The sequence below is a fragment of the Phascolarctos cinereus genome, unplaced genomic scaffold (genome assembly GCF_003287225.1).
Source record: "Phascolarctos cinereus isolate Bilbo 61053 unplaced genomic scaffold, phaCin_HiC Scaffold_4;HRSCAF=312, whole genome shotgun sequence".
NCBI lineage: Eukaryota > Metazoa > Chordata > Mammalia > Diprotodontia > Phascolarctidae > Phascolarctos > Phascolarctos cinereus.
Window position 1 is genome coordinate 133,528,420 of NW_027555847.1, and position 71,822 is coordinate 133,600,241.

Sequence of the window (71,822 nt, forward strand, 5' to 3'; positions counted from 1 at the left end):
ATATGTTTCCAAGACTCAAGCTGGTGCCAATTTCTCCTCCCTGTTCCTCCCTTCCAGGCTGCTGTGTCCTGGCACCACTCCACCTCTTCAGTGCTCTTGGCCTCCCGATAGGCCCTATCTTACTCATGAAGCATCTTTGATACTCCTGGACAAGAATTATCTTCTTTTACCAACCCCACCCTGGACTCCACCATCTTCTTTGAATCAAAAGTTTCCCTTCCCCAAAACATGGAATTCGATCTACAACTAGGACACGTATACTTCTCTGCTCAACTCAGAATAGACAAGGGTGCCAACCAGACTTGAGGCTGACTTTGGCTCTGACCTGATGATGGGCCTTGGCCTTTGGAGGTCTTGCTATTCTCAGAACCCTGGGAGTCCCCATTGGAGGAATGATGGCTGGACTGCTCAGAGACCTTTGTCCTTCCCTTGCCCCAGGAGTCGTCTTTACAAATGCTCTTACCACCCCTGGACTCCAGCCAGGCAGAATTTGGACTGAAGGCTGTTTCTGCGCCAGTTCCTTGGGGAAAGCTAGGCTCTTCACCTGAGCTGGCTAGGCTACCCTCAGCAAGGCAGCTCTCCACTGTCCAGAAGCTGGAGACAGAGGGCAAACCACCTGGGGCAGTCTGTCTTTCTCAAGTCTTCTAGGGTCCAAGAGGGCATAAATCCAGGCTGAGCATGCTTGGAAACAGCTTGAAGGCCATAGAAGATCAGGCCTGCCCTAGCAGAAGCCTCACTGCACCTCTGCCAAGAACTGTGTTTCTCTGAGTGGGGGAAGCTCAAGTTTTGCTATCTTTATGGTCTGATTTTAATAAATGTGAGGTTCTCCTCAAGCTTGTCAATCACTCCTTCTTTGTCCTGTGCCTAGTCCCTTAGGGCCAGATAGAGTCCTTCTAGGATCCCAGTAGAGGTCCTGCCCTGGTGGTCATCAGGCACTTCCCATAAAACTTTGCTTGGTGAATCAGCCAATCCTCCCCTCCTCTCCCTCTTCCTCCCCCTACACCCTGCAAGTCAGTGAGTCCAACAGCACTGGGGGTAGGAGTAGGGAGCTAAAGCCTCAGGCCCCCAGTGGTATATCAGTATGGGTTACTGACCTAGGTGAACAATGAGTTGGGTCCCCAGCATAGGAGTCTGATACCCTATCCATACATGCCTCACAGGAGTCTGATACCTTATCCACGCACGCCTCACAGGAGTCTGATACCCCAACCATGCACACCTCACAGGAGTCTGATAGCTTATGCATGCATGCCTCACAGGAGTCTGATACCCCATCCATGCACGCCTCACAGGAGTCTGATACCTTATCCACGCACGCCTCACAGGAGTCTGATACCCCAACCATGCACACCTCACAGGAGTCTGATAGCTTATGCATGCACGCCTCACAGGAGTCTGATAGCTTATGCATGCACACCTCACAGGAGTCTGATACCCCATCCATGCATGCCTCACAGGAGTCTGATACCTTATCCATGCACACCTCACAGGCTCTCAAGCCGGGAAGCAAAGTATCAGGAAAGTGCGGGCTTAGAGAAGAGGATAGAGAAGAAGGACCCGGCTGTTGCTTGGGTCTGTCCAAGTTCCTCCTCTTCCTCACCTAGGGTCCACCACACAGATACTGAAGCAGCACCACCTGCCCCTTCTGCTCCTCCCTGTGTGAGGGGTAGGCATGTCAAAAGGACACCCCAGCCTCCTTCTGAATCAGCACCAGCTATCCATGAGCCATCATACCAGCAATCCACCAAAGGGGTCAAAGGATCTTCAGAGACAGAGCCCAAAAAGTCAATCTGGGGGTGGGAACAGGACCTCCCAGCTTCTGTTCCTAAGGGTTTTTACAGACCCCGGGCTCCTTTTAGCCCCTACTTTTCATTACAACAGTACTTTGAACCAGCAGGGCCCACCTATAGATTAGTGTACAGGACTCCTGCTCTCTCAGGGCTTAGGGTTTGCAAAGGGAAGGGGCTGAAGGCAATGGAGAGTACGTGAGCGTCAGAGTGAGGGGCACTCACCTGTCACTCCCTGGCAGATTCTTACCGTTCCCTCCCACTTCTGCTCAAGTCAGGTTCAAGTCCCAGCTCTCTTAGTAACTCGTCCAGTGAGTTTGCTCAGATCACTTCCTACTTCCCTCTCTGCATAATGAGGTGTAAACAATGACTTTAAAGATCCCTTCCTGCTCCATTCTATTAATACCATCTGTCCTGCTTAAAAGCTCACATTTGTCTAGTTCTTGGTTGGGGCCAAGCTTCAGGGAGATGACAAGGTTCAGAGTGTAAAATTATTTCTTTTATTTTTACAACTTTCTGAAATGAGAGAGGGCCAAAGCCCTATGCAGTTCCCCACTCCCCCCCCCACCCCCCAAGCAGGAAGACTGTTATCTAATTTTTATTCCTGAGGCTGAGGATGATGTAACCATTGGGGATCCCCCCGGTGAGCCCAATGCCCAAGTCGTACAGGCTCTCCTGAGGCTGCTTGAGGATCCATGCCCGGACTGGAGAGTTTTTCTCCTCGGCCTTCAGCCCCATTAGGTTTTGTCCCAGGAGTCCACGTACCTCCTCTGGGGTCAGTGGCTGAAGGACAAAGCCAATATCTTGTTGAGCATCCCAGAGCCCAGCCTTGGGATTTCTAAGGAGACCCCCTGGCCCTTCCCTAGGATAGTTTAGATCTAGTTGGGGTGGAAAGAGGTCCACATGCGCATATATCCTTCCCCTACTCCCATCCACAATTAATTAGGTCTGGAGGGCCTGGGATTTAAACCAAGATCAAAACTGAGTGAGAATTTAAGCTGCCTCCAACCAAGCAACTGGAGCCTCTGGGCCATTGCCATACCATCCTCAACCTCAAAGGGACCCCATGTGCTGGTGCTTCCCTCTGACCTCATGTGTTAGGGTTCCTCAGTAGACCCTCAGTAGACCCTCCCTCCCCCTTTGGCCATCCCCGATAGGCTGAAGGTTCTAACTGTATACCAAGATGGCTTCTTCTTGTAGTTTCTTAAATGTTTCTATGTCCATGTTAACATTCTTTTGGCTGAGGTCTTTAAGATCCTGTGTTGGGGCTCCACCTAAGAGGAGGGGGGGGGAGGAGAGGAGAGGAAAATTTGAGTCCAAGGCAAGACTCGGGTCCCTGGCCCCTCCTACCAGCAGCAAGCAGGATGATGCCAGCCTTACTGAGAATATCAGATCAAATGCAAAATGTCAGGACTGGAAGGGACCTTAAAAAATAGTCCAGAGGAGGAAACCAAAGTGATTTGCTCAAGATCACACAGCAAATTAGCAGTGGAGCTGAGATTAGAACCCAGGGCAGTCCGGTGTGGTAGAAAAAACATTAGACGGTGATACAGGAGAAGTGATGTCTAGTCCCCGCTCTTGTCATTCACTCACTGTGTGATTAATGATGAATTGCTTTCTTTTTCTGAACCTCAGTTTCTTCTTTTGTAAAATACAGGGGTTGGACTAGATTTCCAAGGTCCCTTCCAGATTTGATGTTCCATGACTTTTTTTTGGCCTCTCCCTCTACCCTGTCTGTAGTGGGTCAAGGGGGAGAAGGTGGTAGAGATTTAAGGGTAACTCTGAGAGGTTATGGGGCTCTGAAATGCTGAGTTTCACTCCTGGCTCACCTAGGACCTGCCTAGACTTGAAAGAAGAATCAAGTGGAGGCAGTAGTCCATGGGAAAACCAGAGCCAAGCCCAGTCCACTTCTCCCCTTCTTTTTATTCCTTTCCCCTAGTTCCTCTGAAATAGAATCTCAGAGTTGCGAATGACTTCAGAGATCACCAGCTACCACCTTACAACAGTTCTGACAAGGTATCAACCAGTCTTTGTTTGAAGTCCTGTAACGATAGGGAACTCACTACCTCTTGTGGCAACCCATTTTGCATCTCATGGGATAAAAGGTTCATATATATAGACCTGAAAGGGGCCATATAGGTTAGCTAATTCAACCTTTAAAGAAGTTACCCAAGATTACACAGGTATTACATATCAGAGGTAGGAGAGGTTACCAAGATTACATAGGTAACAATTGTCAGAGCTGGGATTCAAACCCAGACCTTTGATTCCATATCTGGTGTTCTTTCCATTCTACCACATTGCCTCTCAAATTAATTGTTGGGAAGTTCTTCATATCAAACCAATATTCCTCCATTGGCCTTTGTTCCATCATCTGACACCAAGCAGAATAAATTAAATTCCTATCGCCCTACAATATTGAAGGAAATGATTATAGGATCATAGGACCATGGATTTAGAGCTGGAGGGGTCATTTTGTCCAACTCCTTCATTTTATAGATGAAAAAACTCCGAGGAGCTCAGAGAGTTCTGTGACCTGCCCAAAGTCACAGAGGTAGAATGTGACAAAGCTGGGAAGGCCTACTGTCCTTTTTGATCAAGCATATGTTTCCTTTCCATCTATCCCTCACCCCCAACAAATTCTTCCCCTCTCCCCCTGTTCTCTTGCTCCTATTTCCCCATACCACCCCTACCACCCATCTCATCCCTGCCTTACCTAGATAAGGTTGGATTAGCATGTAGTATTCTGGGAATGCTATCCCTTGGAAGGCAGTCTTGGCCTTTGGATAGAGGATATTCTTCTGTGACTGAGAGCAGGCAGATGGGTTCAAGGGCTCGGCCATTCTGGGAGCAGCAGAGAGAAGAGGAAGAGCTAAAACATCAGCAGTTACTGATGCCTCCCACCTCAACCCAGCACCAAGGACAGGGCTGCCACACAGTCAGGCAGAAAGGTACTGTCCTAAGATACAGATAGATAGAAAGATATAGACATATACAAACATACATATACAGATATACACACACATACATACACATACATAAATATATGTATATATATATATATATATATATATATATATATTTTTTTTTTTCCCTTTCTTCCTAGAATCTTCCCCTTCCACACTCTTTCTATTAGATATCTATTTGGTCATCCCCTCTCTACCCAGAGCTTACATAAATTAAGAGAAAGAGTCTAAATGCCTAAAGCAAGTTGCAGAGGGATATAGAATGATAGGCCATAGTGTGCTGTAGCAGAGGACCCTGGGGTAGGAGTCAAAAGCCCTGGGATCTAGACCTAGCTCTGATATTAACTCACAGCATTACCTTGGAGAAGTCTTTTCCCCTCTCTGACCCTCAGTTTCCCCACTGTGAAATGAGATGGGGATAGACAAAATGACTTCTAAGGTCCACTTCAGCTATGATGTTTCAGGTTTCTTTGATTTTCCAGAGCCTGAAAATCTCATCCAAATGGCATGCAGCACCAGGCATCTTAAATAAAAATGGCCTGGTCTTGTTTGCCGGCATCTAACCTTGGCTTTCCTTGAGTCTAGCATTGCCTTAGGAGCCATCTTGGTATTCATCCACCTCTTAGCTTATTCCTCACTTTGATTCTCTCCTTTTTATCATGAAACCATATGTTACATGATCTCAGCTGGGGCAAGGTTATCCTTTGACACCTACCTAATTGATTCACTGTCCCACTTGCAGCGGTCTTTCCAAATCATTTCATCTCTCCTTAAACTTCCCATGGCTCCCCCCTCCCCAACTATGTCAGCTGAGTGCCTTCCCTCACTTTTCACTGAAAAAACTGAGGCCATCTGAAGAGAATGCCCTCTTCTCCTGGCTTCCTCATCTCCTATCACTCAGATACCTGCTGCTGCTCTCTCCTCTGCCCAGCTCACATGATGAGGTGACCCTTCTCCTTGAAAAAGGTACTCCTTTTTATGTGTATAAATGACCCCATTCCATCGGTCTTCATCAGCAGATTACTGCCTCTATCAATTTCACCCTTACTAATCTTCAATGTTCCCTGTCTACTGGCTGCTTCTCTGCTACCTGCAAATAGTCATGGAGATCCATGTCTGTGCATCCTCAAAAAAAAACCTCACTTGACTTGTGTATTCCCAATAGCTATCATCCTATATCTCTCCTCCATTTTGGGGCTAAACCAACTTAAGAAGACCATCTACAATGATGTTTCTTCTCCCTCTCCTCTTAATTCTCTGCATTCTGACTTCTGAACTCATCATTCAACTTAAATTGCTCTCTCCAAAGTTAACAATGATCTCATATAGCCTTTTTCAATCCTCCTTCTTCTTAGTACCTCTGCAGCCTTTGACTCTGTTGATCACAACCTCTTCTTCTCCATACTCTCTTCTCTCCAGGTTCTTCTGATATTCTCTTAGTTCTCCTTCTCCCTGTATGTCTCCTCTCAATGTCCTTTGCTGGATTTTCCTTCAGGTCACGCCCACTAACCGTGGATGGCCCCCAAAGTCTATCCTGTTCCTTCTTCTCTTCTCCCACTACCCTATCCTTCTTGGTGATCTTAGCCGCTTCCATAAAACAATGATTACCTCTGCACAAATGATTCTCAGGTCTATTTATCCAGCCCTAACCTAACCTCTCTTCTGACCTTGTCTCACATCTCCAGCTGCTTATTGGACATCTCAAACTAGGTGTCTTATAGACATCTTAAACTCAATATGTCCAAAACTAATCTCATTATCTTTTTTTTTTCACAAAACCAACCCTTCTTCCTAATTTCCCTATAACTGTCAAGGGTAGAACCAACAGTAACAGGCTATTGCAATAGTGTAGATGTTGGGTGATGACAGCCTGCACCAGGGGGGTGGCAGTGTCAGAGGAGAGAAAGGGCCATAGAGGAGAGATGTTGCAAAGGTAGATTAGAAAGACCTTGACAAGAGATTGGCTATAGGAGGAGTGAAGAGTCGAGGATGATAACTGGGTTCTAAGCCTGGGTGACTGGGAAGATGATGGTGCCCTTATTGTTTGGTGTTTGTTTTTTCCCCTTTCTTTTTATCTCCAGTGCATAGCACAGTGCCTGGCACAGAGTAGCTACTTAACAAATGTCTGTTGATGAGTTCATCAGACCTCCGACTCCTGCTCCTTCCAAATTCTAGGATCATAACTTTGAGTGACCATGAAAATACCTCATTAGTAATTGGCAGGATACTTCTTACTCCTCAGTGTGAGCACTGGGGCCCAGCCTCTATACCAGGAAAATAAGCACAGTTTACCTCCAATCCTACCCCCCTCAAGAAAAAGTAAGCTTTTTTGATGGTAGGAAGTATTTCGCTTGTATCCTTAGATTCCTCAGTCGTTAGCACAGTGCCTCCCACGTAGTAGACACTCAATAAATGCTAATTGAATTAAATTGAATTCCCTGTCCACTAGTACCAAAGGAAGGACCATTTCTTTATAGCCTTTCAATTATCTGAATTAATGCATCAACCCACAAGGACAGTAGTTATCTGATCTACAGACTGGTTGATTACCCCAAAGTCACTGTGGTCAGGCTTTGGGATATGTTGTTGTTCAGTTGTTTCAGTCGTGTCTGAGTCTTTGTGACCCCACTTGTGGTTTTCTTGGCAAAGATACTGGAGTGGATTGCCATTTCCTTTTCCAGCTCATTTTGGAGATGAGGAAACTGAGGCAAACAGGATTAGGTGACTTGCCCAGGGTCACACAGCTAGTAAAAGTCTTAGACCATATTTGAACTCAGGAAGATGAGTCTTCTTGACTCCAGGCCTGGCGCTCTATCTAATGTGCCACCTGGCTGCCCTACAACTAGGTCTGGCTAAGATGGTTTTGCTTTCCCCTAGTGGAAGTTCAAATTTGGCCTTAGACGCTTACTGGCTGTGTGACCCTGGGTAAGTCACTTAACCCTCTTTGCCTCAGCTTCCTCATCTGTGAAATGAACTGAAGAAGGAAATGACAAACCAGTCCAGTATCTCTGCCAAGAAAACCTCAAGTGAAGAGTTGGACACAACTGAAATGACTGAACAACAACAATGTGCCAGGCACTGTGCTGAGTTTGAGGGATACAAAAAGAAGCAAAGAATCTGTGTTCTTTACAGCATCCTCAGAGCTCCCTAGAAACCCACCCAGAGGGCCTGAGGAGAAGTACAGGCTCCTCGTCTTGTGCTCACCTGAGGGCAGATGGCTCTATGGAACTGAGCTGCTCATCAGTCAGACGGCAGAGGTATTTGGAACCGACGGTGTTCAGGAAGGTGACATTGAGAGGGCTCCCCCCCTCGATATAGTTATTAATCACTGCCATAACCTACAACAACAGACGTTCAGATTCACAGAATCTATGAAATGAAGAGCCTAGGATTCTAGGAGATGCAAGGGAACTCTGAGCCCATCTAGTCTAGCCTCTGATCTACCCTTCAGGAGGCTGTTTGCTGTCGACTAGGGACTCCAGGTCTGGGAGCTGGGAAGAGCGCAGCTTAGAGAACACCTATATAGAAAGCACCTTATAGGGGTGTCTGATCTAAAGAGGGGAGGCCTCAGGACCATCCTCAACAATCAGTTCATTAGGGTATCTTGCAAATCTCTTCCCCACTAATGTTCTTACTTAATAACCTTGGAACCTCCCTCCTTCTCTGGGCTTTCATGAAGATCACAGATCATGGATACAAAAGCCTTCCATACACTAATCTACAGCCCCAGCCATATGCATATAAGACCTTTTTTTTTTTTCATTTCTTTTTTTTTCTTTTGGGGAGAAGGAACAGTGTATTGAATGGGGCCTTAATTACCTCATTCTGCTGGCTCATAATTAAAGGGAAATACCTCTCCACCCTGGGGCAACTAGCCTGTAGAAAGACCTATCCTCGCTAACCTCTCTATGGGGCCCCAGAACTCCCACCCAAGTCTTGAAATATATTAAAGATTAGATAGTCAAGAGATCACCCAATCATCATTTTCAAAGTTGGCTTTGAGCACTGCTTTCAGAGTCTCCACAGAGGTCACCTTCCACTTCCTTACTTCCTTAAGGGTAACCAGATTAAAGAGATTGCCCAGGTTACTGATCACAAACTCAGGGTACCCATCTGGGTAGAGCTGGAAAAGGAAGAAGAGTGTGAGAAAGCTCTGAGTATTTCTTTTGTTGAAATGAATTCCAATCAACTCTCAGTTTATTGTGCCAGCAGAGAAGAGTGTGGATAATCCCCCTCGACTTTAAGATGGATAATGTTCCCCAAGATAATACTCAAACAGAAGATAATGAAAATATGAAGTGAGTTGTATACCCTGGACACAGCAGGGTGGCTGGTGAGGGATAGCTGGGGGAAGCAAGCACGGGCAATAAATGATTCACTAAGTATGCCACTCTCAGGCAAGAACACTGGCATCACAATTTCCAGGGTTCTCCCTGAGAAGTACTGCCCCTTTGATAACCCAATCAAAAGGGAGTGGCAAGATGCCAGAGCTAGAAGAGACTTTAGAAAGCCTCAAATCTAGTCCAACTTCCACTTTTATAAAAGAAGAAACTGAGGCCCAGAGATGTGAAGGGACTTATCCAGGGTCACACAGACAATAGGAAGCAGAGGCAGGACTAATGACCAGAACCACTGTACCACAGTGTCTTGGGCAGGTTTTCTCCAACTAGGGGGTAAGATGGATAGCTCTTCAGTGCTAGCAGTTAGAGACTCTACCAGGAGGCAACTGGCAAAGAAAAGGGGACCCTTGCCTGTGGGACCTTTCCAGAAGAGAGATCAAAGAGGTTCCAGGCACTCTGGCCTGTAGCCTGGCCTCCTAAATAGAGGCTTATAAAAACAAGCAAGAGGAGTAGTATAATGACAATGAGGAAGTAGTGTAGTTCAGTGAACAGAACAGGGAGACTTGGGTTCCCATCCCAGCACCCCCATTAACTTGCTATATGACTTTGGGATAGGCCACTTCTTTCTGGCCCTCAGTTTCACCATCTGTAAAATGGGAACAACAGTACCTTCCCAGGACCATTAGGAGGATGACAATAGTTGACATTGATAGCATGTTAGAGGTTGCTTAACACCCATCATTTCATTCAGTCCTTACCAAGGCCCTGTGAGGTAAACAGGGCAGTTGTTATTATTCCCATTTTGCAGATGAGAAAGCTAAGGCACAGAGAAATTAAGCAGTGGTCACAGGCAGAATTCAAACCCCTGTGTGAACACCGAGCCTGGTGCTCTTTCCACAACAGGTCTGATGAGAATACAGAGAAGGAGGGATGATGATTATGCCCATTTGAGGGTGGGGCAGCCTAAGGCCCAAGTTACCTTATCCAGTTTGGCCTTGAAGATCCTTTCCTGCTCATAGGTGAAAGGGAGATCCTTGAGTTTGTCCAGATTAGCTGCCAGCACAGATGCGTTCAGACAGTCCTGCAGCTCCTTCTCCGAGTATATTACCAGGTCTTCATTTATCTCTGTGATCTCCGTTTCCCGGCACTGAGCTGTGGGCACCACATTAGCGGGCATTAATCTGAACCCGCAGGCACAGTGCTCATCCTCTTCCTCTCCTCCCACACAAATGAGACCCTGAAAGCTCCTCCTGCTACATCCTTGCCCTTCTGTTACCTTCTCTTTCCCCAGCATTCTCTTTTCCCTCATCTGCCTAGTTCTCTCCCCCTCCTTTTCTTTCGGCTCTCACTCTCTCCTGTTCCCTGCGTGTAGCAAAAGTCAAGTGTGCTGGCTAGTGGCAGAGACTTGGGAAGGGGTTAGGGTTTCCCATTCCTTCTTCCTCTATTTTCTTTCCCTTCCTTTCCTCCCTTATTCTCTCCTTCCCTTTCCCCCCTTATCTCTTATCCACTTCTATTCCCTTCTTCCTCCTTCTTTCTCCCATTCCCCTTTTCCTCTCCTCTCCCTCCATATCTCTCTTATTTTGTCCCTCCCCCAATTCTCTCTCCTGCTCCTCCTCCCTCCAATTTTCTCTCCTCCTTAACTCACATGAGAGTCAGAAGTTCCCAGCTAAGAAAATTTCCTCCCTTTCACCTGATTGGCCCTTCTCCTCTCTGCCCCCTGCTCACCTTCTTACTGGCCTTGACCACTTCTAGAAATGTTCCCCCTTCCTGTCTCTGACAGTAACTTCCAAGCTTGGCCTTTGCTCCACGCCAAGGTTGGCAGGCTAGGATCCCATGTTGGGAAGTTAGGTGGGCCCATTGTACCAAGATATGGTCATTGAGGGCTGACCCCCCCAGGAGTCCAGGTACTTACTAGCAGCCCGCCTATGTCGGGAAGACCGGCGGTTTTGGATGAAGTCTCTCAGATTCTGCCCAGCCCAGGAAGGGTATGGGAGGGCACGCTTCAGCTCAATGGTCACAACATTCTGAGAGGAAAGGGCCATTTCTGAGTGGTAGCGAAGACTGGTACACAGCTTGGCATGGTGTAATTCTGTCCTTACTTACTGTGGAATTCTGGGTAAGTCACCAAGCCTAAGGCATGCCCTACCCATTTATTTATCAGGTGTGATGTGAGGGATTCCTAGATCTCCCATCCCCCAACACCCCCCCCCATCATCTGAAATTCCTCTATTAGAGCTCTGTCCCACTGGAGTAAGCATTGCCCTGCCCCTGGGGTCCTAATAAAATACAAAAGCCTTTGGTTAGGGGGAAACAGTCCCATTCAGGCCCTCCATTTAGAGGTCAGGTTTTTTGGGGGGGTTTTTTGAGGGTGGGGGTAGAGGGAAGGGAGGGTTGGAAGGGCAACAGCAGTGTAAAGGGGAAAAAAGAGGGTGGGGAACTCAACCAAGTTTATTCTTTGTCCCCATAAAGAGGCTTCTTCTGGACCATTTCCCTCCATGTTCATTAGGAACTGCTCTTAGATTTTATTTGACACTGAGAAGTCAAAGACTGAAAGGCCTATTCTCACAGGCCTCAGGACCTTGAACCAAAGGGACAAAACTCTAATGGTGGAATTTCAAGCATTGCTTTCAGAGACCGACATTGCCTTCTTATATGTCTGGATCTGCGTTCCCCCATCCACCCATTCTCCCTCCATCACCCCCATACTCTGTGATCAAGGTTATCCCTCTCTTTTCTCCTCTTGGTAAGGGGCTTACCTGGGGGATTTTCTGAATGATGTGTCCATCAAAAACCGGAAACAGCCCCCGAAGAACATTCAGGGTGGAGATCGACCATTTAAAGGGGGGCCTGCACAGATGGACAGGCAGAAGTCAAAAGATGGTCAGATGGAAAAGACTGACCCAATTGAGGCTGAGGTGGGGCCTGACCTAGCCTTGTCCAGGCCCAGCTACCTCCCCGTCACGCTGGAAACAGACAAAAACACCCTCAAGAAGACCAAAGCAAGGTCATGTGTATGCGCACACATACATGCTCACTTATACCTGTTCTCACATACATCTTCTTGTGTGTGTACCATACGTACACATAGATATATATACAGACCCTCTCATTCACTCTTCCATGGGCTCTGAGGGAGGTGTCTTACCCATAGGGAGAATTACTGGAGCGTAGGGCCAGGTTGGCAGCCTCCTTCTGGTCAGGGCTAAAGGGGCCACTGCACTTCTCCAACCGAGGCAGCAGCACCTCTGCAGAGCTGTTTATATAGCGGCCGGCCAGGTCACAGGCCAACCAGCCCAGGATGCGAATGTCCTCCTCACTGACTCGTGTGCCCGAGATGCCCTGTGACAGCAACCCAGCCCTCTCAGCCTGACCTGATACCTGCAGTGTGGGACCCCTGCCAAAGCACATCCACCCACGGCCCCTTCAACCTTATGTCAGTGTTCTCCCACCCAAGTTCTTGACAGCGGTGGCAGTTTCCTGACCATTCCTTCCCCTGTCTCTGAGCAAGCAGCCATCCTTCTGGAACAGGGCCCAGAAAAGGCCCCAAGGGTCTTGAAAATTAACCCATTTATTAATATCCATCTTATGCTTTGGGCCTTTTCTATACCACATTCAACTTGGCTCATCACCAAGTAATCACTTGTAAGCCATTTAGAAAAGAATTTTCTCTCATTAAAAATAGAAGTGTCTCTTGCCATACTCCTCTGTGGGCATCCTAGGGGGCTGCCCACCTTATCTACCACTAGATGCAGTTCTGCTCTAAGAAGGGCAGGCCCAGGTTAACATTTCTGAGTCTTTGTGGATGCACCACCAACTGCTGGAGAGGTAATGTGATGCAGGGGAGAGAAGACGGGACTCAGAAAACTTAAGTTTAGCTCTGTCTCTCATTGCCTGTGATCCACGGCCCACCACCGAACCTCAATGCCCTCCTCAGTAAAATGGGCCTAATAAAATCTTTCCCAGAGTTGTTTTGAGGACACTGGTTTATAAACAGTGAAATGAAACAGAAATGGACAGTGTGTTTATTTGCAATGGGGTCTGGCAGTTTCTGACTGTAGGGAGCAGACCTGTGTTGAGTGGATAATGGAGGGGAGGAGGCTGAGGTGCTAGTAGAATTACACACAGGTGAAGTTACAGAGCTATGCCTTAAAGTTTTCACAGGTGTGGCTTTGGAGCACCATCCAATATCTCTCAATCCCTTGTGACTATTCCATTGACACCTTTTTGTTATAGTTAGTGGGGAGATGCAGTGGGTAGAGTACCAGACTGGGAGGCAGGAAGGCCCAAATCCAGCCTGAGATACTTCCTAGCCATATGACCTTGGGCAAATAAATCATTTAACCTCTCTGAGCCTCCGTTTCCTCATCTGTAAGATGAGGATAACAATAGCATCTACCTCTCTGGGCTGTTGTGAAGAATAATTGAGATAATATATATGTCACTTTGCAAACCTTGTATGATTTATCATTATCATAGCTATCAGTGATCTTAGGAACCATCTAATCCAGGGGTGGGGAACCTATGGCCTCGAGGCCACATGTGGTCCTCTAGGTCCTCAAGTGCAGCCTTCAATGGAATCCAAATTTCCAAAGTTTGGAAAAATCCAATCCAAAGTTTGGATTTGGTTAAAGGGCCTCACTTAAGGACCCAGAGAGCCACATGTGACCTCAAGGCCACAGGTCCCCTGATCTAGTCCAACATCTTCATTTGGCCGATCGGGAGACTAAGGCTCAAGAATGTTTAGTCACTTGCCTGAGGTTACATGGATGGGAAATAGTAGAATTGCTATGCAGGACACATTACTGAAAGTCAGTACTTTCAATTCCTAGGGTTTCTCCCTCAGCCCCCTTTTAAAAAATTCCTCTTGAGTCTGAATCTTCCCTTCCCCCATCTCTGAAGAACAGAAGAGAGAAGCATAGCTCACACTTCTATAGTGCTCTTCTCATAAAAATTCTTAGAAATAGGTAAAACGAGTGTTATTATATTGTCCTTACAGAAGAGGAAACTAAGGCACAGAAAGCCAAGGTAACTTTCCTAGGGTGATACAGTAAGCAATTAGTAGAACGGGAATTCCAAGTCCAGTGTTCTCTCCCCACCACAACAGGGGCTGGTAGGGGCTTTAGATTAGACATTCCTTTCCATTCCTAGCCCATCTTCAAGGCCAGCACCCTGTGGAACCCAAAGCCTAGAGCAGCTTCAGGGACATAATTTACCAGATGGCAATAAGGTGGAGAGCTGGCTCCAGCCAGTAAGTAGCCCAAGTCTCAGCCCAACCTTCCCCGGCCTTCCTTACAACCCTGCCAAATTGTCCCAACTTTCCCCACCCCAAGCTCTAAGCTCCCTACCAGACAAGTCAGGGCCTCCGACAGCAGTCTGGATCTCAGGGGCGAGTCCTTCTGGAGGACATCCTGGTTGGACTCTCCCACCCGAATGAAGAAATTTTTGCAGTCTCCAGTCCTTGTATAGGCAGAAGGGCTGGAAAGAACCAATAGCATATTCTCACATCAGCTCCCCAAGAACATGTCACAGAATCATAGATGCTCAAAGCTGGAAGGAACCTCCCAGGATATCTAAGTTAATTCCCTTAAGGTTCATGATAGGTTGGTCCTCCAATTTCTTCTCAAACACTTCCATAGATGGGAATATTTCATAATATTTCAAAAACAGCCCATTTCATTGTTCAGCAGCTCTGTCATCCATCAATCAACAAACAATTTATTAAGAGCACTGTGCTAAGTGTCGGGGATACAAAAAGAAGCAAAAGACAGCCCTTGCCCTCAAGTAGCTTACAATCTAATGTTAGAAAGTTTTTCTTTATATTAAGCCCAAATCTGCTTCTTCAAAATTCCATTGGACTTAGTGCCCCTCAGTCCCCCATCTCAGCTTCAAATCCCATAAAACAAGCCTGTTTCCACAGCTCGTACTATGGTAGAAGACAGAACTACTGTGTTTCCCCCTAAGTCTTCTCTTCTCTCAGTTAAAACATCCCCATTTCTTTCGACCAATACTTAGATATCATGTTCCCTGGTCTTCTCAATATCCTGGCTGCCTTCTTCTAATCACGCTCTATCTTGTCCTTGTCACTCTTATAGTGTGGCCAGGTCACAAACGGTCTATACGGCCCTAAGCTGGGAGTGCTAACCACCAGAGATAACATGAGCTTCCAAGTCACAGAGAATATGCCACTTTCCTCTGTGTTGGTAGGAATTATCTACGGCCGTGACTGTACATTACTATTGGGTGGATAGATACATTCCTATGGGGAATGAGGGGTGAGAAGGCAAGGTAGGACCTATTCATTATGAGGGGAACCACACCAATGTGGCAGATTCATAAAATCTTAGAGCTGGAAAGGGTCTTAGAAATTACATAATCCAACCATCTAAGGGAAGGAACTGAATCTGGCCTATGAGAGCTAACACCCATTTCTAATGTTGTGTCCTCACTATCTCAGGGTGTATGTTATAGCAGAAACAGCCCTGGAATTTAAGTTCCTTGAGGACAGTGCCCATTTTTAAATTTTTTGGTCTTTATTCTTAGTACCTAGCACCATATCTTGCATACTGTAAGCGCTTAATAAATGCTTGCTGAATTTACTTGATTGGGAAGCCAGAAAGTCTGGAGTTCAAATGTTGGCTCTATCACTAAATTGCAGTGTGATATGGCACAAGTGATTTCCTTTCTTTGAGCCTTAGTTTCTCCATACATAAAATGGGCCACATAGATTTCAAGGCCATTCTCAGCTTTGACATTCTATGAGTCTATCATAGGATTCATGGCACCCACCGTGGTGGCAGGAGGCACAGTAGGACCCACTCAAGAGTTGATGGTGAAATTCTCTCACCCTTGGGTAGATGAGATCATAGGATCATACTCTAGACACCTAGGTAGCCTAATGATTAGAGCACTGGGCTCAGAATTAAGAAGTTTTGTTGTTGTTCAGTTGTATCTAACTCTCTGTGACCCCATCTGGGGTTTTCTTGGCAAAGAGGAAACTGAGGCAAACAGGGTTAAGTGACTCGCCCAAGGTCACACAGCTAATAAGTGCCTGAGGCCAGATTTGAAGTCAGGTCTTCCTGACTCCAGGCCCAATACTCTATCCACTCAGCCATTCAGCTACAAACACAGCATCAGCATGGTGCTAGGGCTATGAAATAGACAAAGATGACACAGGGTTAAGTGACTAACCCAAAGTCACACAACTAGAGAGTCAAGAAGACTTAGGCTCAAATCCTCTCTTAGACACTTACTATCTGTGTGACCTTGCGATAGCTGTGGCAACATGGGTCCTGGGATCTTGAAGTCCAAGTCCTGGTTACCACCATGGCAAATGAAGTAATATACAGGGTGTCCCTACAACTTTGGGGTCATCCTATACGTAAAAAGTTTTTCAAACCTTAAAGTGTTACATAAATGTTAGCAGTTATTATCATTATCATTATTATTATCCTGATCCCATAGATTCCTGGGTTAGGGTAGTAGAGATAAAGGCTGGGGAGGAATCACCTTGCCGAGAACCCACCTTAGAAACAGCAGCATGTCCCTGGGGTAGCTGTCCAGGTCCTCAGGAATGCCATCTTCAGTGACTCTCTTGGCCAGACAGCTCAACTGCAGAGAGAGCTAAGTTTCTACCTGAGGCTCTGAAGTTGTCTCTCCCTGTGAGCCATCTGAGGGGGACCACATATTTCCTTTGCTGGCCTGAAATCCTCCCAATAGAGCTTCACCCTCCAGGGCTAAGGCATTGCAGGCTCAGTTCACATGTCGTCAGTTCATATATTATTTTTATTAATAATAATGACAATCATAATAGCAACTTAGACTCTTAGAGAGTAACCTTGGGCAGTGGTGTCAAATTCAGATAGAAAGGGGAGCCACTAAATGATATATAAAGGTCCTTGAAGCCGCATATTGACTTAGAAAACTACATGTTAACATTATCTGTGTTCTATTGTATTTTGACTCATTTTGTTAAATATTTCCCAATTACAATTTATTCTGGTTCAGGCAGCACTGAAGAACATTGCTTCGGCATGCAGCCTGGCTGATATTTGACACCTCTGGCCTAGGGCACCAACAGGCTAAGTGACTTCCTGGAGGCAGGAAGACTCATCTTCCTGAGTTCAAATCTGGCCTCAGACACTTACTAGCTATGTGACCTTGGGCAAGTCACTTAACCCTGTTTGCCTCAGTTCTTCAACTATAAAAATGAGCTAGAGAAGGAAATGGCAAAATCACTCCAGTATCTTTGCCAAGAAAACTCCAAATAGGGAGAATCAGATACAACTGAGAATGACTCAATAACAAAAAATATAACACTTAAAGGACTGCAAAGTACTTTACAAATATCTCATTTTATCCTCTCTATAGCCTGGGATTTAGGGGCTTTTATTATGACCCATTTTACAGATGAGGAAACTGAGGCAAAGAGAAGCTAAATGACTTGTCCAAGGTCACACATCTAATAAGTATCTGAGGTCACATTTGAACTCAGGACTTCTTAACTCCAGGTGCAATGTGCTATCCACTGGGTATGAATCATTTAAGCCAGCACTGTGGCTTGAATTTATTTCTCTGATCAGAGAATCAAAGACAACTAGGTGACACAAGTGGACAGAGTGTTGGCCTTGGAGTCAGGAAGTCTTGAGTTCAAATCCTCCCTCAGAAGCTTACTATGTGACCTTGGACAAATTACTTAAGTTCTCCGTGCCTCAGTTTCCTCTACAGTAAAATGGGGGTATTAATTACACCAATTTCACAGGGCGGTGAGGAAGATAAAATGAGATAATATTTGTAAATCACTTTGAAAACCTTAAAGTTCTATATGAATAACAGCTAGTATTATTATTACTAGGCCTGGCAGAGATTGAGGCCTTGTGGAAAGGCCAGGAATGGCACTGCCCAGGCCTGCCTCACAGATACGCCAGAGAGAGGCCAAGGCCAACTTTATCCACTTCCCGGTTCTGCCTGGTTTGAGGTCTCCTGAGGATGTCTGGGGAAAGGCGGTCCCTTTGGTCAGCAGGCTTTTCCCACTTGTCCACCATCCCCACCCCTACGTCCAGACAGACAGACAGAGAGATGGATGAGACCCACTGACCTGCTCTGCCCCCAATGTGACATTCTTCCTTTCCATGACCGTGGCCAGCTGTCGGACTTGCTCCATGTGCAGGCTAGAGGCTGATGCACACGTGAAGCCATGTAAAATGTAAGGGGAGAGGCTGGGAAGGGAGAAGAGGCTGGGTGAGTGTGAGCTGGGCCTGATCCTGGACAGCAACAGCTGCATCACAAGGAGCAGACACTTCTACTGGGCTTCTTTTATAATGTCTCAATAGTTGCTAATTACCAATTAGTGATATGACTCTTTTTTATTAAAGTTTTATTTTTTTAATTAATAAATCTATTTTCTCCCTCCTAGCCCCTAACCCTTAAAATAAAAAACACATAAAAATCAATTCCGGGGCAGCTAGGTGGACAGTGGATAGAGCTCCAGCCTTAGAATCAGGAGGACTTCAGTTCAAATCTGGCCTCAAACACTTGACCCTTACTAGCTGTGTGACCCTGGTTAAGTCACTTAACCCCGACTGCCTCGCCAAAAAAAAAAAAAGAAAGAAAAAAAATCAATTCCTTGTAACATATATGCAATCCATCAGAAAAAAAAATTCCTCATTGGTCATATTTTTTAAAATTCCCAAGTAGTAGAGGGAGATGTCATAGTGCAATGTAAAGTGCATTTTGGCCTTGGGAGTCAGAGGACCTGGGTTCAAATCTTGCCTCTGCCACTATTGCATGACCTTGACCAAGTTATTTAACTTTCCTGAGCCTCACTTTCTTCATCTGTAAAATGAACAGGTCGGATTAGATGCCTGCTGAAGTCACTTCCAGCTCTACATCTGGGACTACAATCGGGAGAAACCATAATAAAGAGGCCAGGCTCTGTACACAATGACTCCTGCAACAGTGGCCTCCCTTATGTGCCTGAGGGTCCTGGGGAACAAGTCCCTGTCTGGGGTGTGGGGTTTCACCTCAACCTGACTCTGTTGCATGTTCATCCTGGGCAGATGGAGCAGGGGGAGAGACGAGGGACAGGGGATTCCAGGAGGCTTGGAGCCCTGACAGAGGAGAGCTCAAAGTCTGGGAGGTGGGAGGGGAAAAAGAGACAGAAAGGGATCAGGGGATTGGGAGCTGGAAAGGACTTTAGAGATTATCTAATCCAAGCCCTCTCATCTTATAGCTAACATTTATAGAGAGCTTTAAGGCTTATAAAGGCCTATATATGCATATGCATGGATATGCACGTGTGTACATATGCACGTGTATGTATGCATGCTGTGAATACATACACACATGAAATCTCATTTGATTCTCACAACAGCCCTCTGACATAGGTGCTATGACTCAATGAGGAAACTGAGGCCAAGAAGGACTTGGCCAAACTCTCATAGGTAGCATAGTAAGGATTCAAACTGATATCGTCTGACTGCAGATTCAGGGTTTCTACTTCACTCTGTTGTCTTCTTCGTTTTCTGTGACCCTGCCTTTGAGGAGCTGATGGGCTGAGGAGAGATGGAGGAGGAAGAGACCTAAGGCTGGGTCATCTGCCTGAGAGGAGCCCTCATGCGGGCTGGGATGATGGAACACATACATGGAAAAGTCAGAGGATGCCACGGAGGAAGATGCAGTAAAGGGTTATACAGAGGAGTGTGTGCTTGCATGCATGTGTGCATGGGTGTTATCCATCTTTGTTTGCCCAATGCAGAACTTTGAATCTTTTTTGTGGCCTAAACTTTTAATTTCATTGACATAGCAAACTCCAGTGAGTAAACGTCATTTCTCAACTTAATTTCCTCTGCAACATCTAATCTTAGAGAATTGCTTAGAGTCCTACAGAGTTAAGGGACACGTAGCTAACATGCATCAGAGATGGGATTTGAACCCAGGGTCTTCTGGACTCCAAGGCTGGCTCTCTATCCACTACACCATGGTACTTCTCTTACACATGGTAGGCAATAGATAAATGTTTGTTGACTTGATCTGAGATCCAAATGAGTTGGGATGACGAAGGAAGGATTTCCAGAGGAGGTGAAACATAAGTTGGGTTAAAAGGATGGATAAAGAAAGGGGAAAGGGGAATTCCAGGGGTTGGATTAAAGAAAGAGTTGGCAGGAGCCAAGGTGGGAATGAGTTTGTAGGAGACAGCAAGCAAGATAGCCATATCCACCAGGATAGTAAGACCTGACGATAGCGTTCCCCTCATCCACTTGACACCAATGACCTCCATTTTTGAGCAGAACAAATAATTCATAAGCACCTACCAGGCCCTCCATGGCCGTGGCCAGGACCTAGGGAGACTGGGGAACCCACCTATTAAAGTCAGACACGTTCTTTACCACTTTATCGAAAAACATGGCTGCCTGGGGGAAATAGGAAAAGTTTCTTGCAGCAAAACACCAAATGCTCTACCCTATCCTCCCCCTCCCTCCAGGTGGAACTCTATCTTCTTGACAAATGTCTCCCCTTCTCCAAAGGTGGGATTTAATTCACAGTGCTGGGCAGCCGAATTCTTAGGATGTCACGGTTCTGGGGATAGGATAGAGTTTCTGGGATTTGGGAGGTGTCTCATTGGGACGTAGGGGACAGGGAGTAAGGGGATGCTGGAAAGTGCTTCCTAAATAGCTGCTTCCCTTGGAAGAAAGTGAGATAACCCCACTAGTGTCCTCAGGAGATATCTCGTACCCCCCTCCTGAGAGGAACCCAGATCACCATAGGGGGAATGTAGCAGGGTGGGCTTCTGGACCTCAGGTCATTTCCCATGAGCCAATTTTAAAGAGCCAGCAGGGGGGTCAAGGTACATGAGGGCCGGATGGATCACCTGTACTCCAGTCCATCTTTGGCTATTGAGGTCATCGAATTTGGGGAGGTCATCAGGGCTGAAGGCCAGCATCTCATTGGGGATGGCATCGGTGAGCGTGTCTGGCACGGCCTGAACCAGGGCAACGGGGCTCGGAACAGCCAAGGCCAACTGATGGGAGAGCACAGGGAGGAAGGCGGCCAGGCCAAGATTAGGATGCTGAAGCTGGGGCATTATGGTGAGAGATCCCCACACCTGGACACCTGAGTTCTATTTCTGGCTCTGCCACTGTAGCTTGGGCAAAGTCCCAATGCCTTCTGGGCCTCATTTTCCTTTTCTGCCAAATGAGAGAGATGACCTAGGCCCTCTCTATATTTCCTCCTAGCTCCAGTAGTCTATATTCTGTAGTCCGTGTTCCTTATGATGGGCATTCTATGTTTCAAGTAGAAGTAATGACCCATATACTAACCAGGGCCTGGGCCTCACCTGTTCCACAAATGCAGTTTTCAGTATGAGAGGGATGTGAGTAAAATGCTGAGCAAATTCTGGATCCTTCAGAGCTTCCAAGACTACATCTGGGTCCAGGCTCTGGAGCCAAGCGCTATTGAGGCCACCCACCAGGCTTCCCAGGGCTGCTAGACTCTGGCCATCCAAGACCTGCATGTGGGGAGCCAGACACAAGCATCATCACAGCAGGCCCCCATGCTACCTGTCTTGATTTTCCCTTCCCCTTGTACCTTAGCCCCAGTTACCTTATAGCCAGAGTCCAAGAGTTTGTGGACGAGGGCACGAGATTGTGCAGGGCTCCAAGCTCTCACCTGGGCCAGGGTGGGCAGAGCAGTCACCAGGTCCTGGCCACTGATCTGCCTCTCAATCTGTGGCACTGACAGCCCCAGGGCTGTTTGACCCAATCTACGCAGGACGGCCCCTGAAAAGTTCCTAAAGCTACTCAGCAGCCCCGATGCCACCTATAGGAGAGTCAAGTCTTGACCAAGGCCCTGAACCTTGGCGTACCCAACACAGACACGCCTGGGACAGGCGAAAGCCACCAGACAACAAGATGAAAGGCAGAGCTGTCTTGTATGTTAATTAAGAAGATAACGGAATAATCCAAAACCGCTGGGCTGCTCTCTAAATAATGATAATATCATTATCACCATCATGGTTAACAATAATCGACATGTATGTAGAGCTTTGAAGTTTGCCAAGCCTTTTACCAACACTATCTCATTTGGCAGTGGCCTAGTCCAGGGACAGAGGGGGAGTTCACCCTCCCCAGCTGGTCACCCAAGGAAAACCCAATCCACAGGGCACTCACTACCTGTATGGCTTCCCAAGATGGCAGTTCAGGAACTGACTTGTTTCCATCAGGCTGTGGAGGTGGAGCAAAGCAAACCTTGTTGAGTCTCTGGGCCAGGGCCAAGGCATCTTTGACCTCTGTGTTTCGCAAGGCCTCTGGACTGAGGTGACAGATGAGGGTGTCTGGGATGCTAGTAAGAGAATCCATCAATCAGGTGAACATGTATTTTTAAGGGCCTGCTTATGGCACCCTGCCAGGTGTTGGGGACACAAGTACCAAGAAAGAAACAATCCCTATTCTCAACGAGTTTCATGCTAATGGAAGGAACAACAAGTACATGTAAAAATATATTCAACATAAATAAAAAGTAAATAGACACAAATATATACAAAGTAGTTAAATATAAGATAATTTGGGAAGGACATTACTGGAGGGAGGGGGTCAGAAAAAGGCTTCGTGCAAAAGATGGTCCTTTTGAGGTGAATTTGAAAGGAAGAGAGAGGACATGCCAACATTCCTTGACCCAGAAAGGATATGTACCCTTAGTGACCCAGGGGGTGGGGAGAAGTCTGGCTATTCCTTTAATTCTCTGAGATATCTTGGGGGAAGTTCTGCCCTAAGACCAGAGATGGGGTAGGCATTTTTCTAAAGCTGCACAGGATTCTACAATAGGCCTTCTCCTTGTGAGTTCAGCATCAAGAACAGAAACTCAAGGCCCATCAGAGCTCCTCCATATCACATATTGTGATATATCACACTCTAGAGTGCCCAGGGATGAAGGCACTAGTAGAGAAACAACTGAGAGCCATCTCACCTGGAGAGGTCAAGGCGAGGTGGGGAGGTGAGTAGGGCTGTGTAAAAGTTGGCTAGGTCTGGCATCAGGTGGAGCTGGCTGACCAGGTGAAGGGCGGCAGGATCTCTCGCTAGCATCTGGAGCTGAGAGAGAAAGAACTGTGATAAGAGTAATGGATGGATAAAGAAACACAGATGAAGGAGAAGATATGGACCAGTCTCTTGGAGAGCCCCTAGTCATCAGGAGATGGTGCTCACCGAGTTTTGAAGAAAAGGCAGTTCTCAATGGATGGTCAGTCAGTCAACAATGCGTTTACCATGCGTCAGACCCTGTCCTAAGCCCTGGAATCCAGGGTAGGAGGAATGGCCTTTGTAAAAGGTAGATGGGAGAGGAGCTCATAGATTCATTTTATGATCTGCAGAACCACCTGGGGACATCATAGTACCAGCCAGAACCTCCTTCACCTACCTTGGGTTCATCCACCAATCTCTTGAGCTCTTCCTCAGCGGCACGTTCCAAGAAGAAGCCCAGGTAATCAGCCAACCAGGATGATGAGTTTAGGCCCAGCACAGCCTCTTCCTGGCAGTGGGACCCCGAGTCTGACAATGCAAGGGGGTTGAGAAGGCCTGGGCATCAGGGGTCCATCCCTTTTCCCTTCCTCCCCACCACACTCCATCACACCCCAACTCTGCTCCCAGACACACATTGCCTTTGATCACAAAGAGGCCTGGGTGAAGGAGGCTTCAGTATGTGCTGCCTCCACTGTGCTCATATACTGTGGAAGTAAAGCAGAACGGGGAGGGGGGGGGAGGAGTGGTGTCCTTCACATGCACAAGGATGAAGCAGATGGGACTAGTAAAAAGAAATCTGAACTTGAAGTCAGGAGACCTGGGTTCAGGACCCGGCTCTGACACTTAGTAGTTATGTGAACTTAGGCAAGTAATTTCAGCCTCCTCATCTGTAAAGTGAGGGAAATACTTTGCACATTGTAAAATACCACATAAATATGAGCTGTTAATATTAATTATTACTATATAGAAGATGGTACATTTTACTTAACATATTATGATTAAAGACAGATTAATTGCCAGCTAATGGCCAAAGAAAGGGAAGACAATTTGTAAAGTCATTTATTCTACTTCTGTTTACTCCTCTGGGCTCAAAGTTAACCCTTTGTTTAAGTAAGGTCTCCTACTTTGGTCCAGGGCACTGTTTTATTCAAATGTTTGTGAAGTCAAGTGCCCACGAAATCCAGATACACTAGAAATGCAAAAACATTGTTTGCAGATATCCACAAAGGACCCAGAAGCCCTTAACAACAACAAAAATTAACAACAAGAGGAAAGGGATTGTATTTAATTACTGTATTTAAAATATAAATATAATATAAAATATAAGTAAATAAAATATAAAAAGAAACATAACATTGGCCTGCTAATTATCTATTCTCTCTGGTAGACATCAGCTTTGATTGTATTAGTAGCCCTGTTTTATAGGTAAAGAAACTGAGGTTAACTAACTTTTCCAAGGTCCCTGTGAGAATTTTGTTATTCAGTTATTCAGTCATATCTGATTTTGTAACTCCTTGGACTGTACTGTCCATGGAGTTTTCTTGGCAAGGTACTAGAGTGATTTACTATTTCCTTCTCCAGGGGATTAAGGCAGAGGCTAAGGGACTTGCCCAGGGACACACAGCTAGTAAGTACCTGAGATTGGATTTGCACTCAGATCTTCCTGACTCCAGGCCTAGTGTTCTACCCACTGAACCATCTAGCTGCTTCTAGGTTCCCTGACTTCCAGTCTCATGCACTTTCATTATACCACACTTACTAAGAGATAGTACCTGGAACATAGATAAAACTTCAGAGCTCAAAGGAAAATTACAGGTCATGTAGTCCAATCTCTTTATTTTATAGGAGAGGAAAATTGAGGCCCATAGAAGGTGAGATGCATAGGGCCATACCTCTTATAGGAGTACATGATTACTGACTTCTGTCTTTGGGACTATATAATATCCTAGCCCCTCCTCAGGTAGGTTTTCCCAGGTGCTTTCAGACTTAAGGAAATGTTTGCCTACCCTCTTGCAGGAGGAAGGCCACCATGCCTTCAAAAATCTTCCTCTGCTTCTCTACTTCCAGGCTTGAGTAGATGTCATTCAGGGCTGAGGTGCTGAGGAGAGGAGAAGGCCACACTGATTGGTGGACTCTAAGAGCCAAAAGGGATCTCAGAGGCCATCTAGTTTAGACTTAGAAAATTTAGGAATCCCTTCCTTGGCATCCTTGAAAGGGAGCCATCTGTCCTCTGCCTGAACATCCCCAGTGACTGGAAACTCATCCCACTCCCTGCTCTCCAATGCTGTCAATCTCACAGTTGGACAGCAATTATTGCTAGGTGGATTTTCCTCCTATCAAGCTGATATTTGCCTCCCTGTAACTGTTGTTTATCAGTTCTGGTTCTGCCTAAACTAGGAGCAGAATTCCCAAGCATAATGTCTATTGACTGAAGCAAGAAACTGACTCCTTCAGCTGGGAGGTCACTTACAGCTTGTGGAAAGTCTCGCAGGATGTGTTCTGGACAGCCAGGCAATGGAAGGCTTCAGGGTGCAGGAGGAAGGGCTGGAGTCGGGACAGCCACTGGGACCATGTGACCTGCGCTTCCCTGGCCTGGAGTGCTGGCCCCAGCCTCCCCCACAGGCCATTAAACAACACCCCTGCCCACTGGTCTGAGAGCACTGCTGGAGAGAACTACTCCAAGAAAGAAAAAAAAAAAAGCAATGATGATGCCACCTCCCATTAGGATGGTTTACAAAGTGTTTTCAAATCCCTTCAGCAGAACATTGGTTATGATTTCCACTTTCAAGATGAGGAAAGAGAGGCCTAGAGAGAAGCAACTTTTTCCAAGACCATAAAGCCAGGTAGGGGCAGAGCTGACTCTCAAACCCTGGACTCCTGACTCCCAGGATAGTGTCCTGCTCACACAGGAAAAATTCATTAGTCTACAATCAATAATTACTGAGCAATATGACCACACCTGAGTATCACACTTCTATTCTGATGTCCAAGGCCCAGGATGTACATGTGGGACCCACAGGCCTGGGACTGTCCCTAAAGGTTGTAGAATAAGAGGCTATTCTTGAGAGGTCTATACCATGCCCCTTGTTGGGTAGGGATTTAGATAAAGCTCTTTCCTAACATACTGATAACATCAGGTCAGAGGCAAAAATGGGCTGGGAAGATGAAGAAGCCATGTGTTTTCACAGGGGAGACATAGCCTGATGGAGCCTATTTGTAACACTGGATTTCCCATCACCAAAGCTGACCTTTGCTGTCCATCAGGGACTGAGGCCCACAGTTCCACCTACCTGCTGGGAAAATCTCTCCAGGGCAGTCTCAAGAACAGGGAGATCAATTTTGGAGAAGAGCAGAGTGGAGTATGCAGGGTCCAGGGCACTGGGCAGGCCTCTGGCCACAAGGCAAGGATATAAGGATGTCAGAAAATCTTCCTTCCAGACCCGCAGCCATGACCTCTGAGGAAAAGAGATCTCTTAGTTTGACACCCTAGTCCCACTCCAGCTTGAAACCTCAGAGTGAATCCTAAACCTGGCCCCAGATTGACATCTGACCCCAGCCCCAGAATGACCTCTGATCCTGCCCTCTCACTATGCCCTCACCCCATCAGCCATGGAAGAGTATGGATAATTCAGTGCAGCCCATTCCCACTTCTAGGGACACAGATATATCTGTTGCCCTTTGTTTATTGCCATGGGATTGGGGGTGGGATGGGGTGGGACTTTGAGCATCATCTTCACACACAAAGTACACTGTTAATTTTTAATGTTCATAGGGGTCTTGCTGATCACAGAGACTAGACCCAGAACTCAGGTCCTGAAAGTATAGACAGGCCACTTCTTTCTTTGGGCCTCAGTTTCCCTATGTATATAAAATGAAGGGGAACTAATGATCCCTTTATTTAGCAGATGAGGAACCCAAGATCCAGAGAGAGAAAAAGGTCACATAATGAATTACTGGTAAAGCCCAGGCTATGGCCATAAAGGCTAGAAGGAGGAAAGGAAAGAGATTGGAATTTGTTGAGGCTTTTTGGATCATTGTAGGCTTTCAGTCACATAGGCAAAGTTGGGTCCTCACCGGCATGCAGGCGTACTGGGCCAATGTCACCTGACAGGTGGAAGGGTCCCCAGTGGATGCTACCCTGACCTCCTCCTCACTGATGCTGCAGAACAAAGAGATGGTTTCAGTCAGATCCATCACCTCATCACCACGTACGATATTGCCCTTCCTTCCTGACCCAGCCCAGTAAGAAGATGGTGATAGTGAATGTATTAGGTCCAATGTATACAACTTGGAGAGGGAGATTGTATTTTCTAAATGGAACCCCCTCAATAAAGCCAGATACTTACCTCGGCACTGAGGCACAGATAGTGGCTTCTGTTCAAAGAAACAAATAGGTTGGTGTTACCTGCTAATGTCCTCAGCATGAAAGAAAAATGAGCAAATTTATCAATTGTACTTCCATTTATGCTTTCATTCTCCAAGCTTCCATTCATTAATGGAAGGTCTTTTGCCTTTATCAGGGTCCCTGATACACAAAGCTTTAACTGAATACTCTTGTTGGCAAGAAATATAAGCAGGGGTATACTAGAAGCAGGTCCAACTAGTTCACAAAAGCTGATTGTTAAATTTTCAGAGTGAGCATTTATACTTCACGTCAGCAGTGGCTACAGATCAGGGCTTGATTTATTTTTTTGTTGATTGTCTAGTGATAGAGAAAATATTAATAATACAGATTAAACTAAAAAGTGTGTTGTGCTTGCATTTTTTTTTCAGAGAGCTAGTCTTAAGCATTTACCAGCACACCCCTGTGAAATCCAAAGATAGAAGCAGAAATGCAAGGTTGTTTTTATTTATTAATGGCCACAAGCCAGGCAGAAATTTAAAAAGCAAGACACTCAGTTTGCTATAACTGGAAGTAACAGCTCCACTACCCTCTGCCCTGGTTAGGCCACACTTACAGAGCAGACTTGAAATCAGCGGATCTGGAATTCAATCTTGACCCCACTACTCACTACTTATATGACTTTGAGCAAATTATTTAACCTTCCCAGGCTTCAGTTTACCAATCCATAAAATGTGGGAGTGGGACAAGATGATGTCTAAGGTCCCTTTTAGCCCCAAATCCTGTGGCCCTCTGGAATATTGTGGTCACATTTTCAGAAGGACATTACCAAACCAGAGCTTGTCTAGAGGAAGGAGACTAGAAAAGTGAGAAACCTTAAAGAGATGTCATGGATCCATTGGCTACTGGAATTGGGGATGCTCGTCTTGGAGAAGAGAAGACTTAAACGTTGTGCTGGGGATGAGGGACAAGATTTGTCCTGTTTGGCCCCAGAGGGCAGAACACTGAGCAAAGAGTAGATGTCACCAGAGGGTAGTTTTCAGTTCCATGAAGGGATAATCTTAATAATTAATTATTAATTAATAATAGATACTAATTATTGATTGTTAATAACTAACACTGATAATTAAGTCTTAATCATTAATAATTAAAACTATCCAAAAGCAAAATGAAGTATCTCTGGAGTCAGCAAGTATAAGGTCTTCAAGCAGAGGTTGGATCATCATATACTCAGGATTTTGTGAGGGGGGCGGGTTCCTGTTTCAGGTAGGAGTTGGATGAAGTGACCTCTGGGACCTGATGTTTTCATTTGACTTGTTTGCTTTATGTAATCAAATCAAATTGTTTTGGGAATAGAAGTGTAAATAGATGCTTCTTTCTTGTCTTCTCTATTAACTGAAACTTTGCAATCTGGAATGAATGCTGCAGTGCTCTAAGGCCAGTGCTTGCCTGCGTGGGTAGGACACAAAGGAAAAGACTTACCATCAACGGATCCCCTGGTGCACTGCAAAAAAAGTACATACCATTAGCACATGCAGGCTGTTTTCCAACTTTGCTCCATATTACTCCCTGACACATATCCTACTGTCCAGCCAAGCTGGACTTCTTGATATTTCCTGCCTTCACACTGGCTGTGCTCACTGTCTGGAATCCACTCCCACCTCACCTCTGTCTCTCAAAATCCAGTTTCTTTCAAGACTTGAACTAAAGTGCTGACTTCTACTCCAAACCCTCCCAGATCCTTCCATCTGCTAGTGCCTCCCCCACCCCATACACCTATCACCCTGCATCTATGTACATATATCTGTACATACTATCTCTCCCAGTTAGATTGTAAGCTCCTTGAGGACAGGGACTGTTTGTTTCACTTTCATTTTTGTGTCCCCAGTGCCTAATCCAGAGCTGGCCCCTCATAAATACTTGTCAATTGATTCCCTGGTCCCTCCAGTCCACTGATTTGATAGCACTTTATATTTCCTGTATATAGAAATCATAGATTCAGAGCTGGGAGAGAGCTTTGAGGTACTCAAGTCCTTGATTTGACAGATGTGGAAATTGAGGCTAGAGAGGTTAAGTGATTTTCCTAGGGTGACATAACTAGTAAACATCTGAAGTGGGATATGAACCCAGGTTTTTTTGTCACTCTAGCCACTACACTAGAGGCCTAAACCAGATTAAAATGTAACTGGTAAATATTTAATGAAATAAATAACATACAATATAACATAGATAATGTTAATTTGTGGTTTTCTAAGTCAATATGCAACCCTCAGGAATCCATTTCTATTTGAGTTTGATACCACTGCTCTACACACCATACTGCTCTTGCTTGGATCTTTGAAAGTATCTCTATCAGCATGTGTGTCTCTTCTCACCTACTAAATTAAAAGCTACACAGAGGTAGGCTTATCAGCCTTTTAAATCCCTTTTGGAGTCCACTGCCCAGAATCTTCCTCTCCTAGGACCTGGGATCTTCCCTGGCCAAAGAGGGCCTAACTCCATCAAAAAGAGTCCCAAAGGGACCTTCTTACCAGATGGGTCCCTGGAGTAGCCATGCAACCTAGGAGAAAGAAGAGGAAATGAAACGGTTAGGTAGACAAAAGGTGTGATTCTAGCTCCCCTCTGTGCCCGGATCTGCCTAACTCATGAGCCCACTAGACAGGGCAAAGGCCTAGGATCACAGTCAACACTTACACCTTTGCCTCCCTACTCTCTACCTTTCGTCTGCCCTTCATGTCCTCTTTCCTAGTATTCTGCTAAGGGGGATTCTACAGTGTCAACATCTAAAGGAATGGTCGGCAGCTATGCTTGATTGGAGACCCAGAGGAAAAGAAGCAGCTGAGCCCCTGAGGTTTCAGAGGCCCAGGACTACAGGTCATTGTACTTATGAGCATCAAAGAACTGCTGCAGCTGGTTCTGGGAAATGAAACTGGGAGTGGTAAAGGAAGGGACGGAATGAGCTACACGGCGTCTCCCATCTCTGTCTAGCTTTTGAAGCCCTTCTCAACCTATCTCTTCAGCCTTGTTAGACATTTCTCCCCTTCCCACACTCTGATCCAGTCAAAGTGGCCTTCTCTGTGTACCGCATACATGAAATCTGTCATCCATTACATGTCTTTGCACTGGCCTTCCCCCATGCCTGGAATGCACTCCCTCTCTTCCTTTAATATGTAGCTCAGGCACTCCCTTCTTCATGAAGCCTTCCCTCATTCTCTCCCCCCACCTCCACCTGCTTTTGGCCTCCCTCCTTTTGTAGGTCACTCATTTTTTTAACTACTTTGACCCAGCTTCTAGTTAACTCCCTGGATTTTGCCACCATGCCTCAGCTGCCTTGGAACATTCCTGTGGTCCCCTTTTCCCATTGGTGAATTTCTCCCAGAATCTTCATTTTGAGGAAAGGCCCCAGGCCAGCCACCCTTCATTTTTCTCCCAGTTCTGTTTCTAACTCACCAAACTTGCCCTCCATGTGCCCTGTGGGTGCCTTCCCCCACCTTTTCAGCTCCCTTTTATGTGTTATCTTTCTTCAATAGAATATAAGCTCTTTGAAGGCAGGGATTGTCTTTCTTTTTGCTTATATTTATATCTCCAGCCCTTAGTACACCACCTGGCACATAGTAAACTGTTAATAAATGCTGGTTGCCGCTGACTGTTGATTTTGTATTTATTGTCTCTGTGCATATACATATACACATACATGTACATACATATATACACAAATACATATACATCTATATGCATATGCCTGTACATATATACATATATATATACATATTATACATATATACATATATGTGAATATGTATGTATATATGTGTGTATATACACATGTGTGTGTACGTGTGTGTGTATTTGTGTCTCCCTTGCTAGAATGTAAGTTCCTTGAGGGTAGAGATAGTTTCATTCTTTTGTATTCATAACTCCATTGCCTATTACAATGTGTGGAACAGAGAAGGCACTTAATGAATACATGTGGATTGATGGAAAGAGCAGATTTGTCTTGAGAAAACAGGCTTCAGTGATTCCACAGGACACTGAAGGAGTCAGGAAGTACCCAGCAGAAAGGGAGCTGGTGAGCCCCAGCTGTACACAGAGCTCTGGTCTGGAAGAGACAGCTTAAGGGAAGTGACTTATGATTTGGGTCCCAATGCCCACTTCTCTGAGCAGTATGAATACCAAGAAAGAGACAACAGAATGGAAGGCTGCATGTCAATCAAGGCTCTGACTCTACATTATATCTGAACCAATCTTTTCTGGAGAAGAGGTTGCCTAAGAAAGTGCACAGGGCAGGCGTGTGGAACATGTGGCCCTTCTAGGTTCTCAAGTGTGGCCCTTGGAATCCAAACTTCACAGAACAAATCCCCTTAATAAAAGGATTTGTTTTGTAAAACTTGGATTCAGTCAAAAGGCAGCACCCAAAGGACCTAGAAGGCCACATGTGGCCTAGAGGCCAGAGGTTCCCCACCCCTGGATAGGTGACTGGAGCAGGGCCATGTGCGGGTTTCTCTACAGATATAACCCTTCCAACACACAAAGGAGCCAGAGGGGTCTAGTCACCCATTCCCATTGTCACCATCCCAAGGAACCCTCCTGACTTCACAATCCCTCCACCAAAAAAAGGCTGAAACTCCTCCTATTATTAGCAAATTATTCCTTCAGGATAAACAGATTTCTCTAGTAAAATTCATGTCACAGAATTATTGTGTCTCAGAACTGGAAGGGGACTTGAAGGCCATATAGTCTAATGTATACCCTATTAGAAATGCCCCTCTGCAATACCCCTAAGCAATGGTTATCTAGGTGGCACAGTGGACAGAGCACCAGCCCTGGAGTCAGGAGGAGGACCTGAGTTCAAATCTGACCTCAGACACTCAATAGCTATATGACTCTGGGCAAGTCACTCAAACCTGATCACCTCAGAAGAAAAAAAGAAACGGTTATTTATCCTCTACTTAAAGACTCCTTGGTGACGAGAAACTCTCTACCTTTTGGCAGCCCAGCTCACGTTTGGCAAACCCATATCATGTTTGCACAGTCTGATTTCTAGTTGAACATTTTCTTGGCAGCTTCCACCCACAACTCCCATTCTGTCCTCAGGGGCCACGTAGAACAAGCCCTGCATCCCTTCTGCATGACAGCCCTTCATCACTCAAAAACAGATCACGTGTCCAGCAGTCTGGAGTTCAAAGGAACCATAGAGGCCTCCTCTCATTTGTGACTGCCCACTCAGCCTGTGCACTGACCCCATGCCCCATGTGGAGGGGGAGGGGAGGGGGGCAGGGAATATTGTCTGATTGAGACTATTAGAAGAACACCAGCCTGGCCCAACTGAAGCATCTGGTGGCCCAGCCCACGATTCACAACCTACAACATAAGAGCCATTTCAGCCTCACACTCTTATCATCACCTCTTTCATTCTGTATCTAGGAAGTAAGGGAAGAGGTCTGCAGCCTCCCAGTCCAGGGCTCTCTCTCCTACACGTCACTGACTGTCTCTCACCCTGCACTCCAGGTATCCCGGCAAGGCAGTCCCCCTGGGATTTGAAGCCCTCTGCTCACAGGGATCAGATATGAGCCTGATTCAGTGTATAAGAGCAGGGAATCATTGAGGGTATGATTTTGAAATCCGGTCCCTGCCCTAAGCTCCCTTCTAAAAAGACCTGGAGATATGAGATATCACAGAATGCCAGAGCTGGAAGGGACCTTAAAGATTATTTAGTCTAACCTTTCTTTTTAAACATGGGGAAACTGAGGGCCAGAAAGGTTGAAATACCTTTTCTAAGGCCACATATAACTTATAAGTGATATTGCCTGGACTAAATATGAAACAGTATGATAACGTTTCATGCAGACATGTCTCATGTGTAAATATGTACGATGGATGTTTGCCCTAGAGAAGAGAAGATTGGGGGTGGGTGGTATATTATTATCTTTGATTATTTGAAAGGTTCATAGAACTATAGATTTAGAAATGGAGAGGACCTTTGAAATCACCTAACTCTCTCACTTTACAGATGAGGAAACAGAGGCAAACAAAGGTTAAGTGACTTGGCACAGGGGTAGTGATTTTTCCATCACAGAACATATTCAAGCATAAGTTGGATAACTTATTAATCAAGGATACTATCAAGAAGATTCCTGCTTCAGTGTGGGGCAGGGGGGATCTACAGGTGTGGAACATTGCGTGCATTGTCATATTTTTTCCAGCGTATTGATTGGTTTTGCTGATTTTTTTCCCTCTTCTTCCTCTTTTTCTTTAAAAAAATTTTTGTTGTTGTTTTTGTTATATGGAATGGCTCTCTGGGAGGGAGAAAGGGAAGGACAAAGGGGGAAAATGTAGGTGATGTAAGAACAAAAAAAAACAATTTTTTAAAAGAAAATTTCTAGGGGCAGCTAGGAGGTACAGTGAATAGAGCACTGGCCCTGGAGTCCAGAGGACCTGAGTTCAAATCCGACCTCAGATGCTTACTAGCTTTATGACGTTGGGCGAGTCAGTTAACCCCAATTGCCCTCCTCAAAAGAAGAAAATTCCTGTTCTGACACAGGATGGCTTAGTTGCATTCCAAGTTCTCTTTCATCTTTGAGATCATGTGACTTGAACCCCGATCTCTGGATTCTTAAGTGTAATACTCTTCCCACTACACAATTTAGACTGAGATTTTGCAATCTGGCTGGGGCTTGTTTGAGGCAGATCAGCAGAGTGGAAAGGACACTTTGATTTGGAGTTGAACCAGAGAACCCAGGTTCAAATTACTGCTCTGCTGCCTAATACCAGCCTAGTTTCCCCATCTATGAAATAAATGAGTTGGACTAGATGGCCAGTCTCCTAAGTCCCCTTCATCTAAGTCTATGATCCTATTGAGGTTTCCCAGGCTCCTCCCTCCCTTATTTTTCCGAGGCTGAGAGCGAGCCTCCACCATCTTACTCATCATGGGAAGCTGGCTGTGATCCTGCCACAAGCAGAGAGATGGATGGAATGAGCCTGATTCTTTATGTACTCAGTCTCCCTTTGAGGTTAAGTGCATCTGGAAGCCAGACCTAAATGTTCAGCTGGGCAGAAGGCCTGGGTCAGACATCCCAATAGTCTGATTGAGATCTGGCAGGCCTCCTTACCAACATCTCCCAGGGGATGCCCGAGGGGCCCAGACTCTGTGGTCACTTAGCTGAGCCCAGTTCACTTTAGGGTTTTCCCAAACCCCTAACTATAGTCTCTTTGGGCCAGCCCAAGTCCTTAATAGTCTGTTTGGGCTGGCCCAGGCTAGAGGTGGTTGGGCATAGGGAATGGGAGTTAGAGGAACTTCGTTGCAGGGCTTGAGAAAACTGAGGGAAAGAGGAGCTAAGAAGAGAGTTCAGTCCTTCTAGAGATCATAATGAGTAAATGCTGCCTTATGCTTTCCCCTCTGTTAATTTCATCGGCTTCTTCCAACAGCCCTAAGGCATGGGCAGCCCTCGGCATAGTCACCATCACCACCTCACCACCTCAGAGAAGGCAAGTCATTTGCCCAGGGTCACACAGTGACTTAGAGGCTGAGCCAGACATCAGAATCCAGGTCTCCTAAAGCTCTGTCCAGGAAAGCTGGACAGCAAATAGAACCGAGAGCCCCAGAAGGAAGTAGAGAATTATTAGACCTGAAACATCAGAGATCTGGACTTAAATCTATGAATTTGCTAGGTGAATTTGGGCAAGTCACTGCCTCTGTCTGGGCCTCAGTTTCCTCATGAGTGACAATGAGTATGGTGATTTTTGCCCCCAAGACCATAAATCTACTGAGGTCAAACCCTCCAAGAACTGGCCAAAGGAAATCCCAGAAGGACCCTGGGGTGTGAACAAGAAAATAGCTGCCCCCAGGTAAGCAAGAAAAAGAATCAGAGTCAGTGCCCCATCAGCCCTCTTTGTCCATCTGTACTCACCCAATGCCAGGAAGAAGAAGAAAACGCCTGGACCACAGAAGAGGTAGCCCATTGCTTGCCGAGAGGCCGTCTGGGAGAGAGAACAGTGCCCACCTGGTCTATGGGGAGGGAGTGAGGAGACTTGGTAGGAATCTGATCTCTGGGGACTGAAGGGATCTGACTTACAGAGAGTAAGGGGACTTGGTAGGACAGAGACCAGATCCCAGCTATGATCTGGAAAGAATAATGGGGGAAATCTATGGAGCTGAGACTGGATCCCACCTTCATCCTGGGAGAAAATAGGGAGGATCCTGTGAGTTATGGACAGAATCCCACTTTTGCCCTCAGTACTGAGGAAAGGACAGTGAACCAGAGGGAGGCACCCAGACCTGTAACAGCCACCAGTCAGCCTCCTTCTCATTCCCCGCTGTCCTACCCACAAGAAACCAAGGAGAGACAGCACGGGCTCCTCATCCCACGCAATCCTGGCTTCTTATCTCAAAAAATTTTCTCTACATCTTCCCCAAAACACTACAATAACCCAATAACCATCACATGTGACAGTTAATTATTAACCAAGCCATCTTTTCTAAGCCTCTCTGACTGTGCTCAGCTATTCTGGGAGAGGGGCAGACAGGAGAAGAAAGGTTGGGACTCACTCCAGGAGACCTCCCAAATGAGCTATGGGAGACTTTCTGTCTCCATATGTCTGTCTGTCTGTCTCTGTCTCTCTGTCTCTCTCCCTCTCTTCCTCTTCCTTTCTCTCCTCCCCTATCCCTTTCTCTCTCTCTCTCTCTCTCTCTCTCTCTCTCTCTCTCTCTCTCTCTCTCTCTCTCTCTCTCTCTCTCTCTCTCTTTCTCTCTCTCTCTCTCTCTTTCTCTCTCTCTCTCTCTCACACACACACACACACACACATTCATACACACCACAGAACAAGGTATGATACAATCCACCACAGACCAGCACAACTATCTATCACCCTCTTGAGAAAGAAGGCTCTCTACGTCTACCCCCACCCAGTACTGCTTTCTTTCCCTTTCTCCATTAGTGAGTGAGTGGTTGCTGACTGCCCACCTCTCTCCCTGATGGTTTACTCACTACGAGGAGACTCCCAAGCCATGTCCTGGGAATGTCTGTGATAGTGGCATGAGAGAAAACAATAAGGGATAGAAGGAGGCAGGGGAGTTTCAGCCCATAAAAAAGGCAGAGGCTGTCAGATTAGGACTCTTGGATCAAGGCAAACTCAGGGTACTCCAGAAAGGAGAAAGGAAGGGTGTGGGGTGGGGGCTGGAAAGGGAGAAACCCTGCACAGTGTTGGAGAAAGGAGCAAGAGCAGAGCAGAAGAGGAGGGATGAAAGGACAAGGAGCCAGTCTGCCCAGGTACCTGAGCTGTTCCCTCCTGGAGCTATGGGAGCCTGACCAGTGGCCCGGCACCTGCCTTTTCAGTCTTTAGCCAGAGGGTGTGGCTGCCCCTCTTCTCCTGCCTGAGGCAGGAAGCTTTGTTCTAGTCCTGCCTTGTACCCTGGCTGGGAAGGGGGAGTATGGGCTAGAGGGTGGAGAATGGAAAAGGGCGAGGCTGCGCTGGCTGAAGAAAAACATGGACTGGGAGAGAACATCCAATAGAGAGAGACTTACCCTCCTGTGCTCTTCTCTGTTGCAATCCTTCCATCCTTCAGGTGCTGGGATATGCAGTGAGGGAGTCACTAAGCTATGACTTTCTCTCTGCTGCATTCTATCCTGTTACTCCGTGATGTGATTGGTCCTCTTCAAAAATGAAGGACCAAGGGGCAGTGGATAGTGCATTGGCCCTGGAGTCAGGAGGACCTGAGTTCAAATCTGACCTCAGACACTTAAAGGTCACTTAACCCCAATTACCTTAAAAAAAAAAAAGACCAACAATAGCATTCTATAGAGATTCCGTTAGTCCCGGAAGGACCTAGTGCTCCTCTGAAGTTCTACATTCTGACTGACTCTGTCTTTTGGCAACCTCTCTGAGCCTCAGTTAACTATCTGTCAAATGGCTATAATAATAGCAGCACCTACCTCACAAAGCTGCTGTGAAGGTCAAATCAAATAAATAAGCATTTATTAAGCACCTACTATGTGCCAGGCACTGTACTAAGCCCTGGATCAAATGAGATGAAGTCTGTAAAACACTATACCAACTTTAAAAGGCTGTATAAACATCTGCTATCATTTAGCTTCTCCTCTAAGAATTTAGATGGTATACCATTTGATGCATATATGTTTAGTATTGATATAACTTCAATTTACCTTTTAGCAAAATGAAATTTTCTGCTTATCTCTTTTAATTAGATCTCGTTTTCATTTTGCTTTGTCCGAGATCATGATTGCTATCCCTACTTTTTTTTTTACTTTAGCTGAAGCATAAGATTCTGCTCCAGCTCTTCAATTTTACTCTGTGTGTCTCAAGAACTTCAAGTGTGTTTCTTGTAAACAACATTTTGTAGGATTCTGATTTTTAGTCCACTCTGCTATCCACTTCCATTTTATGGGTGAGTTCATCCCATTCACATTCACAGTTATGATTACTAACTGTGTATTTCCCTCCATCCTATTTTCCCCATTTATCCTTCTCTCTCTCCTTTGACCCTGTCCCTCCTTAAAAGTCTTTTTGCTGCTGACCACAACCTCCCCCCGTACACCCTCCCTTCTATCAACACCCTCTCCTTTTCTCTGCCTCCTGTCCTACTTCCCCATAGGGTAAGGTGGATTTCTATACCCAACTGAATGTATATGTTATTCCCTCTTCAAGTCAATTCTGATGAGAGTAAAATTCAAGGGTTGTTTGCCATCTGCCATCTTCACTATAAAAGCTCTTTTACACCTCTTTTATGAGAGATGATTTACCCCATTCTACCTCTCCCTTCCCCCTTCTCCCAATGTATTACTCTTTCTCACTTCTCAATTTTATTTTTTTTGGATACCATCCCATCATAGTCAACTCACACCTGTGCCCTCTGTCTATGTATACTCCTTCTAATTGTCCTGATAACGATAACTTATCATCTTCCCATGTAGGAATGCAAACAGAGAGTTAGGAAGAGTGTAAAAGAACTCTTTCACTAAAATGAGTTCTAATCATCTGTCTTTTGCTTTTCTTTGTATCCTTTGTAGCCCAGTGCTACATAGTAGGTGCGTAATAAATGTTTATTGTCTGACTCTTTTTAACATTTTAATTTAATTTAATTTAATTTTTAATTTTAATTTAATTTAATTTAGTTTAATTTTAATTTTTTTCTTTATTTACGTTTTTAAGTTCCAGATTGTCTCCCTCCCTTCCTACCCTGCACTAGAGAAAGCCACCATTTGATGCAGATTTATAAATATATATAAAACTATACTGTGCATCCTTCTATTTATCAGTTCTTTCTCTGGAGGTGGATAATATCTTCCCTTATACTTGATCTGAGTATTTATAGTACTCAGAATAACTTGGTTGTTCATACCTATTCTTCGAACAATATTTTTGTTACTGTATACAATGTTCTCTTGGTTCTACTCACTTCACTTTTCATTATTTCATGCAAGTCTTTCCATACTTTTCTAAAATCAACCAGCTCATCAATTCTTATAGCCCAGTAGTATTCTATCACAATCATGCACCACAACATGTTCAGCCATTCCCCAGCTGACAAGCATCCCCTCAATTTCCAGTTCGTTGCTACCACAAAGAGAGCTCCTTTAAATATTTTAGAACATAGAGGTTCTTTTCCTTTTCCCCCAATCACCTTGGGAAACAGACCTAATGGTGGTATTGCTGGGTCAAAGAATAGACTGACTGACTCCTAATTAATGGCAATGTGTGGATAATCCAAAACGACATAATTTGTTCCTACTCCAAATGTTTTTTTAAAGGCCATCCCAAATAATAGATGATTTTTAAAAAGCAGTAAATGAATGGTATGCCCTGGTCACAGCAGGGTCACTGGTGAGGGACAGAAAGAGAACAGAGATGAAGTGGAATGAAGCCAGCCTGGGCTCAGCCTTGGTCATGGATGGATGCTCCACTGAGTAGATCACTTCCAGGAGGCTAAGCTGGAGGTGAGAATGCTGCTGGCATGAGCTTGGGTGAGTTACTTACCCTCTCAGTGCCCTACATAACTCTTATTATTTTTTTTTAAATTTGGTTAGGCAGTGGAGTTAAGTGACTTGCCCAGGGTCACACAGCTAGTAAGTGTCAAGTGTCTAAGGCCAGATTTGAACTCAGGTCCTCCTGACTCCAGGGCTGGTGCTCTACCCACTGTGCCACCTAGCTGCCCCCCGTACATAACTCTTGAAGGCTATAAGTTGTAGAACAGCTGCACATCTACAGGGGAGAGGGAATTTCTTCACTGAGAGAGTTCTCTTAAAGTTCTCCCTAACAGTGAAATGCAAGCTTGCACCAGCACTGATAATGATGATTGATGATGATGATTGAAAACAGCAACAACAATAAATGGATAGAAGTGGTCCCACTTTCCCATCTCCAGAGCAGGCATGCCCTCCCTCCCCCTCCTCTCCCCTAATCTTCTATCTGTGGGTAGGCAATCTTTCCTTGGGCATGAGTCCAGCCTGGTTGATCCCAGGGTGTCCTCCTTTCTACACTTCTCTAAGTAGAGGGTTGGACACAGTGGATGTGGGCAAGGGGCGTTCTGGCACCAAGGGTTTGCTTGGAGGGAAGTAACAAAGCCAAAAGCTGGTCACCAAGGGCTCCCATCATGCCCCTAAACAAAGGCCCTCTTCTTTGCCTCACCCCTCACTATCATATTTCTATTATTGAAACACGGGCTGTTTAGGAGAAACCTAGGTTCCCTTAGGGATCACTCGGATGCTCCTTCAGGCCACAGCCAGGAACAGGTGTGCTGACCCCACCCACCAGGTGGCATCCCTGAATCCTCTTCGGGTCTTTCCCCATGAGAATCAAAAGTGAAGTCTGTGACTCACACCTGTGACTCAGAAGGACAGGGGGAGATGTTCAATAGACCTTAGTCATCCACTGAGCCCCGTGGCCACAGCTAGTCTTTGATACTGGTAGAGTTTGTAGCTAATTATATGGCTCACATACTGGGTTGTAAAAGGGCACTCCTACCCCCAAATGTCTTCCTTGCATATCTAAAATCCCACCCTTAGAACTTCAGTCCTTAAGGGTAGAGCACTGAAAGCCCTTGTTAACATTTACTGAGCCCCAATGTCTTAGGCTCTGTAGTAGAGACAGAAAGGAACAAGATTTAGTCCTTGTCCTTGAGAAACTTATAAAGTAGGTGATCAGAAGAGGAAATTCATTAGAGAGGGAAAGCTTAAAGTGAGGCCAACCTAAAGAGAGGTTAACTGAAGTCTTAATTTGCATCTACTTGGCATACCTGACATTAAACAGACAATGATAATATATGTATTTCTTAAGTACTTTTATAGTTTACAAAATATTCTCCCCACAACCACCTTGTGAAGTAAATTATTCAAGTCTTCTTATCTCTATTTTACAGATAAGGCTTAAGGGGATGAAGTGACCTATCCATGGACACTCGTCTGGTAAGTATTGAAACATGGAGTGCCCTAGTTAACTCATTAAGACTGTAAGTTGCAGAGAAAGTGCAAACTTGTAAACTTGTAAAGGGAATTTCCTAATGTTGGAGTTATATATAATTTATATATATATATATATATATATATATATATATATATATATATATATATATATGTGTGTGTGTGTGTGTGTGTGTGTGTGTGTATATATATATATATATATACATGTAATTAATACCCATATATAATTAATAAAATTATAGAATCAGGCCCTCTTAGCTCTGAAGACCCAGCTCTCCTACTGTCCCACAGCTGCCACTCTGCAATCTCTCTAACCCTCATCCCACTCACCTTAGAGGAGCCGGGCCTAATGCTTAGTGAGCTTAGCCTCCTAGCTCTGACTGTTATTCCCTTGCACTACATCTGCCAGGTGGATTGGAGGGGTTCTAGACAGAAGCAAAAGATGAAGAATGGACAGCCACCCTTGAGCATCACAGAGATCTCATGTTTGGCCAAGCCTACCTTCAGGATGCCATCTAAGGGTGATACTGAGTGACAACAATAACTGATTTTTGTAAATCTTACTAAACCTCAAACCACTTTGTTCATGTTGTCACGTAATCCTCACAGTGATCTTAACAAGGTTAATGTTCTAGGTATTGTTATTCTCCTTTTACAGAGAAGGAAAAGGTAAGTAATTTTCCCAGGGTCACACAGCTAATAAATGAATGACAGAGGCAGAATTAAAAGCCAGGTTTTCCCGACTCCAAGTCAAGGCCACTATCCATGATGCCTCCTATGGAGCAGTTCAGCAGGGCCGGTGGAGAATAGGGAGGAAAGGAAAAGGTTGCAAGTGGCTGGTTTGTTCTGTGAAACTGCCTTTAGGCCTTTTCCTTGGATAAAGTGGAAAAAGCCCTAGAGAGAGGTAGAAGACCTGGCTTCTTGACTAGTTTGAATACTGACTAGCTGTGTGACCTTGAATCTAGGTCCCCAGAGAAGGAAAATTCCTTGAAAGCAGAGACTCATTCATATTTTTGTCTTTGTATTTCCAGGACCAAGTACAAAGCCTGGTTTGAGGTAGGTACTTATAAATGTTTATTGAATAATAATTGTAGAAAGCATTTATATAGCATTTTAAGTCTTGCAAAATTTTTACAAATATTTTACTTTACAAATACTACCCTTTGATTCTCACAACAACCCTATTTTGCAGATGAGGAAAGTGAGGACAAATAGAGGTTGAGCGATTTGCCCAGGGTCACGCAGCTGGTAAGTATCTGAGGCTGGATTTGAACTCAGGTCTTCCTGACTCCCGGCTCAATGCTCTATCCACTGCTCCACCTCACTGCCTCTGAATGAATAAATGAATGAATGCATGGGCCCCATTGTCTCTTTCTATAAAATGGCTAGGTAGAATCCACACTCCAGCACTCTGGCCTCTTCCTCTGTCTCTTCTTCTTCTTCCACTCCCTCTTCCTTCTCCTCCTACCAGACCTCAAACTCCCAATCCTGAGACCTTGGGTTCTCACTGGTAAGCTTCTACCCAGTACAATAGAGGGGTGTCAGAACATATCCCTTCTACCACTAATTTTATAGGATCCTATATGCTATGGAAGGGGAGGGATCAATTAATCCTCCATTGATGGGGGAAGACTTCTTTAATTATTTATTTGTTTTTAACATTCTTTTTGTAAAAATTGAGTTCCAAATTCTTTTCCTCCCTCCTGCCCCTTCTCTACCCATTGAGAAATCAAGCAATATGATGTCAATTATACATGCAAAATCACACAAAACATATTTCCATATTAGTTATATCGCAAAACACAAAACAAGAAAAATAGAGTTTAACAAAGTATACGTCAATCTACACTGAGTTCATCAGTTCTCTCTCTGGAGGATCATTGTATTGACCAGAATAGCTAAATCTTTCACAGCTGATCATCCTTACAATGTTGCTGTTACTGTGTACAATGATCTGGTTCTACTCACTTTGCTCTGTGCCAGTTCATGTGGGGGAAGAGTGGAGGGAATGGAGAGACTTCTCTGGAAAGGCAGAATTTGAATATGAGAACGTGTCATTTAACTGTATGATTTTATCAGAACTAATAGGGTCAGGGATTGCATATCTTTAAGGAAGTTCTCCAGGGCAGCTTCAAGGTATCCACATTGACAAGGCAGGGAAAGCTGTTGTTCATTGGAGATATTTCCAGGAAACTGGATTTCCATAGGGGGTTGCACATGGATTTCAGGATTGCATCAGCTGGGGGGAAAAAAGAGCACAAGGTATTGCATGGAAAAAGGACAGAAGGAAATGGGAATGAGGACTACTGGATTTGGCATTCAGGAAGTCCTGGGATATTTCTGATAAGTTGGGAGCAGAGGGATCTGCCCTGAAGCAAGACTTCAGAAGGGACCCTAGAGAAATCAGAATTAGAGAGGCAAACTTTGGACTGTGCTTGGAAAAGGAATGGGGAAGGGGTCCAGATGACATCCTGATACCTGACTGTGGAGTCAAGCTGAGAAGTTTTAGAAGATTCCATTCTGTCCAGAGAACTTAGCAGATCTCTGTGCCATCCATCAGAAATGCAACAAAAGGAGATAGAGTACCAGCTGACAGTTTCCTTAACTCATTTCCCTGTGTCCAAAGGAATGGTCTCTCCACTGCCTTGTAAGTTTTCCCCAGGAGATTTCTGTTGCCACGTATAGGAGGTGTAGGATATTGCACTCATTTGTGTACAAACCAGAAAATGACTCGACTATTTGATTTTCTTTAGTTATTCACATTATTTTGTCTTAATTAAATGATTTTCCTGTTGGATCTATGATTCTTGCATCATCTATTAATAGAATGTTGTACAGGATGGGAGCTCAGGCCATGATTTACACAATAGATTACTCAGAACAGCCACACTAAACTTGAGAAAAGCAACATGAAGATCCAGAACCAGGGTTCTCAGAGGTGTGAGGGGCTCTATGTCATGTGGATTAGCAAACAGAAGGGCCATGGGAACCTAAGGCAGCCCTCTCATAATGCCTAGGATGAGGTCAGAGGTACATCTGTCTGCCAAAGGATAGCTACTTGTTACACTGAGGAAGTTGAGCAGGGTCCAAGTTGCCCAGAGTATGTCAAATTCAGGGCAATCCTGGGGCCCTATGAGAAAGGTAGTCATTATTTCCTTCCTATCTCCAAAATGTACTTTAGTAGACTGACCTCCTCCTCCTTCCTGTTCCTTTGGTCCCTCCTCCTCCTCTTCTTCTTCCTCCTCCCCCCAGGACTCAGACTCCCAATCCTAAGAACTTGAGCTCTGATTGGTGACCTTTCACCTTATATTGCCTGGTCCCAAACTCCTCACACCATTTATTCCTGACCCCTGTTCTTCAACTCTAGCTTCTCTATCCCCTAATAGAATGTAAGGTCCCTGAGGACAGGGATTGAATTGCTTTTTTATTTTTGTATCCTAAGGCTTACCTAAAGCTTACAGGACTAAGCTCTTAATAACTGTTAATAACTTAATAACTGCTCTTTTCATTCATTCAATCATTCATTCATTCATTCATTCATTTGCTCCTTCATTCATTAGGATCTCATTATGCACTATGGTCCTTTTCCCAGAGGGAAACTGTGGAGTTAGAATCAGAAGACCTGGGTTTTTAGACATAGGGTAATAGATTTAGTTATTGATATGGTGGATAATGCTGGTAGTTTTCCTAATGTTGAATCAGCACTTCATTCTTGGTATAAATCCCACTTGGTCATAGTGTATGATTCTGGTGATATATTGCTATAGTCTCCTTGCTGGTACGTTATTTTAAAATTTTGCATCAATGTTCATTAGGGAAATTCATCTATAGTTTTCTTTCTCTGTTTTCACTCTTCCTGGTTTAGGTATCAGCATCAGATTCGTGTTGTAAAAGGAATTTGATAGGATTCCTTTGCCTATTTTTCCAAATGGTTTATATAGTAACTGTTCTTTAAATGTTTGGTAGAATTTGCTTTTGAATCCATCTGGCCCTGGGGATTTTTTCTTAGGGAGTTCATTGATGGCTTGTTCAATTTCTTTTTCTAGATTGAATGTATTTAAGTATTCTATTTTCTCTTCTGTTAATATGGACAATTTATATTTTTATAAATATTCATCCATTTTGCTTAGATTGTCAGATTTATTGGCATATAATTGGCAATGTAGCTCCTTGTAATTGTTTTAATAGGATCATAGATTTAGAACTGAAAGGGTCTTTGGAGGTCATCAGGCCAATTCGTTCACACTAAAAATGAGGAAAGCTACCCCCAGATTCCCCACCACAGCTCCCTAGATTCCTGAAAGGACATTATAAAGAGACTGGTTTGCTAAGTGAATAACCTCCTTGACTATATACCAAGGTCTCAAACAAAGGATCGAGTGTCTGGGAACCCTTGGGGACGTTGTTGTCCGAGCCCAGAGCTAGTCTATTGTCAGTCAGTCTTATACTTCATCATGCTTGAGGAGATTTGTCCATCAGATCATTTTTATTTCCTGCCTCTTCCTGCTGTGTCTATCTGTCCCCACTATGGATAGACCACCAAAGCAGAAAGGCCACAAAGGATGGGGGCTTTGACCAGCTGCCAAAATGGCAGCTACCCAGAGCCCTTTGGGCCCATACCCAATGCCAAATTATAGAGCAGAGAATCCAGCAGTTCAGGCCCTCGATGGTTTGTTCTCCCTAGAAATAATAATACTTGGCATTCAGAGAGTACTTTATGGTTTATAAAGCACTTTTGTGCATCTACTCATGTGACTGTTGCAACAATCCTTTGAGGGAAACAGTACAGGCATTATTGTTGTGATTTTATAGATGAGGGAACTGAGGCAAAGAAAAAGGCTAAATGATTTGTCCAAGGTCCCCCAGCTAATAAGTAACAGAGCCAGAATTTAAACCGCATGGTACAGCTGAGCCCCACTTGGTCATTGTTTGGGCCCTGATTGACTCAGAGTGAATGTAAATAGCAATTGTTTCTGTTTTGGCCAGAAACCCTGAGGGTCTTCCCCTCTTAGATTGATATTTTGGACTAGGCAAAGAAGCCATTCTCTGCCTCATTTCTTACTTAGCCTTGATCACTGAATGGGTGTTGCCCCCAGTCAAACTGGGACCTGGGAAAGACCTTAGCTTAAAAAGGCCAAGGTGTCCCACTGCATCTGGGGCCATCTCCAGCCATCCTGATCCATACCTCACCACTGGACTCACAGCGAGGTTGATGACTTTGCACAGGTCTCCCTCACTTACACCCAATTCACTCGCATGTCATGGCATCACCTCCCTGATGTCATGGTCCTCTTACAGAACAAAGAACAAACAACAACAACATACATCACTTGACCTCTCTGGGACTCCACACAACCTCTGTCTGCCTCAGTTCCCTCAACTGTAAAATGGAGATAATAATAGGACCTCCCTTCCAGTGCTGTCATGAGGATTTGTAAAGTGCTTATCACAGCGCCTGGCAAGTAGTAGGCACTTAAGAAATGCTTCCTTCCTTCCCTCTTTCCTTCCTTCCTTCCTTCCTTCTTTCCTTTCTTCCTCCCTTCCTTCCTTCCTTTTCTTCCTTCCTCCCTCCCTTCCTTCCTCCCTTCCTTCCTTCCTTCCTTTTCTTCCTTCCTCCCTCCCTCCCTTCCTTCCTTCCTTCCTTCCTTCCTTCCTTCTCTCTTTCCTTCCCTCTTTCCTTCCTTCCTTCCTTCCTTCCTTCCTTCCTTCCTTCCTTCCTTTCTTCCTTCCTTCCTTCCTTCCTTCCTTCCTTCCTTCCTTCCTTCCTTCCTTCTTTCCTTCCTTCCTTCCTTCCTTCCTTCCTTCCTTCCTTCCTTCCTTCCTTCCTTCCTTCCTTCCTTCCTTCCTTCCTCTATGTCCTCATCTGTAAAAGGGGTACAAAAATGGCTACACTTCTCTTGGACTCCTGGACAATTCAGTTGTAGTCTCCTTCTTTACCTACTTCCCTTTCTTTCTTTATCTAGCCCAGAAGTCTCCATTTCACTCTTCATGTAATTAATCCCTGCACACCTCACTCCTGTCTTTTTCTTGAGCTGTAATCCCCTAGTGCCACAGGCATCCAGCCTTCTGGGAAAGGGAGTCCTGACCCTACCACTATTGGAAAGTCTGGAGTTGATCCCCTGTTACATTACAGATGGTAACACTGAGGCTCAGAGAGGAGGTGACTTGCCCAAAGTGATACTCAGTAAATAGGAGGGCAGGGATATGAACCTAGGTTTTCTGATGCCAAATCGAGTGTGCTTTGCACTACACTATGCTGGGGAAAGGGCCCACCTGAAAATACTTTGCATGCCTGTGGCCCCAGGGCTCCTACCTGGGTCTGGCTTTGGAAGGGGAAAATGGAGGCATGGCTTCAGCTCTAGGGCCCCCAATTTCTCCTGTTCCCCCACTGCCTTCAGGAAGACCTAGTCTTGTCAGAAAGACACTGACATCCTGCTGACTCCAACCTTTCCACCTTACTCTAGCCCCTCTGTCCAGACAGCCAGGGCTTGGTGTGTGGGTTGTGTGTGGCTAAGAAGGCCCTCATAAACCTTATTCTTCTGCCTCAGGCTTGCCTGGAAAGTTCCCTAATATAGTAGAAAGAGTATTGAATTTAGAATTAGAAAATGTGGATCCAAAACTCAGCTCTGCAACCTGTGGGACCTCAAGCAAATCACAGTCTCTGGTTTCCTCATCTGCAAAAGTTAGAGTTTGAATTAACTGATCTCTGAGGCTCTTCCCAGCTCGAAATCTATGACCCCATGATCCTCATAGTAGGCTTAGTGTTACATGCATTTGGAGGGAATATAAACACACCACCTCTTTTACCTATGCTTATATCCTCAGTGATACAAACACGTGGAGAAAGGGGAGCATGTATAGTTTGGCAAAGTCACACACACACACACACACACACACACACACACACACACATTCATAGGTTGAAGGTAGACATGCAGTCAGGAGTATGCTGGTAAATGTTTAACAACCAGATCTCCAAAAAAAAAAATGACTGCAGGATATACTTATAAGTTTAATCTGTATTATTAACATTTTTTCCATCTCTTTCTGAAATTAGACAAGCAACAAAATAATAAATCAAGCTCGGATTTGTAATGTTTGTGGATTTCTAAGGTATGAATGTTTACACTGAAATTTTAATAATTGGTTCTTAGAGCTGGCCCCAACACACCACTGCACACAAGGATATCTATCTATCTATCTATCTATGCATCTATGATAGATATATACACATATGTATATATGTCACATATATATGTTTATATATATATACATACACACACACACACACACACACACACACACATATATATATATGCGCTAACATTTACATAGTGCCTACTATGTGCCCGGCACTGTGCTAGTTACTTTAGAAATATTATCTCTGTATGACCCTGGGCAAGTCACTTAACCCCGATTGACTCGAAAAAATATATATCTTATCTCATTTGATCCACACACAATAACCCTGGGAGGTAGATGTTATTATTATCCATATTTTACAGGTGAGGGAATGGAGGCAACCAGAGGTTAAAGAACTCATCCGAGGTCACATAGCTAGTAAACACTTGAGGCAGGATTTGAACTCAAGTCTTTCTGACTTTAGGCCCAGTGCTCCATCCGATGAACTGCCCAGAGATTTCTTGAATATATATGTAAATGTGTATGCATGTATATATGTGTGTATATGTACATATGTACATGCATGTGTATATGTATGTATATGTGTGTGTGGTGTATATATATATATTATATATATATTATATATATATATATATATATGTATGTATGTATATAAAATCAGCCATATACGTGGAGACACCCAAAGTCACAGATAGACCTAAAAAACCCATACTATATACGCATACACATAAAGATATATACCCAGGCCCAGGAAGATATGCATATACGCATGAGGACTCGTATAGTCTTCATATGTGTAGAGTCTCATGAGGATGTGAATATCCATGAACAAAAATGGACATGCAAACATCCCATGAGGGGACTCTTCCCCTCAATAGGTCTATGAGCACCGAGGCTAGGTTAGGGCTGGGAAACTTCCCCCTAATTCACCTGTGCCTCTCTTCTCCAACCTGTGTGAACCTGGCTTAGTTATTTCCCCTCTATAGGCCTCAGTTTCCCAATCTGTAAGATGAGAACCTTGGACTAGCCTTTTCCAGTTTCATCTTCTCTCTCTTTCTTCCCACCCCTCACCCCCTCTGCGCTCTCTCTGGCAAGTAGGGAATCCATATTAGAGATTCTCAGAGATCTGCCCCTGTTGGAGAAAATAAGAGAGGGCAGGGGAAGGGAGGAGGGAAGAGAGACAGACTTTTGGAGAATTGGAGTTGAGTGATTCTGAGTAGTTTGTCCTGTTATTCACCTACCTGGACTCTCAGGGAAAGTGGCATGATAGTATAATTAGAGATGGTGTGACTAGAAGCTTCCACCTCTACCCCATGGCCTAATTTATCACCAACTTGTTAGAAACCAGAGGTTCTGTCACACATTCTCTCCAGAATACCCTGGGAAAAATGTATAGATAATCCCTGCTTCCTACCCTATCCTAATGACACTCAAACAATTATTATTAAGGCCTCTTTAGAGGTCAAGGAGGGGGTACACAGGAGGAAGGAAGGGATCCTTGGATGGGGGCAGACTGGACAGCTGGAATTAGCAAGGGGCCAAGGGCCAAGTTCTTTCATCATAGAGAGAGGTGGTGGCTGGTGTGGGGGAGGAGAAGGGAAAGGGGAGAAAGCTGCAGGGGGCAATGAAAGAGGAAGAGAAGGTTGGTCAGGGATAAGGTTAGTTTGAAGTAGGCATCCAGGGTGGGGTGCCCCCAAGGCCTAGGGCCGAGTTTCCTGTTCACACTTCAATGCCTTCTTTCAATAAGAAAAAATCATTCATATGCCTTTTTGTTTTCTCCCCAAGGAAACTCAAAACCACATTCCCCCGGGTGGGAGGGGCAGGAGGGTGCCACCCCCAAGCCACCTCCCTAGAACAGGCCCCAGAGCCTTGGGGCCCTGCCCTACGGAAGCCTAGAAAGAGGGGGGGGGAAATAGGCACCGAGACCCTGCCACTGGTTTTCTATAAATGGGGGAGTGGGAGGAATGGAGGAGGGGAGGGTGTATTCTAGAACAGGCCCTATCTCCCCCTTCCAGTCTAGAGATTCCACTCCTCCCACAACCTGGGTTATCTTTGGCTCCACCTCAGTGAGTCCTGAACAACCTGGGGAGGTCCACACCTGACTTCGGTAACAACCACAGTTAAAAGGAAAACATAGGAAAACAAAACATCTGCATCTGCTCACTTCCACTATGCTTGTATGAGCCGCTTCTAGGTCCTAATCCTAATACATACATACACGTGGGTGCAACTGGAAACACCCACAGATGTTTTCATGGGCCTAAAGAAATACAGGTATAGGCATAGGTATAGGCATAGGCACAGGCATAGGTATAAGCATAGGCATAAGTATAGGTATAGGTGTAAATATAGATATAGGCATGGGTATAGGTATAGGCCTAGGTATAGGCATAGGCATAGGCATAGGTATAAGCATGGGCATAGGTATAGGTATAGGTGTAGGTGTAAGTATAGGTATAGGCCTAGGTATGTTGGGGTGCTTGGGTGCTTATGTTGGGACCCCAATTTCTCCCTAGCCTCAGAAACACTGTCCCTTGATAATCATTTAAGATCAATTGAGCCCCAATAAGGGCCAAAAACCTAAATTAATCTTTTTCTCTCTGAGTGAACTAAAAACACCCCTTCCTGTGTCAGCAAATTCCAGGACCAGCTAGAGCTGATCAGTATTCTTCCTGTTTGTTATCACTGAGCCCAGGATGTCTGGGACCAGATACTCTCTTGAATAATGGGACTTTTCTTATCTTGAGTTTCAATTGAGAACTGACCACTCCTTAACCACTCCCTAATCCCACCCTGAATCCCCTAGTTAGCATATTTGGCATATGTTTTATTGTGTTTTATCCTATATAAACTTTAACTGTACCTCTCTAAGGTTGCAGGATCCTTTAAGAATCCTTGCCTGCTGAAAAGCATAACAATAAATCTTTGCCACCTCGAATTAAAGAATGCTTGAGTCTGTGAATTCATTCCAGACAACCCATCCTGTACTCAGGTCTTTGAGGGGTCACAACCTCTCAACCTCTTAGCCCGCAACAGGTATAAGCATAGACATAGTTATAGGTATAGGTGTAAGTATAGGTATAGGCATAAGTATAGGTATATATGTAGGCACACACGTAGATATGTACCCAGACCCAGGAAGATATGCATATACGTGAGGACTTATGCCCATCCATATCTGGAGTCTTATGAGGACATGAATTGCCACGAACACAAATTAACACACATCCACCCCTATGAGGATACTCTCCTCTTAACACATATGTGAGCACCCAGGCTAGGTTTTAGGCTAGGAAACTTTCCCCCAAAATTCAATTTGCTCCATCTGTGCCTCTCTTCTCAGACCTGTGTGAACCTGGCTTAGTCATTTCCCTTCTCTAGGCCTCAGTTTCCCAATTTCAGCACTATCAACTTAGCATGTTCAGAGCACAGCCCCCTTCTCCCCTTGCTCCCCCTTCCAATTTGTTTTTCTTGGGTTTATGTCATATTTAATCTTATAATAATTCACCATTTCGTTGTCATTTAGTCATTTTCACTTGTGTCTGACTCTTTGTGACCCCCATCTTGGGTTTTCTTAGCAAAGATACTAGAGTGGTTTGCCATTTCCTTCTCCAGCTCCTTTTACAGATGAGGAAACTGAATCAAATAGGGTTGTGACCTGCCCTGGATCACACATCTAGTAAGTGTCTGAGGCCATATGTAAATTTGGGAAAATGAGTCTTCCTGACTCCAGGCCCCATGGTCTATCCAATGCTCTACCTTGGCTTTATTCTTTTATATTTTCAATCCCTTTCCTAATTTTTCGCGAACTGAAAGAATCCATCATTCACATGTAGAAAGAGAAAATAGAATGAACAATATTGGTTTTAAAATTCCTGAGTTGTGGCAACTTGCTGTTTTCAGTGAAATCTAAAATGTCAACTTGTCCCATCCAGGCTTGCCGTTAATATGCTATCACTGCCTGCCCTCACAAGCATTTTGGTCTGAAATGTAAAGGATAGGAGCATTCCGTTGGGACTCAACACATTCACCCCTCAACTCTGTCTGGGCCTATACCATCCACTGTGCTTTGCAGTCATAGTCTTCAGTCCCTCTAACCAGCAGCAAGATAAAAGTACACCTGGCTGCTTCACAGACTGGTCCTCGGAGAACCTAAGGTCCAGGCCCATTTCCTTTCCAAAGTCTCTAGAGAGATCCTCAGGTGTCGTCTTCTGACATCTTTTCAAACTTCCCTCTCATAATGGAACATTAGAACAATCTGTGGCATTTGCTTTTAATATTAATGCCCCAGGAAACCACTTCCACACTTTCCATTTTTTTCTTCTGTCACCTAAGGGTGGAAGGAATGCCAAGGGAAGAAAAAGCCCTGGCCAAGGGAGATGACCCTAAATTGGCACAGCCTGAGGATGATATTGCCTCTCTCCCCTCCTTCCCTGTCCCCACTTCCTCTCATCTATAGCAGATCAAGAACCTCCAAGGGGCCCTGGCAATGTCTATCCCATCCTGCCCAGGCTCCTAGATGAAGGCACCTGGGGAAAATACGAGACCATTGAATAATTTTCAGGGCAGGACACAGGTAGATTTGGACTCCACCTCCTCAGTTCCAGAGGAATAGAGACTCACTGAGGAATAACCCATCTACATGGGTGTGCCAAGCTTAGGGAAAAAAGGGATGGCAGCATGGAAAACAATATAGAATAAGGAGTCAGGTAGCCAGGGTTCTTAGAGAGGGATTCTGCTCTACCACAGATTTTCTGGGTGACTTTAGGCAAATCTCTCTGCTCTTTTTGGGACACAGTTTCCTCATCTTTATAAGGAAGAAACTGGACTAGGGGATCAACAAAGTGCCTTCCCCCTCTGACTTAATGTGGTTACTCACAAATTTTTGTCAAGGCCTATGGTGTGTTGCTAATTATAGCTAAGGGGGTCTCAACCTTTGTTCTGTATCACACACCCCTTTGGCAATCGACTGAAGCCTATGGACCTCTGTTCAGAACCATATTTTTACATCATTGAAGGAAATGTGAAATTTCAGTGAGAGGTTAGTGAAAATAAAAATGAAAATTTCCCTCCTCATTCAAGTTCATAGACCCCCTGAAATCTAAGGCCTGTGGACCCTAGATTAAAAAACCCTATTATGGAAGACTGTTCAATATAAAACTCTTTAGCATAAAAGGTGCCTTTGCCAGATGGGTTTCTCTGGGTAAGGGGGGTGGGGTTAAGGAGAGAGAGCTCTGGCTTTGTGGGATAGATGCAGGGATATGCTGGATCCAGCTCAGAGGGAGAGGCCATTGTTAAATTTTTAGTGTGAGCATTTACACCTCAGAAATCATCAAATCTACAAATTTACTGTTTTGTTGATTCTCTAAATTTAAGAAAGTGACAAAAAAATGCCAATAATTCAGATTAAATTCCAAAGACTGCTGTGAGTACTTCCTTTTTTCTTTTTTCATGGAAAGCTGGTTATTAAACATTTACCAGCACACCCCTGGATAGAAGGGACATGCCCTATCTATGACACCAAGTTGACTTCTGGAATCATGGGGTCATAGATTCAGAAAGTGTTAACTTTCTAAAGTCAGCTAGGCAGGGTTGAGTGTTCAATTCTGTATGGGGTAGGTGGCATCTGGGATACTTCATAGTGACTGCAGAGGGCAGCAGACCCACGAGGGATGGAGAGCAGTAGCCTAGGAAGCTTGGGGCTCCAAAAGTGTAATTCATCCAATGTCAGTGCTGAAAGGGACCTTGGAAGTCATCTAGTTCAGCTCCAGAGGAAACTGAGGAAAGCAGTATCTTTCCAGAGTTCTTGGAGTGAATTGTTAGTAACAAAGCCAAGACTAGTTCTCAGGAGTCCTGACCCGCCCCCCTCCAAGGTCTCTCTCTAGAGGATTAGAAACGTGTCTGGATGCAAACAATCTTCTGAGAGATGAGAATTTTTTAAAAAGTGAAATTGCTAGAACACATGAGTTGGTAGAGATATAGGGGCCAAGGCAAGCCCACAGGCATAAGAGACATGAGGTTAGGTTGAAGGATGGGCATTCTCAATGGAGCAACTAATGTCAATGTCTTAGGCAGGGTTACATCTTCTTTTCTTTTTTTGTGAGGCAGTTGGGGTTAAGTGACTCGCCCAGGGTCACACAGCTACTAAGTATCATTTGCCTGAGGCCAGGTTTGAACTTAGGTTCTCCTGACTCTAGGGTCGGTGCTCTATCCACTGTGCCACCTAGCTGTCCCTATATCTTATTTTGTTATGCATCTTTGTAGTATAGCATTGTTATTGGGTTGTTCAGTCATGGCTGACTCTTCGTGACCCCACAGACCATATAGTCCATGAGGTTTTCTTGGCACAGACACTGGAGTAGTTTGTCATTTCCTTCTCCAGTGGATTAAGGCAAACAGATGTTAAGTGGCTTGCTCAGAGTCACACAGCTAGTAAGTGTCTGAGACTGGATTTGAACTCAGGTCTTCCTGACTCCAGGGTCAGAGTTCTATCCACTGAGCCACCCAGCTGCCTCCTAGACTAGTGTAGTATAAGTGGCTGAAGGGAGAAGTCCCCAGGACTTTATTTTCCATGATTTTCTTGGGGCTCAGGGAATATCTATCATTGTGAAAAATTTCCAGGGCTATGTTTCTCAGGAGTCCATAGATCTGGAGGTAGAGTGGTTCAGTGTAAAGAGAAGGACTGTGATGACAAGTCTTCTGAGAGGTAGGAATTTTTAAAAGTGGACTGACTGGTTTACACAAGATGGTAGAGGTATAGGGGACAAGGCAGGTTGTGATAGGAGGAAAAAGAAAGAAGAACCAAGTGGAATGACACTGCCATGGTGATGGGGTAATGGGACCTGGACCCCTAAAAGGAAAGGACCATGTCTTTGAAAGCAACCTAGTCCCCGAGTTTTCCCACACATTTCAGCGGTCCAGATCACTGGTGTCTCACCCAAGGCGTCTGGTCCACCCCAGACCACCTAGATACTTGACAATCCTTTCACAGTTGCTCTTGGCCACCCCAGACCACTTAATACTCCTTTCACTATTGCACCTGGCCCATGCCAGGCTATTTACCTTCCTTAATCCCATCCAGATCTTTTCACTGTCCTTTTTTGGTATATGTCTCAGTCTCACTCCCATTAAATTGCAGATTCACTAGGAATCTAGTCCATACTATTGACATTACAATAAACTTTGCCACTTTGACTGGAAGAAGGTTTGAGTGCGTGAATTCTTTCCAGGAGGAATCCGCCTTATACTCTGACATTTCAGGGTTCCCAGCAACCCCAAACCACACCAATGGTATCCTTGAAACTAGGATTACTGGCAGAATCAGGGATGTGCTAGAGCCAGTTGGGACCAGCTCAGGTAAGAGCCAATTGTTGAATTTTCAGTGTTAAATTTTCGCCTCACAAATGCTACACATCAGGGCTTGATTTATTGTTTTATTGAGTATCTAGATTTAAGAAAGTGATGGGAAAGAAGTAATGCAAATTAAACTTAAGTGTACTGTGAGTATTTTTTTTCCCTTCAGATAGCTGGTTGTTAAACATTTACCTATAGAATCCTAATGAATCTAAACTAGTAGAAAGCAATTGACTCTGCCAAGAGGCTTCAGCAGTTTCTTCACTGAAACCCCATTTTTTTTTTTTTTCCACATCAGACATGTGAGTTTTGGAGGCAATTATTTCCCTCCCCCACTACATGAGGGATTAGGAGAGATTAAGGAAAGATTACAGTATAATCTCTTGGGAGCCTTTAAAGGATCACGCCTAATTTTTTTAAATTGCATTTGGCAACTTATTTTTTACAGCATAGACATTTCCTCGTCTTTGTTTTAAAAAAAAGTATAATAAAGGAAAAACAGCTAAGCAAAACAAAATGACCATCTCCAACAGTACATGTCTGTTTCTCTACATTTCTCATAGCTATCATGTCTTAGAAAGAAACAATAGAATGCTATATTTACTTATCAAGATTGGTTCCCCACCCCTGCCATTCCCTAACTGATGAACACCCATTTTATTTACAGTTTCCTGTACCCAAAAAGTGCAACTATAAATGTTTGGGAAGAAATAGAACCTTTCTGTCTTTGGAGTATATTATGCCCAGTAGTGATTTAGTGACTTTTCTTGCTTTTAATCATCTGTGTAATGGGAGTTGAGAATGATTCCACCTATTGATTTTCCCTTATTATAATACATTGCTATTCTGCTGCAAGCATTTTTTAAAAATTTGACTTAGGGTTCTTTGTTAGGTAGAGTATGCACCGGAATGTGAGGGCTCAAGCCACATATTTACACAATTACATTACCCAAAACATCCCACGTGGAATCCAGGTAGTGAGACACCTGCTTCTCAGAAGACTCCTCATCAATCAGAGTCTTCCTGTTGAGACCCAACCACTCTTTCTCCAGACCTATAGACTCCTGAGAAACACAGTCCTGGGAATTCTTCATAATATTCCAGAGTGAGGTGGTGTTATCTGTAATATTTGTAGTAACAAAAACAATAATAATAACAACTTGCATTTCCATAGTGACATTAAGGTTTAAAAAACACACTCCGCACAACCATCCTGTGAGGTAGGTAGCATAAGTATGCCCATTTTACAGAAGGAGAAACTGAGGCTCCAAAAGGTAAAATGGTCTTCTTGGTTATACAGCTAATAAGTGTGGGAGCTTGGATTCAAACTCAGTTTTCTTAAATCTAAATCCAACACCCTTTCCTGTGTACCACATTGCTTCTCCCAAAAGGAACACCTAACACAACACTGACCACCTAGCATAATCAACAGTTACTGAGTTATCTGCTGCATTTCTCTCCTTCCTTCCTCAGACTCTACCTCCCTTCTCCTTTCTTTCCCAAGTTTTTTTCTCCTTCTCTTTTCTAATTTCCTCCTTAGGCCTCTTCCCCTGCAGCAACTTGAAGGACTTTTTTTTTTGCCTGTCTCCCCAGCACCTAACACATGGTAGGAGCTAAATGAATCTTTATTGAATTTAAATTAATTTAATCTGTACAATGAAGATGTTGGTCCTATATCTAAGATCCCTTTCCAGCTCTGCCATTCTTTGTTCTAAGCTCTAAGGCCCCTTCCAGCTCTAATAATCCATGATCGTTTAGCTAAGGTAGCCTAGTAGATAAGAGTGTTAGTCCCGGAATCAGGAAGACCTGAGTTCAAATCCTGCCTCAGACATTTACTAATTTGTGACTCTGGACAAATTACTTCACCTCTGTCTGCTGCACTTTTCTCACCTGTAAAAGGGAGGTTATAATAGCACCTACCCCCCAGAGTTGTTTTTTGTGGGGCTTTTTTTAGGCAATTGGGATTAAGTGACTCACCCAGGGTCACACAGCTAGTAAGTGTTAAGTGTCTGAGGCTGAATTTGAACTCAGGTCCTCCTGACTTCTGGGCTGGTGCTCTGTCCACTGTGCCACCTAGCTGCTCCTCCCCCTACGGTGGTTGTGAGGCTTAAATAATATATTATTTATAAAGTGTTTGACAAACTTTGTTGTTGTCACTGTTCATCCTTCCTTCTCGAAGGGGACCAATGACGTCAGAAGGGTGATGTCTTGACTTGCAAGTGAATTGGATTTAAGTGAGGCAGGGCTAGGTAATCAGGGTCCAGTGGCAAAACATATCAAAATGACTGGCGAGGGCCCAGCTGGCAAACCTTACAGTATTATATAAATGTTAGCAATTATGATGATGATTCCATGATCCCATGTCCTATAATCTCTTTCTTGTTAGCTTCACCTCTGTTTCCTTTCTTTTTTTTCTTAATAATATTTTCCCAATTATATATAAATATAGTTTTCAACATTCATTTTTGCAAGATTTTGAGTTCCAAACTTTTTTCCCTCTCTCCCTTCCCTCTCCCCTCCTCAAGACAGCAAACAATCTGATATGGGGTATACGTATTTCCACATTAGTCATGTTGTGAAAGAAGATTCAGAACAAAAGGGAAAAACCATGAGAAAGAAAAAATAAAAAACAAAAAAGAAGAGAAAATGGTATGTTTCGATCTGCATTCAGACTCCACAGTTCTTTCTCTGGATATAATTAGCACTTTCCATCCTCTGTTTCCTTTCTGCCACTTCACCTACCTCCCCTTAACCAAATAGAGCTCAATTCAGGCGATCCTCAGGGGTACAGAGTTTCCTGACCCCTGGATTGATCAGAATGAAATTGGGTTCCCTTACTAGAGCCTCAGCATATAGCCCAACTCCCTATTCCCAGGGGTAAGAGAACCAAGCCAGATCTTCAAGGCTGAACACAGATTAAGAACAGATTTTAAGTGGGGACAGGGTCAAAGGCTTTCTAAGTACATAGGTATCTGGGAGGTATTCCAAAGCAGACTAGTTCTGTAGTTGTCCACATCTTGATGCTAACTTCCTATTCATGTTACTGAGATTTCCAGGGATGGTGTATTTGACCTGACCTCTCCCTGCTTCCTGTTGAGACCAGAGGGACACCAGGAGCTACTTATTGTTGTAGAGGGGGAGAAGTGGAGAGAGTAGAAGGAGCAACCTATTAGCTTAATTCACTCCGCAGCAACTTTCACACCTTCTCTGCCAGCTTCTTAACTCTTTTTCAGTTCTGCTGATGGTGCTACGTACCTTACATTTTTGAGCCCTTGAACTTTTACACATCAAGCACATGTTTTACACATAGTGTCAGTCACCCTGTCCTAATTACAAGTCTTTTTTTTATAATCAAAAATAATTTTGATCTGCCTTTCCCTGTGCATCTCCCACTCTTTTTACTTTCCCAAACAGCCCCCCCCCTTGCATGCCTTGCCCTCCCCACCCCTCTTCCTCTGCTCTCTTCAATACCCTTTCTGCCCCCTCTTCTGTGTCTCCAGGATCATTTCTGGATCCTCTAGGACAAATTTTACAACTGCTTTTTACAACTCCTCTGCTTTCCTGTTATCTGATGGAAGCTGTTGTTGTTCAATCATTTCACTCAAGTCTGACTCTTTGTGACCCCATTTGGGGTTTTCTTGGCAAAGATACTCGAGTGGCTTGCCATTTCTTTCTCCAGCTCATTTTACACATGAAGAAACTGAGGCAAATGATTTGCCCAGAGACACACAGCTAAAAAGGTCTGAGGTCATATTTGAACTGGGGTCTTCCTGACTCCAGGCCCGGCACTCTGTTTACTGTGTCACCTATCTGCCTAATTTAACGGAAGGCCTCCAATACAAATCAGGCAAGTTCCCTTATCAGAACATCTTCCTCATCAGACCACAGCTCTGGGGGTTCTGAGGGCAGGAAATGGGGTGATGATGAAGACATACCAGCAACCTAAAATCAAGACAATAAGACAGTTGATCTGTCAATAAACATTTATCAAGCACCTACTTTGGGCCAGGCACTGTGCTAAATGCCAGAGATACAAAGAAAGGCAAAAAAATTAATTGACTTACTCAGTGCCATACCAATCAAACTACCAAAGAATTATTCTATGGAGCTAGAAAAAATAAAAATAAAATTCATCTGGAAGAACAAAAGATAAAGTATCAGGGGAATCAATGAAAATAAAATAAGAAAGAAGGTGGTCTAGAAGTACCAGATTATTATGTTCTATGATTCACAATCATCCAGCATCACCAGAAGATTCCTGTTGCTGAAAAGATGAGTTTTGGTGTTCTGGAACAGCTTGAGACAATTGAAAGCATTACACAATTTCCCAAAGGCTAGCCAGCCTATACCTCCTGCAACCCTTGGGTCCCTTCAAGCATCAGCTCAAAAGCCAGTTTCTTCAAGAGGTTTTTTATTAATTTCCTAGCTGTTAGTCCTGCCTTCAAGAATAATTTTCCATCCATCCATTCATCTACCTACCTATCTACCTATCTATCTATCTATCTATCTATCTGTCTGTCTGTCTGTCTGTCTGTCTGTCTGTCTGTCTATCCATCCATCTATCATCTATCTATATTTATATCTTTACATACTATTACATATATCCTATATTTATTTATATGTGAACATGCTACGTTCCCTCAGGAGAACATAAGCCAGTTGAGGACAGGGACTGAGTCCCTTTTGTATTTTGTGTCCCCAGAGCCCAACACATGAACAAGAAGGGCCTAAACCTGGACCTATTACTTCATTAGTATAGGGAACTCCCAATCAAGAAAGTCCCTCTACCAATGCAGAAACATACCTTCAATGTCATTTATAATCTTAGAGAGTGACCTGAGGCACTTACAAGATAAAGTGTTTGAGGGGCAGTGGATAGAGCTCTGTCCTTGGAGTCAGGAGGACCTGAGTTCAAATTCCACCTCAGACATTTGACACTTATTAGCTGTGTGACCTTGGGCAAGTCACTTAACCCCAGTTGCCTCACCCCCCCCCCAAAAAAAGATTAAGTGTTTGCCCAGGGTAATATAATACTAATAACACCATGTCACCCCACTGTTTAGTGAGCTCCAAGGGCTCCCAGTTACCTCCAGGACCCAATATAAAATCATCCTCTTTTTGGCAATTGAAACTCTTTGATAAAGATACCATTTGTTATATGGCATGATTTTCTGGGAGGGAGGGGAGGAAGGGTATTGGGGAAAACTATGATGATGGAAAAAACAGATGACATCAATAAAAACTAATTGCGAAAACAAAAAACCCAGCTCTTTGAAATCTGGCCTCTTCCTATTTTTCCAACCTTCTTACACTATCTCCTTTCCTATAACCCAGCTATAATGGTCTGCTTGTCCCTTGAACACAACCCTCCATTGCTTAGCTCCATATCTTTGCAGTGTCTATCCCATATGGCTAGAAAGTTTTCCCTGCTCACCTTTGCCTTTTGGTCTCCCAGGCTTCCTTTAAGGCTTAGCTCAAACACCACCTTCCGCAAGAGGCCTTTCCCTGTCCCCACCTCTGATAATGTCTACCCCTTTCCTTTTCACTTGTATACTTTCTACACCTAGTTATTTACATAGTTTCTCATTAGAATGTTTGCCCCTTGAGAGACTGTTTTCTTTCTTCCTTCCTTTCCTTTCTTCCTTCTCAGTGGATGGGGGAGGGGCTGGTGGGAGGGAGAGAATTTGGAACTCAAAAATTTTTTTTAAATGACTATTAAAAATAAATAATGAATTAAAAAAAACCATGGCTCCCTAACATGCAAGGCTGATTTAGCTGCAGGGAACCAGATACATCTTCTTTCTGCATGTGGTCTTATTTCAGGCCACTGACCAATCTTCTAGCATTCTGTTCTAGGTCATCCAAGGGCTGAAGACTCCAGGAAGCAGAAGCCATCAGCTTTTCTTCTATGAAAGTAACCCCCAAATAAGCCAGGCATGCATGCATGCATTGGGAGTTGTGTTTCCAGCAGTGAGGGTGAGCAGCACTGAGTCATCCACACTTTCTTGTCCAGTTCCTTGTGAAGGACAGACTTTTTCTGTGATCAGGGTAAGAGGTCAGTATTACTAGGCTCTTAGAAGGACTTAAACCCAACTTTGACCTCAGCACCAAATTCACTAACAGGAATAGACAGTAATGAGGTGAATCAGTCCAAATCACAAAAGGTAGGCTAAACAAAGAAGGTCCAGCTTGTGGTAAGGATAATCAGCTTCCCTGATCACCCTATATTCAGGGAGGTGGGAGATAACTGTGAGCTCACTGGGGGCCAGAACTACCTGATTCATTTCTGCCCCTGCATGAGGCTGAACATGTAGCAGAAGATCGTTAACTATCTGCTTGGCTGCTTCTCTAACTCTTCCATCCTTCCTCTAAAGAATACAAAAAAACAGAAGGAATATTATCATCAGAATATAAAACAGATCGTCTGAACACAAAAACAAAATAGTTGAAAATGTTGGGAAATGAATCACAAGCCTGGCACAGAGTCATAAGAGAGAAATGATGGGATCTACAATGATCTCAATATCTCCTTGAATTTTCTATGCCAAAAACAGAACAGCTAATTTTTTTTTGTTTATTTGGTTTTCACTTACCTCAATAAAACATTTATCCTTCAAAAGGTTAGGAACAAGAGGAAATTGCATTCTGTACCTGATTCTCACCAACAGGAAGGAACTGGATTCTGGGATGGAAGGATAGAAATCTTGGAGGGGAGTGATCATTCCATCTTAGAATTTATGAGAGAGAAGGAGAGGAAAGCTTGTCTGATATGCCCCCTAGATTTGGAGAGAACATCTTTCAAAAGGTTCAGAGGAAGAATAAGTAGGAGCCCATGGAATAAAATTCTATAGGAGATGTCTACCCAAAACAGATGGGAAGTTCTTAATCTGATGATACAAAGGGAAAGAATTCTAATAAGGAAGAAAAAGTGGAATAATCTAAAGAGACTGATGTGGATTCACCAGGAACTTTCTAATTAACTTAAATTTGAAAAAGATGTGTAGAAGATGGAAGCAAGATCAGCTAAGAGGATGAATACAAAAGTGTGGCAAAGTTCCATAAGAATAGTGTCAGGGACAGAAGAAGAAGAAGAAGAAGAAGAAGAAGAAGAAGAAGAAGAAGAAGAAGAAGAAGAAGAAGAAGAAGAAGAAGAAGGAGGAGGAGAGGAGGAGGAGAGGAGGAGGAGGAGGAGGAGGAGAGAGGAGGAGGAGGAGGAGGAGGAGGAGGAGGAGGAGGAGGAGGAGGAGAACTAGCATTTTAAATTACTTTAAGGTTTTCAAAGTGTTTTCCAAATATTATTTCATTTTATCCTCATGACAATCCTGGAATGACAAGGAAAGCTAAAGACAGGAAAGGTTGCTTTTTCTTCAATAATATCGAGACCAAAAAGGAGGTCTAATCATCTTCTGATCCTAATCCTTCTCTAATGAAGGAATACAACTGATGTTTGGAGTAAATGGGATGACAATAACTGAGGACTGAGGGAAGGAAGTTCAGGTCTTACAGTGCTTTTGTTTCACGACCAAAGATGATGATTTGGGAACTAGAAAAGGCAGGACAAATAATGACCAAATGAGAGTTGATACCTAGCATAAGTAAGCAGAGTAATAGAGCACCCAGCTGCTCTATTGACAAGTTCAAGTCACCTGGCCCAGAGCAACAACATACTAAGAGAAGGGGTAGTTATGATTGTAGAAACTCTTCCGTGATTTCTGAAACATCATGGAAAAAGACAAGGGCACTATAGGACTGGAGGACAAATACCTCCAAAAGGAAGATAATGAGTCTGTAAATTATAGGCTACTGAGTTTGACTTTGAATCCTAGCAAAATTCTAGCAGGCATTATGAGAGGGATGATTAGCAAATACCTCGAAAAGGAAGCATGCCATCCATCAAAGTCAGGCCATGCCGGACAAACCTTATTTCTTTTTTTTTTTTTGTCAGGGTTACTAAACTGGTAGATCAGGGAAATGATAGAGTTAGCCTAGATTTAAAAAAAACATTTGAATATATCTCATGCTATTTCATAGAAAAGATGAAGAGAAATGAGTTATATATTTCTACAGTTAGACAAGTTGTTACCTTTTGCTTCACTTGCAGAGTTACAACATGGAATCCTTGGGCACTGCAATTCATAATTGGCATTTGTAGAATGCTTTAAGGTTTGCCAAGCAGGGGTGGGGAACCTGCAGCCTCAAGACCACATGTGGCCCTCTAGGTCCTCAATAACAGCCCTTTGATTGAATCCAAACTTCACAGAACAAGTCCCCTTAACAAAAGGATTTATTCCGTAAAACTTAGACTGAGTCAAAAGGCCGCACCCAAGGACCTAGAAGGCCACATGTGGCCTCAAAGCCACAGGATCCCCATCCCTGGCAATAGCATTACAAATATTATCTCATTTGATTCTCCCAACAACTCTGGGAGGTTGGTGATATTATTATCTCCATTTTGCAGATAAGGAAAGTGAGGCAGAGTTTAAGTGACTTTCCTGAGATCATACAACTACTAAGTGTCTGAGACCAGTTCTGAATTCAGGTCTTCCTGAGTCCAGGTCCAGAGCTTTATCCATAGCTGGGAGAGGGGAGAAGTGTTGGTTCAGTCTATGGCCAGACTGGTTAAATGGGCAGGCTCAAAGATCAGTCGTTCACGGTTCATATAAACTTAAAAGGAGTTCTCTAGGTTAGTTTCCCAAGCATTTATACTTGGCTTGTGCTGTTTCACGCTTTTATCGTTGACTTGGATAAAGGTATAGATAGCATGCTTAGCAAACTTTTTGCTGACACCAATCTGAAATGTATAACTAACAAGCTAGATGACAAAGTCAGGATTCAGAAAGGGCAGAATGATAGGGCAGAACTGTGGACTAGATCTAAAAAGATGAAATCTAATAAGAATAAATGTAAATTCTCATATTTGGGTTCAAAAAGCCAACTTCACTAATAAAAAATTCACCAATATGCGTATGGCTAGACTGTAGTTGTCTGAAAAAGATTAGACAATTTTAGGGGACTGCAAGCTCAATTGATATTTCACAGGGAAATATGGCAGCCAAGAAAGCTAAGAGGCATATCTTCCAGGAGAAGGGCAGCTAGGGGCACAGTGGATAGAACATTGGGCTTGGAATCAGAAGACTCATCTTCATGAGTTCAAATCCAGCCTGAGATGCTTAAGCTGTGTGATCTCTGGCAAGTTATTTAACCCCATTTGCCTCAGTTCCTCATCTGTAAAATGAGCTGGAGAAGGAAATGGCAAACCACTCCATCTTTGCCAAGAAAACCCCAACGGGAGTCACAAATAGTCAGACACAACTGAAAAACGACTGAATTGAGCATGCATGAGTTCTGGTGTATGCTGCCCAGATCATGCTGTATCTGGACTATCACCATCAATTCTGTAAGCCACATTTTTGGAAGGATATTGATGAGCCAGAGAGCACAAAGTGGTGAAGGCCACCCTCATAGTCTCTGAGAAGTGAGACCATGCCATATGAGGATCATTTAGAGGAAATATGGATTCCCAACAATTAGTCAACAAATGTGTATTAAGCAGCTGCTACTTGCCAGCCACTGTGCTAAATTCCAGGGATACAAAGAAAGACGAGAGATAGTCCCTGCCCTCAAGATCACAATTTAATTAGGGAGACACCAAGCAAACAAATCTGTACAATAAGCTACATATAGGATAAATAGGAAATAAATAACAGAGAGAACTTAGTGACTTAGAAAACTCTAGCACACCCTCTCTGTTCCGGGTAGCTGGAGGGCAACAGAAAGGAGGCAGAGTTTGGGACCTGGGTGTTTCCAGAGATTGTCCATCACACCTTCCTTCTCAGCCACCCCACCCAGCCCTGCCAGTCAAGAATTCAAGCCATGCAGAGGTGTTTGACAAGGGATCGTGCAGAACCCAAAGTCCTGACTCTAGTCTTGAGGAATTGAAGAATGACTGAAAATGAAGTCAGACCAGATTTCCTGCCAACCCCAGGGCAGGGCAGAGGTGAAGAGAACGCAGAACTTGGGTCTCAAACTCAAATGAATATTCAGGAACTCTCGATTATCCATGTTAATGGTGGGGGGTGGGGAGGTTAAGGAGGGAAGAGATGACATGAATGACCCAGAAAGATTAGATAGAGTATAATGCAAAATTACTTCTATTTGGAAAGTATACTCCAAATACACCTCCTTGATTAGACTACTCTCCTTAAAAGGATTAATTTATCTTGCTGAAGGGAGATGAGGTGGTAGAGGAGTCAAATGAAGGTCACCTCCAAGGAGTTTTTGAGAGACATCCCCAACACCCTGGTAACACAATGTCGCTAATGTTCCCAACCACCCTATCCTGACTTTGTCATAATGATGATCTCCAAGCACTTATTAGCCATTAGGATGGGTGGGAGAGAAGTTATTTGTCTGGGGTTCCCATTGTGCAGATAGCAAAACCAAGACATTAGGGAAGTGGCTGGCTAGAGCTGACCCCTTCCCACTACCTGTGTTTTCTTTGGGGATCATCCTGTCACTCCCTCAACAGGTGTGCGTGCCTGTTCTATGGCTTACTCTGTCACAGTCAGTGGGTATCAGTTGCAGCCTAATCCATTTCTTGCCAGAAGAAAACTGAGTGTCAGCATTTCTGAAAGACATTGAAACAAGTATCATTCTGATTACCTATGGCTTTTATGGCTCATCTCCTGTCTCTATGATTTTTCCACAAGTCTGCTCCCCCATACCTGGAAAAACCTCTCTTTTCACCCCCTTAACTTCCTTCAAGGCTTAGTTCAGATACTGTCTCCTCCATGAAGTCTTCCCTGATTTCCCTAGCTGTGTTTTCTTTCTGCTGAAATTATCTTGGGTTTACTTACCTGTTCACATGTTGGTTTCCCAGTAGAAGGAAAGCTCCTTGAGGGCAGAGACCCTTTTTACTCATTAGTCTTTGTATCCCCAGTGTCAAGCACTTTGCCGCAGAATTGTTGTCATTGTTTGGTTGTTTTCAGTCATGTCCAACTCTTTGTGACTCCATTTGGGGTTTTCTTGGCAAAAGTAGGTGCTAAGGAAAGGCTTTATTTAATTGAAATAAAATTGAGTTGCCCAAGGTCACATAGTGAGTTAGAGGCATAGCCCAGGTCTTCCTACCCCCAGATCAGTGGTCTTTCTACTGTGTAACACTGTGTTACACAAGGCTTTGTGGCAGTCCTTTGGAAAGAGCGGAGGGGAAACCTAGCACCTGTGGGCTGACCAGAAATCTCCCAGAGAGGAGGAATGGAACAGAGGAAGCTCCCCTTTCTCTTGCCACAAGAAGACAGTTCTCTATGCCCTGGAGAATGGGGACAACTTTGTGGAACACAAGAACTGAATTGGAGCTCACTTCAGGGCAGGAGGTCCCAGCTCTGGAGGCCCTGGTTGGCCTCACAGCCTGATCCAGTTCTAAAGGTATCCCTACGTCCTAGGGACAAAGGGATAACCATCCCACCTTGGGTCTGAGCAAATGAGAGATGGGCCCACTTAGTGTGACCCAAAGTAAGGGGGAAAGGGTGAGGATGATACAGCCTCTTCTCTTCTACCCACAATTATGCTTTCAATGCTTCCTCCATGTCATACTTCCTGAGCTCTCCAGCTGGTAGTTTGTTCTCTCCTCAATTATCTTGTATCATCATAGTCCTCTGAAGTGCCCACTACTCTGTCCTGAGATTATGGAGAGGGCCCTGAAGATAGAGGGCTCTGAACCTCAAAGATCTGGGGCAGGGGGTGCTAACCCAGGCAGTAGATGTCTGCACAAGAACCCAGGGAACCAAGGGTTCTTCGGGGTCATAGGCAAGTGAAGGGGTACAGTGGATGATGTTGAGCCTGGCCTCAGGAAGAGTTGGGTTCAAATCCTTTCTCAAGTTAGTAGGTAGGGATCAGGTGGAAAGAGGAAAATCTGTTCCCTGGATAAGGAACAACAAAGTCATTGAGCTAGAGAAGGGAACAATTCAAAGCCCAGTTTGCCTAGATCGTAAAGAGGGATGAGGCTGGAAAGGTATGTTGGTACAATGGTGTGGAAGGCTTTGAATGACGGGCGAAAGGGTTTGTGTTTCATTCCTAGGCAATGTGGTACTACTTATGTAGAACTACTTGAAGTTTTTTGAGCATGGGAATGATGTCATTAGACCTGTGCGCCAGGAATGTTACTTTGATAGCTTGTGAACTAGAGCAGGGAGATAAAGTAGGAGGCTATTGAAATAGAAAAGAATGAAGACCTGAATTAGGTGATTTCAGGGAAAGTGGAAAAGAGGGGATAGATGGGAAAGTTTTGGAAGATTTAGAATTAATCAGGGAAGGACCTGGTAATCAGTTAGATAGGGATGGGGAGATGGGGAACAGAGGGGGAGAGGGAAGGGCTGAGGAGGTCTCTGCATTTTCAAGCTTGGGGGACTAAGAGAATTGTCATCAATAGAAAAAGGAAGCCTCACCAGGTATAGTAGGGCTGAAGCTCTGGGGCCCAGGGCTCCTGCCCTCAGTTATCCCTACCCTTCCACACATCACAAGGAAACTCACGCCCTAACCACTGTCCCTGCATCCTTATAGTAGCACACTCCCTCAGTTAGCTGTGAATTTCCTCATAGCAGGCAGGGGTTGTCACCTTTAATTCCCCAAGGACACGTGACATCCTCAGCCCAGCATGTGTGAGCTGACTCCAACACCCATATCAGAATAGTTGGAGAAGAGAGCTAGTGAGAAAAATATAAAATGGCCCCCTTTCCTTAGGCCAGGGGCTCTTAACCTGGGGTCTGGTCCATGGATAGATTTCAAATGGGCCTTGAAGGAAACAATCCTAGCCTCAGCCTCCTTCTCTTCCTTTCTTCCCCACAGTACATCTGAGCACATGGAGGGACTCAGGTTATCCTTGCTAAGTGATAGATTGACCCTTTGGACAAGTCATTTATCCCCCATTATAGACACATATAAGGGGAAGATCACTAAGTGACACAGATCAGGACAGGAGACATTGCCAGAGTTTAGGGTCACTTCCAATTTCAGCACGTTACCCCTGCCTCACCCAGTAAGGGTTCTAATAAACATTTTTAAAAATGGATTGAATTTTCAGTTAATAAAATGATTTCACATCTGAGCCTCACAACAGCTTATGAGGAAGACAGGGCAAAGATTATTATCTTCATTTTACAGATCAGGAAACTGAGGCCCAGAGAGAAAAAGAAAGGGCTTTGTTCAAGATCACAGGATTGCTAAGTAGCAATGCCAAGAATAGAACCTAGGTCTTCTGGCTTCTTGAACTAACTGAGAAAAGCACCGGACTGGCATCCAGGAGAGCTCAGGTTTGAGTATTGGCTTGATCTTGTGGCAACTACAATTTTTTCCAGGGTGGGTAGAGTCTGGATCTATGATATCATCAGGTAGGGAACTCCAAGCAAAGAAATTCCCTCTACCCATGCAGCTCACCCAACTGTTGCATAATGTACAGTGTCAGGAGAGTTGTCTGGGAGTACTAATAGGTCAAATCAACAGCAAGTATTTGGAATCGGAATTGGAAATTGAAATTGGAAATGCAAATGGAAGCAAAAAGACAGTCTTAAACCCTCAAAGAGCTTACACTCTAATGAAGGAAGGTATCGCATAAAAAGAAGCAGGGGGAGAAGGAGGTACAACAGAAAGAGTGCGGTAAAGAAAAAAGACTGGAGAAGTCAGGAGCTGGTCCAAAGAGGTGTGAAAAGAGTAAATGTGGCTGCCCTGGGCCCTTCCTGAAAATGGAGGCTCCAAGAGAAACTGGCCAATCAGAGGAACCACAGGCACTGAGGGATCTTCCAGGGTGAGAAGGCTGCTGGGGTGTGGTAGAGAAAGGAGGTTAAGTATCTTGTCCAAAGTATGTGTCAAAGGTAAGACTCGAACCCAGGTCTCTTTGCATCTGAGGTCAGCTCAGAAATAGCTATGCAGCACTGCCTCTGTCTGCAAAACAGAGTCTGTAATGCTTTGTTCCATGTACCCGAAAAAGCTGTCAAACCTGAAATCTAAACCTCTCCCATCCCACATTTCCAAGTTTTGAAATTCTAACCATTTTTAAGGCTCAGTTGAAATGCTACCTCCCCTCACAGGACTCTTTTAGACTTTATACATTCCATCTTGTATTTTAGCTATATTTAATTTAGTAATAGGGGTAATCTTGGGTGCCACCTGACCTTCTGGATGGGACCACACTGATGAGCATGGGTAGGGATGGACCTTCTTCCTAGCCCTTTTTGGTGGGTCATTGGGTTCTGGAAAGCACATAAGGACTTGTACTTTAGCATAATATAGTAATTCCATATTGGTCCCCAAGGACTTATGATTTGAGAATATGGGGGTCACCCTAGGAAGCATGCAGAGGGGCCATGCTCTGGCTCTTTGATAAAGGACATGTAGAGGTTCCCCACTGGTCCTTTGGTCCCGGGACAGGTATAGACATAACCATCTAAGGAATGTGAGACTCCTGTCTTCGTGGAACAAGCTCCCCCAAAATTGAATCCAGTGTGCTTGAGTCCAGAGCTGGTGGGGAGGGGGAAGGATAAGATACACTCACCTGGCTGTCCATGACAGATATGGACCTTGATTAAGTTGGGTTGGGGCAAATTCTTTTAAGCCAGAGAAAGAGGAAGTCACCAGAAAAAGAATCCATCTTCAAGCCACGCAGCAGAAGTAGATTAAGGGTTAGAGAGATGCACCCTGCTCTAGATCCCTCCCCTCTAGCCCCTTGAACTCCTTGACAAAATCTCTTAAATAGGACTTTGTGTGAGGCCGACTCCTTATGGAAAATCTCTAAGACCTTATAGACTTTAGGGGTCAGTACGTATAGAGGCTTGCCTTGCGATAAATGCTCCCATGACTCTTACCCTAGCTCCATTTGTTATGGTTTATTGATTCTAAGTTCTTACTCATACCCAGCCTTGAGACCAGGTGGCTGATTCGGGTAGACAATACTAAGAACTGGGCAGGAAAACAATAGATATGAAATTTGGCATTGAAACTATTTTCTCATGAGATAATGAGGATCTTTAGCTGCTTAGATTGTTTATGTTATTAATTAGCGCTTGTAGATCATTTCTCATGGTACAAAGCTGTTTTCTATATAATCTTGTAACCCCTGAAAATAAACTAGTCTTATGAGCATCAGTCTCAGACTCGCCTAGCCAGACTTTTCTTTCTCTAATTCCCCTTCCCCTTTTTCTTCACTGCTCTGTCGCACATCATGCCGGCTGCCGGCAGTTGGCACCCGAACAGGGACTCGAGATTCTCAGATGGGAAAGTTTTAGACCCCGGGGGAGCAGAAGAAGTTAAGAGAGACACAGCGGCACCTTACCGAATCAGAGCTCTACTACAACTATGGGAAGAGGTAAGGGGATTTAGTCGTATTGAAAGAAACGCAACACTAAGCTTATTCGGGGATTTTTCTGCTCTCCTTTAAAATGGGTCAGACTCGGTTTAAAGGGCTTAGATATGGCTCAGGATTAGGGTCTCCTCAAAAGGAATGAACAGATGTCCTTTCAGAAAAGTCACTCGTGGGGCAGCTAGGTGGCGCAGTGGATAGAGCACTGGCCCTGAAGTCAGGAGGACCTGAGTTCAAATTCGGTCTCAAACCAAACACTTGACGCTTACTAGCTGTGTGACCCTGGGCAAGTCACTTAACCCCAATTGGAAGGAAAGAAAGAAAGAAAGAAAGGAAAAAAAAGAAAGAAAGAAAGAAAGAAAGAAAGAAAGAAAGAAAGAAAGAAAGAAAGAAAGAAAGGTCACTCAATATCCAAAGTAATAGATATCAGATATAGGACAGCTATTTATTTCTCTACCACAGATGAAACATGGAAAACACAAAAGACTCATACATGCACATTGACAAATATTTAAAACAGGAAATAACAATCCACCACAAAAGCTTAACAGGAACCTTTAGACAGGTACAGAAAGCACATGAGGCTTTCAAAGGATTCATAAAAACCCATACTTAAGCAGATACAGAAACGTATGTTGCTCATTATGTCTATTATAATGTTCCATGAGGTAAAGACTCCCAGGCAACCTGTGGGACTGATAAATCAAGCATCAGTTCCAGGTCCAGGTTTTTGGCCAGCCAGATCATGGCTTAAGCTTTTAGGCTTCAGAATGGTCCTAAACGTGATCATCCTCTCCTATAAGTAGTGTTGCAGTTGCAAGAAACATCTCCAAACTTCTGCTAGCTCCTAAACTTTGGAGCTCAGGAGGTAGCCACCAAGGCTAGAAGTATCCATCACAGGATTGCTATTCAGTCACTCGTGCTCAGAAAAAGGAACATAGTAGAAAAGTCAGTCAGGGAATTGAGTTCCATTCTCAGGCTCACCTAGGCAAGCGCATATGCTCATGGTCATATGCGTGTAGCCACCATAATTATTGCTGTGGAAGAGGGAGGGGAAAGAAGTCCCATCCTCCCCATTGAGAAGTCCAGGGCAGAGCTGT

The 71,822-nt window shown here is 44.4% G+C and overlaps 1 protein-coding gene across 4 annotated transcripts; it reads right to left on the reverse strand.

Moving 5' to 3' along the window:
• Positions 1-2,358: 2,358 nt before the first annotated feature.
• On the reverse strand, positions 2,359-36,839 carry MSLN (mesothelin). Of its 4 annotated transcripts, none has more exons than XM_078152598.1 (28): positions 36,715-36,839; positions 35,352-35,421; positions 29,976-30,004; positions 28,927-28,948; positions 27,449-27,476; positions 27,177-27,261; positions 26,393-26,557; positions 25,573-25,775; positions 25,109-25,200; positions 23,500-23,630; positions 23,053-23,174; positions 22,260-22,428; positions 21,691-21,906; positions 21,425-21,595; positions 20,960-21,109; positions 20,452-20,501; positions 18,188-18,308; positions 16,616-16,701; positions 14,439-14,568; positions 12,239-12,432; positions 11,850-11,940; positions 11,006-11,117; positions 10,073-10,245; positions 8,727-8,876; positions 7,958-8,091; positions 4,504-4,631; positions 2,967-3,061; positions 2,359-2,570 (listed from the first exon to the last, which is right to left on the reverse strand). In XM_078152598.1, exons 2-28 carry the CDS (start codon positions 35,401-35,403, stop codon positions 2,379-2,381), a joined length of 3,291 nt encoding a protein of 1,096 aa, XP_078008724.1. In that variant the 5' UTR covers positions 35,404-35,421; positions 36,715-36,839; the 3' UTR covers positions 2,359-2,378. The 4 variants fall into 4 exon arrangements, with proteins under 4 accessions (XP_078008724.1, XP_078008723.1, XP_078008725.1 ...); XM_078152597.1 differs by having other exon boundaries at positions 35,352-35,449; positions 36,715-36,838; XM_078152599.1 differs by lacking the exon at positions 35,352-35,421 and having other exon boundaries at positions 36,715-36,838.
• Between the last annotated feature and the right edge of the window lie 34,983 nt (positions 36,840-71,822).

What these genes read in the sequence shown, in the direction of transcription:
- MSLN (XM_021006851.2), bottom strand. Translation starts at nt 35,751, where the DNA reads ATGAGAAGGAGGCTGACTGGTGGCTGTTACAGGTCTGGGTGCCTCCCT. An exon ending in CCTCGCCTTGACCTCTCCAG is followed by an intron (nt 22,429 to 23,052) that starts GTGAGATGGCTC and finishes TTCTCTTACTAG; the next exon opens with CATCCCAGACACCCTCATCT. An exon ending in GACATGCTGCTGTTTCTAAG is followed by an intron (nt 14,569 to 16,615) that starts GTGGGTTCTCGG and finishes GGTTCTTTCCAG; the next exon opens with CCCTTCTGCCTATACAAGGA.